General features: G+C 44.2%; 3 protein-coding genes and 1 pseudogene across 7 annotated transcripts in view; 3 read left to right on the top strand and 1 right to left on the bottom strand.

Annotated features, from left to right (window-relative positions):
- Positions 1-178, bottom strand: part of LOC109469904 (radixin-like) — a 62,277-nt gene extending 62,099 nt beyond the window's left edge. For 3 of the 4 annotated variants that reach the window (XM_019768661.1, XM_019768663.1, XM_019768662.1), the window contains exon 1: positions 45-178. The gene's annotated coding sequence lies outside the window, so the exon portion shown is untranslated. The remainder of the gene's footprint in view (positions 1-44) is intronic. The other variant, XM_019768665.1, reaches the window with a different exon arrangement.
- Positions 179-11,636: 11,458 nt separating this feature from the next.
- LOC109469881 (myosin-7-like) lies at positions 11,637-39,107 on the top strand. Its single transcript, XM_019768638.1, has 44 exons — positions 11,637-11,716; positions 12,835-13,003; positions 13,439-13,553; positions 13,764-13,907; positions 14,678-14,834; positions 15,256-15,283; positions 15,461-15,572; positions 15,759-15,915; positions 16,631-16,729; positions 17,148-17,296; positions 17,764-17,851; positions 18,406-18,568; positions 19,096-19,201; positions 19,653-19,823; positions 20,263-20,442; positions 20,878-21,016; positions 21,584-21,657; positions 22,030-22,235; positions 22,662-22,782; positions 23,196-23,332; positions 23,789-23,870; positions 24,283-24,456; positions 24,906-25,040; positions 25,480-25,553; positions 25,927-26,050; positions 26,185-26,271; positions 26,687-26,832; positions 27,217-27,307; positions 28,085-28,228; positions 28,477-28,608; positions 29,120-29,233; positions 29,883-30,064; positions 30,821-31,013; positions 31,465-31,701; positions 32,075-32,255; positions 33,215-33,455; positions 34,151-34,337; positions 35,083-35,235; positions 36,068-36,250; positions 36,676-36,846; positions 37,277-37,477; positions 38,079-38,099; positions 38,226-38,345; positions 38,956-39,107. The coding sequence occupies exons 2-44, from the start codon at positions 12,927-12,929 to the stop codon at positions 38,980-38,982; spliced, it is 5,823 nt and encodes a 1,940-aa protein (XP_019624197.1). The 5' UTR covers positions 11,637-11,716; positions 12,835-12,926; the 3' UTR covers positions 38,983-39,107.
- A 2,838-nt stretch (positions 39,108-41,945) lies between these two features.
- On the top strand, positions 41,946-65,674 carry LOC109469902 (myosin-7-like). Its single transcript, XM_019768660.1, is given in 43 exon segments — positions 41,946-42,104; positions 42,560-42,685; positions 43,124-43,267; positions 43,975-44,131; positions 44,326-44,353; positions 44,610-44,709; positions 45,016-45,108; positions 45,209-45,272; positions 45,414-45,512; positions 45,634-45,716; positions 46,612-46,771; positions 47,363-47,525; positions 48,093-48,198; positions 48,579-48,749; positions 49,187-49,363; positions 49,797-49,935; positions 50,262-50,323; positions 50,550-50,755; positions 51,190-51,310; positions 51,772-51,908; positions 52,256-52,337; positions 52,790-52,963; positions 53,484-53,692; positions 54,237-54,360; positions 54,716-54,802; positions 55,212-55,357; positions 55,757-55,847; positions 56,224-56,439; positions 56,895-57,068; positions 57,759-57,940; positions 58,419-58,506; positions 58,824-58,865; positions 58,868-59,088; positions 59,429-59,534; positions 59,897-60,050; positions 60,432-60,672; positions 61,163-61,349; positions 61,860-62,012; positions 63,016-63,198; positions 63,577-63,747; positions 64,034-64,234; positions 64,779-64,940; positions 65,374-65,674. Coding segments are annotated over 43 exon segments (5,817 nt in total). The 5' UTR covers positions 41,946-42,038; the 3' UTR covers positions 65,395-65,674.
- A 5,063-nt stretch (positions 65,675-70,737) lies between these two features.
- The window catches only part of LOC109469903, a 27,485-nt pseudogene continuing 26,413 nt past the window's right edge, over positions 70,738-71,809 (top strand). Inside the window, exons 1-2 of the transcript XR_002140219.1 lie at positions 70,738-70,910; positions 71,569-71,694. The product of XR_002140219.1 is annotated as a myosin-6-like (transcript). The remainder of the gene's footprint in view (positions 70,911-71,568; positions 71,695-71,809) is intronic.

Raw genomic sequence — 71,809 nt, 5'->3', positions numbered from 1 at the left:
ACAAAACTCGCACAGTAGGTACATAACATTCTCATCTCACGTACCACAAAATATCGGGCTCCGAAATCCCTCAGAGAGGCAGCACACGGTGGTTTTTGACGACAGTTCGGGCCAGCTCAGGTGGCTATACCGGCCTTCCCTCCAATATGGCCGCCGTACGCAGGGTGTGGTGCCGTCCTGAGCACCTGTCAATCATCCGGGCCGCCCGGAACTAGCAGAGGGTCGCTTGGGGGTTTACAGAAAACCGGACTATCATCCTTTAATACGTTCGTTCTGAACGAATAAATTATTCAAAATTCATAAACTGTGTACTTTGCAGAAGTCTTTCAATCGCTGTTATTTCTACAAGGCAATTTATGTTTCTAATGTCGGAAAATAAACTTAATTTTATGTTAGCCATGTCCAAGTAAATAATGAAACAAGGCAAACCTTTCACGACAATACTAGAATCTAACAGTATTCAATATTTTTGGAGCTCAATAACATATTATATGGTATATCTAACTTTCCCTGCTAATATTATAAATGTAAGAACTGTTGTATATTCCGTCTAGTGTATGGGACGGGGCATGTATACAAAACAGCTATTTCTCCATTCCATTTCAGGATTTTCTTGCTGATAATTACATAGCATATTGATTAGGTAGACATAGAGTGCTACCATCATCTTTCGAGATGGAAGAATGCCTACTACTACTATTATAAATGTATCTAATACAATACAACCTATTCGGATCAAATGAGACGGTATAAATATAACGCTATATACCATCGTCCTTGGTTTGGGGTAGACAGGATCTCTAAAATAACAGGATGTCCCCTTTCGGCTCCGTTTGATGTGCTGTTTACAACAACAGTCAAAGAAAACGTGTCCTCATGTGTTCTGTTTTGGTGTCTGAATCGCCTGACTTTCACAGCTGATAGAATTTAACATGCATCGATGATTTCATATTTATATATCAGCAAGAAAGTCGGAGTAACCACAAAAATCCCTGGCATTGTATGGTAGGAATGAAGAAATAGTTGGTTTGTACTACATGTCCCTTTCCATATACATGTACTACTAGAAAACTATACAACAATTTCCTTACGGATTTATCATTTGATGCTTTAATATTTTCGTCCTGAATTTGAATCATTGTATTTGAAATGTTAAATCCATTTTTTTTCTCATTTCAGGTTATGGCCATGATGGCGGACCGCTTTCGAAGATGACGTCATCACATGAAGTGCAGATCTGGGGATGTGAAGTTGCCATGACAACCGCGATATATGTTTTTAAAAAAAGTCAAAAGTATTTTTAAAAAATCAGAAAATGACGACATATGCTCTATACCCGGATAACACCGGGTCACCATACACTTCGTACAATAGACGATATAGATACAGTAGATAATACATGTAACTTTATAATTACATGAAACATATACATAGGTACTCTTTGAGTGTCCTTTAAAACCTACGAACCAATTAAAAGTTGAACAATATTTTCCTCCAATCTGTTCCGTAATGTGTGTGTTTTTCAACATTGAACAGGATCCAATCTTCAAAAAGACAAAACATGGAAAACACGTGCGCTAGAAACGCTACTACTAGTATAATGTGACTCACTGTGTGTTTTAATTGCGAGGTCACTGAATGCAAGGACATTATATAGTGCCCTACAAAATGTCCTTGCCATATGAGAGGGTCTGCATGGGGGGGTCCTGGCAACGGTTAACGGTAAATTCAGCAGGGCCGATAACGCTTAACGGTAAATTCAGGACGATCGGCAACGCTTAACGGTAAATTGACAGGCTTTTTTTTTAGAGCTGCACTGGATTTGGTATCTCGCTTTGTGAGAAAAGGTGATCACTGACAAAATTACGTATACATGCACAGTAATGAAGCATGCATTAAGTTAAAGGTATGTGTTCCCTGTGTTTCCCACCTGCCCTGGTCCCCGAGTGCGTCCACAAATACCGGGGTGTCCGAGTGGACGTCGGCCAGCTCGCATTTTTTCAGTCTGCCCAGTTTTACCGATGTAATCTAGGGGGGTCCGGGGGAATGGGGGTCCGGGGCTCCCCCGGGAAATTTAGGATTTTTTAAGCCTTCAAAAACGCAATTTCCCGCATTTTGAGAGGTCCTGATGTTTTCATATTTTACTCAAGATTTTTGTTAATTTGCCTGTCAAGGTTGACGGATTCGTTAAAAAAATTCTGTAACACTCCGCAAACTTATTAAAATTGAAGGGAAAACTGGTTCTGGCTAGAGCCGAAGGGACTGAGCGCAGAAGCGCGAGTCGAGCGCCAAAGGCGCGAGCAATGTAGGGGGGTCCGGGGGCATTTCCCCCGGGAAATTTTGTATTTTTAAACCTTCAATGACGCATTTTCCTGCACTTTGAAAGGCAAAATTAGGCGTAACGAAGAATTATTCATTAACGCTTAACGCTGAATTTAGGATGGCAAATAACGTTTTACGTTGAATTAAAACGACCCATAACGCTTCACGAGGAATATACTGATAACGCTTAACGTTGAATTAGAGCGGGCCGGTAACGATTAACGGTAAATTAAAATAGCCCATAACGGTTAACGAAAAAGGGCATGCAGACCCTCATATGAATGCATATCGTAATTAAAAGGCTATTAACACCAAGAATTCGCCAAACCGCCATGTAGACCCTCCCCACGTGTGACCCCATTTCCCGACATCCCCTGGGGGCCCTTCAGGTCGAGGGTTGTCGCAGTTAAACGTTAATTAGCCAGTGCTTAAGCAAGGTCTTAACTTTTCCTATTCCCAAGACGGTACCATCTTAAAATATTAATATTTTTATTGTTTACAACAAATATTTATCTTTATTGATATAATTCTTGTTGTTTTGGTGACCTGGAAAATGTAGGAAAAGTCTAGACGTTTGCATGCGGGTTGTAAGATCAAGTTTCACCTTTTTCAAACTTGCCGCCTATTCAAATAATACAAGACAAACAAACCGTCTTTTCAGGCTCGAAAAAACAACATTTATACAACTACGCAGATATACACAGACTTCCTAACAATTAGCTGTGTTATTCTTTTTAGGAGGCTTTAATAAAGAAAAGGGCTTAAATTGCGGTCTTGTAGTGCATTTTTCCTAATATATAGCTTCTGGGTCTTGTACTAACCAGCCGTAACATATTTCAGAGGACTACGTTTGCCCAGTACAACAATCAGAGTAGCCTCTACCAGGCTTCGGGAGGGGGTTGGAAATAGTAGAAACTGGCCAAATAGAGAGATAACATACCAACTGTTCTCTAGCTCTCTACCGGACCAACTCTCTTGGTATGTTACCTCTCTATTTGGCCAATTTCTACTCTTTCCAGCCCCCTCCCGAAGCCTGGTAGAGGCTACAATCAGAGTACAGATAGAAGCTAGCCATCAGCAAAAAAAGCCCTCCAAAACGCCCCAGTTTTAGTGCCTGCTAAAAGCTATGTACCCGTGTGTATGACGAACGCATCTTCCACGGCTAAAGTGTGGTTTAAACACCGTGAACCCCGATAAACGCACCTGCTATGATGGAACGATGACAGAAAGTCGATACTCCTCCTCTGTGTAAAGTGGCAGCCAGCAGAAAAGAGTGGCACTAAATTGTCCTCGAACCGTTTTCGTCCATTTGGAGCCATCTCATATATGTGTTATGGAGTCACAATGATGGTGCATGGAGGGGACTTAGATTTATCTCGTGGTAAGTGATATGTCTAGATAGTTGTTACGTATCGCGAGTGCATGCATGTATTCTTTTCGAGGCGAATTGTATAAGTCATAGGGCCAACTTATTTTCACTCAATTCATAGAAAATCTCAAACAGTGGTAGGTTTTAACGTTAGTAGCATGCTTACCCCTAAAGAGTCATCATACTAGTATAAGAAAACTTTCAAGCAGACGTTTAATGCTTTTAAAGCCATTAAAGTATAATACATGTAGTTGCTATGACTGTTTCGTACCGTCAGTGAATGGGCTTTCGTAGCCTTTAAATTATTTTATCCCATCTTACATAAATCCTGAAATCAGAACACCGTTTCGAAATAGCCCTCATTTGCAAAATCGTCCTACGATCTCATGATCGATCTGGTAATCATTGGTTCTTCTATAGAGGTGTACCGGTAACCCCCGTACATACCCACCGCGATGACAAGAAGGCTGTGTGGGGAGGTGACTCATCTAGTCTCCACCAAACTCCTTTGTGGGTTGACTAAATTGTAGAAATCGGCCTAAAAGGGCGATTTAATTGGCCAGAGGAGTTGGCCGACCAAAGAGGATCCATTTTTTTCCGTGCAGGCAAATGGGACCCCCTCTTCAGGCCGATTTTTTTCCGTGTAGGCAAATTGGACCCCCTTTTTAGGTCGATTTCTACTATTTATTGATCCTGCTGCAAAGGAGTCTGGTGGAGACAATGACTCATCCGCTGAGTGAGTGAGACATCCCTGTACATCTCCGCTCCGTGTATCGCCCAGGTGTGACATTCCTGCTGACCTCACGTCTTCTGAGTCACGAAGGAGGAGGAAGAAACTCATCGTATCATCAATCTGACAAGACGTCTTCGCACGGAGTAGTGAGATCTGACGTCACCGCACACGCAACTTCGGGCGAATGGTTTCTGGGATTGTAGTAGTGAACATGGATGTAGGACCTTGTAGGTTCATTCGTTCTATGGAAAAATGCAGTTTTAGCAACAATAATATCATTGGAGTTGGAGTTTCTCTCTCTCTCTCCCCCTCTTTCTCTATCTCTCCCCCTCTCTCTCCTCTCTCTCTCTGTGTGCATGTGTGTGTGTGTGTGTGTGTGTGTGTGTGTGTGTGCATGTGTGTGTGTGTGTGTGTGTGCATGCGTGCTTGTGTCACTGTGTGTGTGCTTTTTTCAACCATCCTCCTTTCCATTTAAGTGTCACTGCACTGCACGCCTGGCTTAGCAAGCCCTGTCCTGAACATATCCACTCTATGCCCCTAACACCCTGGACGTGACGAAACAGTGTTGAGTAGGATCCGAAGTGCAGGATTTGTGAATAAAAAGTTCGTGATGGACGCGTTTTTAACTGTGTAACACAGTCTCACCGTTGATTCTAAGGCGTTATCCAGAACGTTTACCTAATGCCCCGAACTATGTTACGTGATGAAACAGTCAAGAGCATGATCAAGTGCATGGATTCCACATTTCTCAGCCGGCTTAGTAGAAGTACGTGAGATTCACTATAGTGAGTACTGATCCACAAAACGCAATGAATTTTAAAATTTGACTTAGAGAAAAAACACAGGGTCAGAACTACAGATGAATTCGAAAATCTAGTTAAGGTCGCACGTACGGACACATTTTTCAGTCAATACAAGTTCTTTCCAACCATAATTCTCAACTTGTTTATTGACACCACGACAGTGGTACTTTTTAAAGCACGTAAACGCAAATGTCCGATTACTAGTATGTCTTCAAGTTTATACTTACTTACCCCCTACTTGGTTTGTTTGTTTGTTTGTTTGTTTGGCCCTAGCTTTTTTTATGAAATACTCAAATTAGCCTGCTAAACGCTTTTCATCTAACAGTATTTAGAAAATGCTCTTATCTCACTAGAATAGCACTATATACTAGTAACTAACCTCTAAATCCCCTATAATACCCCCGTCTCCCCAGTGTTTACGTATTTGCGGTTCAAGCTCTCTCTTGGGTCGTCTGAATGACGACAAATGAAAATTTTCCGCTTAATTTCTCCAAATGAATTGAATCATGATGCAGTTGAATACGTGTCGTCTGATAATCGGCAAACTTTGATGTCCGTATCCAAGTGACGTCATCCCAGCCGCATGCTGTCGTCTGATCTGAGCCGACAGAGTTTCCTCAGCCGCAGGCGACTTTTTTCCCCGCTTCCTGACGGGCCCAGTTTTGGCGGGAGAAATGTTGGGAACGCCGCTGAAACAAGCAAGGCTAATAGCCTATAATAGTCTGTAATTCACTAAAGGGCACCGACCGGTAATAGGACTTTTAGTAAGAGATGTTTTAGATCTGGTTAGATTGGGAAAGCATGCCTAGCCAAGGGAAACAGTAAGTTACTATGCGATTCCTGTTTTAACAAGGCAGTCAGAGATGGCAGACTTCACCCCTTTTGAAGAAATTCCATCTCAGAATCGTGAACGTAGCGATATGATCGGACCATCGGGCCATGATTTGCCTTTTTAGAAGCGACATCTGGTGGCAGAAATGGTAAATGCACCTCTTGCTGGATCGGACGTAACGTTTTTACGCCCTCTCCCTTTTCACATTCTCTTCTGTCTCTTTCATTCTCTAATTGACGACTTATATCTCCAATGTATAGATACCCAGTCTAATATATATCTTTCTTTTTCCCTCTCTTTCTTTGCCTCTCAGTCTCCGTGTCTTTCTCTCAACTACACGTTTTAATAGAGGCGACAAGAGTACTCCAAGCAGATCCTAGGGTGGCAAAAGACAGTATCGAATTGGCCAGGCCCCTCTCTGGGAAACTGGCACTGCTTGGTCAGTTTGATACGGTCTTTGCCAACCTAGGATCTGCTTGGAGATATACTAAGTACTAAGTAGCGAAGGTGCCTCGTTCTTCTTATCAAACTCAATTTTTCCGTCCCCAAATCGCCAACACAACCCTCACAAGGGCCGTGGCTGGGTAGCTAATTGCTAATCTCCAAGCAGATGTTTCGGTGGCAGTGTACAAAAGACAGTATCAAATTGGCTAGGCAGTATCCATTGGCCAGAGAGGGTCTATTTGCCATACTGTCTGGCTAATGAATACTGCCTGGCCAATTTGATATTGTCTTTTACGGTCACCGAAACATCTGCTTGGAGATTAGCAAAATTGCTTCCATTCGTGAATTCCCGTCGCCTATACTATATTTGTTTGTCTGTTTGTTTGTTTAGCATGCCAGGTGAGTTGATCAGCCGGAGAGAACAGTTTTGTACTCTCTAGCGGACCAACTCCCTCGGGATGTTATCTCTCTATTTGACCGATTTCTACTTTTCCAACCGCATCCCGAAGCCTGGTAGAGGCTAGGAGATTACCTCACAACGGCTAGCCTCCTGTGCAGGCCCCGCGGCGGTGGGGAAGGAATTGAGCCTTCTCTCGGCGGCTATGTAGGATGGCAGGCTATATTGAAATAATGCGTTAACAACTCTTCCCCACCGCCGCGGGGCCTGCACAGGAGGCTCACAACGGCCACGTTCGGTAACTGCTAGTAATTGCTTCCATGCATGGTTTCCCGTCTCCTCCCTGACTACCATGACTACCGGCCCATGTACCGATACAAAGTCCTGCCGGCACGCCCAACTACAGTCCAGCTGACGTAACCAGTCAACCTTTCGCTACCTGCGGTCTAGCTGCCTTTCATATGGCTAATAATAACACGCGCTGTAGTATAGAATCAATAAATGTACGTGTGTGTGTTTACACACCAACATATTTAGAGAGTTGCACCCGCTTTCAACTGGATTCAGCGACCGCTGAGCGAATATATGTTTCAGATTGCTCAATGAATTACACAGAGGCGGAAACGTTCTTTTTTTACCTTTTACATGTTACTTATTGCATATTTCACTTACAAAATAGAGGGTCACAAAAATCCTATTTTGGTCGCTCAAGAGTCGCTCAATGATCGCCATCTAGCCCGGTATAGGATAATCTCCGAGCTGATCTTTCGTTGGCTGCTATACAGTATAGAACTGGCAAGAAAGTATCAAAAGAGAGCCCGATAAAACATCTAAAACACGCCAAAAAGAATCCTGGAGAGTACGTAAAGACCATATTACCAGTGTCAACGTTAAAACGCAATGTTTTGATGAAGTGACGTTATAGTGAACTCATACTCGTTAACTGAATGTTTCCTTTAGCTACATGACTGCCCCAAACCGCAGTAACCACGCCTAGGCAGGGAGGTTTAGAAACGGCCACACCCTGAGTACTGCCGGGTCACACAAGTTCTCACCGGCTTTTGTTGAACTCACTTGAATCATTGTTCTATAAATAGCCCGTATATATAGAGACTGCGGCGGGCGAGAGGCGCAGTTGGCACGAAGCGGGAAACACGTACGGGACTATGATCCATGCACTGGGTCGCTGCTTTGAGGTTTTTTTCTGGGCTTAGCTATGCTTCTATATCTATCTAGAGGTACGCCGGCGATTTGTGAACTAGAGAGACACGTTTATAGAACTAAAACGCAAAACTGTAGCCCACAAAGCAAACTGAGTAACTGTTCAAAGCAGGATTGAAAAAAACACAATATTAATAGAAACGATTGGAATAGAAATGACGTCATGTTTACTTTACGCGATGCCCCCCATACATCTGCTTGAAGTGGAGTGGCTGACACCTGTTACGTGACGTTGGGTGACGTCATGCAGAAGCGACGGCTAGCGACGGCAGGTGGTACTACAGATAACTGAACGCAGTAATATATGTGACTTTGAATAGAAGTGATATTTAAAAAAATAAATCATGACACTGGAAAACTCCATCTTTCGATGCAAAAAGTCTGAGGTCTGATAAAGGATATCTCGTTTCATTTATTCATTTACCAAAAGGTCATACTGTATAATTAATAATAAAACTAAAATATACTAGTACCCTAAGATTTCAAGTATGGATGATATATTTATTGTGCGGCGATGAAGGTTAGACTGTTATACAGGACAGGAGCTTAAGTGTAGCTCCTGTCCTGTATAACAGGAGCTTTCAGACTAATTTGCATCATCTTGTCTTGACTTGTCTGACTTTTGTTCCTTTTTCGACTTCCAAAAATTTGTCTTCACTTTATTTGCATATCAATCAACAGGTTGTGTATATAAACCTGCTTTCCCCTCTGGTCTCTCAGTCACTGACGAAAGCTAGTGGATACTAGCTGAAACGTCTGACGTTTTCAAAATCATATCCAGTTGCTTGAGTAACTGTTTTTTGGCATATTTATTGTGCGCTTTCAGCGAAAGAAGAGATAAAGTATTTTGAGACAGGAAGAAATTAGCATTCTTTTTGGCACATCATAATAATGTGGTCTAGAGTCGGAAGACAAGTACGACTGTATATTTACAAGGTGAAAGTCTGGAGGTAGAATATACAGTTAAGCCAGACCGACGTTAATCATAAACCCCACATCATTCTACAACAGGTTAAACGGTAGTTCCTCTGAACTACCGTAACGATATTTTTCTGTAGTTCTGTAGTTTCTGGCTTCCTCTTGACTACGGTGTTTTCCCTGGGCACTGTTCCACAGTTTCTCTCTGTGTTACTGGTGAGTGGGCACATGTTTGTGCTGGTTACAACAGCTGCAGACGTCCAACTAGTTACGGCTCTCTCTGTTGGGTTGATAGTGACGGTCTTGGGGGTGGAGAATCGGTGTGCAGCTGCTCAGCAGCGACCGGGAACTGGGGAAAAAAACGACAGTTTTCAGAGGAAAACCAAGTCAGCAATTACTTACTGATGCCGTGAACCGGTAAACATCGCCATTTTTACGAGTATATTCAAACACAATATTAACACCAATTCCGTTCATATGCCTCGAATACAGATGGGTTTTCATCAAGTTGTTCAAGTTTCCCACGATATCGGTTCGTCCTCTTCCTTCTCAAATTCTACAATCAAATCAAGTTACGACGACGATATTCGGACTCAGGCACGTTCCGTCCGTTAAAATGTCACGTCGTTACTTGTTTTTGAGCCAAATGACCGCTTACTCAGCGCATGTAACATATAAACCTAAAGCGTACTCTCCTAATGGTATATCAATTAACATACCATGTCCTTTTGTATATAACGCAGTTACGTCAAATACCAGCGTCATAAACACCTTATTAACGAAGGAATAGTCCGAAATATAGTTTAGACATGTTCAGGCCAAATCCCACGACAAGAAAGGTTTATATACCACTAACATTGCCATAGAGAGCTGTAAAAAGTTACGTGTACTATTAAATACCTTTGGGATGAATGAGTGACGTTGAAATCTCGCGAGGCTGACTTTCTCGTCCCCCGCGAGAGTTCAGTGTTGACCTTGCAGGTCAAACCACCAGCGTCATCGCGCCGACAATCAGACAGAAAATGACCAGACCGACCGTCAGTAGAACTTCGCGGCTGAAAAATCTCCTCCAACTCTTCATTTTGGTCTTCAGCCGTCGCCACAGGTTGAGAGGGAGTTTGATAAAGGCCAGGGGTGACGCGGTCACCACCATTCTGTCACAAGGCGACCGTGGTTTGGCCGTTAAGTCTTTTCAAGCCTTATTCGTCAGCTGAAAACAGCAAACCTTACTTCCAAAAAGGACATGGAGATTAGTGTAAAATTTCAGGACGACATACGTGCACTAAGGTGTTGCTCGGTATTAAATTCGTTTTCCACACACAATTACAACTATTACTAAGCTATTTGTACTTGAAGAATTTCTACGGAAGAATTGTGGGTTTCAATCTGCTTGTCCGAGCAGACTAGGTTGGCAGCACGTGGGGGAAGGAATAAAATGAAAACAGACCTAGAGCGAAACATACCTTATCCGCCGTCCATGACCCTATGTACATATGTGCGCACTTTCCGAATGGAGTTCTGGGGATACATTTCAAAGCAACGTGCATTGCTGCACAGCACGGTCACATACAAGACAGTAGCACAGTCGCTAACTGATGGCATTCTTGGGGAAATCCATGCAACTCCAGCTGTATAGTTAAGGAAAAGGCTATCTTAGATCCTTGTCTGTGGTTAGTTCTATCATAGTACTCAGCTTAAATATTTCAAGAGCATAAAAATCGTACATGACCTGTGCCGAATGTGCCTGATACGCCGAGACTCTAATACGGGCGGACCAGATGACAAGATGCCGCACCTAAAGCAGAAGTTGTTATTCTTTTCATGTTTGGTTATGGGTCGTGCTTTGCCTGGGATTAAAATGTCAACACTGAAATATGTATATAACTGAGTTTACATTCCAAGTTGTCCGGTACAGGATTTCAATTGTTGTAAGTTCCTTGGGTTTGTTTCGCAACCTTTCGGCGTAACTCACCAGTCGTATTGTACTGTAGATACAAGCTGCGTAAAACCGCAATCTGATGATAGTCTAAGCACAGAGTACGATATTGCAGGTGGCGCCCCCTTCCAAAGCTATGGTGATATTAGACACCACATTCTAGCCTCTACAAGGGTTTAGGGGCGACTGGAAAGAGAATAAATTGGCAGATAACATACCTGAGGAGTTAGTCTGCTAAAGGTGTACAGTTTTCCACTGCCAAAACTGTACTCCTATAGCAGACCAGCTCCCTCGGCATGTTATAGTGTTTGGCCAAGTTCTACTCTTTCCAGCAGCTTCTGAAGCCTGGTAGAGGCTAGCTGCATTTGCCAGACGTGCAGTTTTTATATCTTTCAAACCAGGAAACATTAAACTTGAAAAGATTGACGCTTTCTGTTAAAGGACCACATAACAGGGTGTGTATCCTACTATCCTACTGTGAGAGTCGATCCGCAAATATCACATCCGGAGTAACTTTAGACTGCACATTCGCCGACTGAACTTCAAACATGGCAAGTTTGGAATGCGATGAAACTTGACATTGCCTCTACTAAAGGCCCGATCGACAGGGAGTGTAGCAAGTCGTGAGAACTTCTGGCGCCCCTTTCATAACTTTTACGTGCTCGGGTCAACATGAAAGTCCGCATATAAAAACTCCGGACAGACTGGATATAAGTCACACAGCTTTGGACTCGCGGTTAGGTATGTCTGCTCTCCGTTTCTATTTTTGTTTGGTTTTCTTTTATTTACAATTTTAGCGGAAACAAAACATTTTCTTTACCAACGTTAACGCACATCATATGTCAAGGCAAAGTTTCCTAGATTCAACAAAAAGTTGTTTGACCAATCTATGCGTAAGATATGCATATCTATGAAATTAGTTATAGATGAGTATCTGAAAGAATGTTTAGATCTCAGGTATTGTAGAGTAAACTCTACATTTAGATGTATGTATAAACTCTGTAGTGGTATTTTACCGTATTTACTTACCTTTCCTTGTGTTCCTGGTGTCAAAAGTATTGTATAGATTTTGCATATTGTGCAACAAAACATCCTTCTCCGACTGAAGTGATTCAAAATTCTTTACTTTTTAAGTGTTGACGATGTTTTTTGTGTCTTGCTGAGCGTTTATAGTTAGTTTATTCAAGGCTGTCAGCAGACGACGACGAAGTGATATTTTTGGTTTATTTACTTTCCAAATTGTGATAAATCGGGTAATATAATCCATAAGTACACCATGGAGATGTTTAAGATTCCAGACATACAAGTACTTATGTTGGGTAAGGGCTGGGCTCATGCTAATAAGGAAGGAACTGATATCAAAAGGCAATTTTCTGTTTATAGACACTCACTTTCTTACTTATCCTCTTCATCCCCAGCGAGACATAAGGCCAAGGCTTTTTCTTTCCATCTGGGTCTATCCTTGGTAACCTTCTTTATTGATAGTCCACCCTGGCCACAAGAATTATAAATAAAGATTTATAAATAAAAAGAGTTTGAAAGAAAAACTTCAAAATGAACAAAAAGGACTCGCTAGTAAATCCTAAGCATTTTCCACCGATCTTAATGCCGCATGTCACTACCAAGTTATTATCATCATCACCATTTGATATTCCATATCACTGTTCGCTAACATGTACATGATTGTACATTAATTGTTAAAAACAACTAGTCAACTTTATAGTCAACAGTCCTATAAATATTAATGCCTTGATTCCTAACTTGAAGTATCATAATTTCAGTTTATCCTGCTTGGATTCTTAACTAAATCTGTTATCGATCGTGTGCGCTGAAAAGGTACTTTTGTTCCAACTTTCCAGAGCGGAATCGCCGAGGCTGTTGTACTCCTGAGTCCCTGTAACGACTCCTGCTATTGGTCAGTTGAGCGAGCGCTCCTGATTGGACGCCCAAGATGGCGAACTACGAGCAAGAGAACTTCATGCGGTATCTGGCCGGGGACGAGAAACGGATGCTGGAAATCCGCAACAGGTGCGACATTACGGCTTGTCTAAAACAGAATGTAACTAGAAAATTTGCAAAGCAAATGCATAATGTTTACCTTCTCATATGGTCTACTCTGTTAATTCTTACTCAAGCACATTCACATACGTGATCATATGAGCCCCTGATTTGCATAGTTTCTTTCTAATGATGTTCATCTTTAATAAACTTTCAAACATTGCAAGCATAAAAAAATCATGACAGGAGTCTAAATCCCTCCTTCTATAAAATTGCAACATCATGCAACCCAACACCAGTTACCATCGTGAGAGACAGTCTGGTTCAGTCAGGTCAGAGGTCACTGTTTGGAGAAGAAGAAGAAGAGGAAATGTAGCAAAAACAATGTTTTCCTTCTCATGTCAAATCATGAAAAAGAAAGTTCTGCACCCTTGCATGCATGACATGTTTTGTTTTTTCCTGCAGGCCGTTCGACGCGAAGAAAGTTCTGTTCGTCCCCGACAAGAAGGAGGTTTGGGTGGAGGGAGAGATCCGGGCAACCAAGGGCGACATGGTCACCGTGGAGACCGTTACTAAACAGGTAAACATCAGTACCATCATGGTACCATGAATTAGCTTTGCCAGAAAGCAGTGCCAGAAAACGATCTTATGAACCTCGAATGCTCTAGCCTGAGTGTCAGACATTTTAGGAGCGGACGAAATCTAAAAAGGCTGACACTTAGTCTATGCATGCTGAGCAGTGGATCACTTGATGCAGAAAGTTGTCTCTAACAGCTGCCTCTCTCCGCAGACGGTGACAGTGAAGAAGGACAACACCCACCCCCTCAACCCGCCCAAGTTCTCCCTGGCTGAGGACATGGCCAACCTCACCTACCTGCACGACGGCTCCGTGCTACACAACATGAGGGAACGCTACAACCACAAGCTCATCTATGTAAGTCTTACACAGCATGTTACAACAACAAGCTCATCTATGTAAGTCTTACACAACATGCTACAACCACAAACTCATCTATGTAAGTCTCACACAGCACGCTACAACCACAAACTCATCTCTGTAAGTCTTACACAGCATGTTACAACAACAAGCTCATCTATGTAAGTCTTACACAGCATGTTACAACAACAAGCTCATCTATGTAAGTCTTACACAGCATGTTACAACAAGCTCATCTATGTAAGTCTTACACAGCATGTTACAACAACAAGCTCATCTATGTAAGTCTTACACAACATGCTACAACAACAAGATCATCTAAGCTATGTAAGTCTTAGTCCCATCTACAGTAACGTACCAGTAACACTACATTAACGTACCAGTAACGCAACAATAACGTTACAATAAGTAACACTACTGTAACAGTAATGCACTGTAAAGCCACAGAAACGCACTAGTAACGCAACAGTAACGTACCAGTAATGCTACAGCAACGCAACAGTAACGTACCAGTAATGCTACAGTAACGCAACAGTAACGTACCAGTAATGCTACAGCAACGCAACAGTAACGTTGAAGTAACACTACAGCAACACTGCAGAAACGCTACAGTAACGCTATATTTCTAAAATCTCCAGACGTACTCCGGGCTGTTCTGCGTGGTGATCAGCCCGTACGCGCGCCTGTCCATCTACAGTAACGCACCAATAACGCTACAGTAACGCGACAGTAACGCAACAGTAACACAAATATATTCCCATCTCCAGACGTACTCCGGGCTGTTCTGCGTGGTGATCAACCCGTACGCCCGCCTGCCCATCTATAAGAACGAGGTAGTGGCGATGTACCGGGCCAAACGCCGGATGGACGTCCCCCCCCACCTGTTCGCCATCGCGGATGAAGCCTACAGGAACATGCTGGAGGGTAAATACCTTACATTAGCTCCTTACTAGTCCTTGAGGCACATCTTTTTCACCTGATGTAAATGCTTAGGCCACACCAATTTGATTGGTTCTCGTATTTTTTCCAACTCTATTTAAGAGTTGACTCGTGGAATGTTGACCACACCTCCGATCTTCTTCAAGGTGATTGACCCAATCGTTTCCGTAAGGTCACGTGTTACGGAAAGTTTCCGTAAGGTCACGTGTTACGGAAAGTTTCCGTAAGGTCACGTGTTACGTAAGTTTCTGTATCTATGTAAGTAGATGTGTAATTCTTCAGCTGATCTTGGCACGTCTTTCAAGTGATAGTTTCATTCGTTTTGACTATGAGCCTGGTATGCGTCATCTCTTTGCCTTCTTGTTTTATTCTTTCACTTTTTCTCTTCTGTCGACTCCCTCTTTAGATCGCGACAATCAGTCCATTTTAATCACGTGAGCATCGCTGATTCTTCTCAATCCCTTTTATTAAATCATAAACTTTCTTTCTGCTGTTTTAACGATTTGCAGTCCCTTTCTATCACGATATGCTATCAATAATATAGTCAGTCAATTCATAGTTTGTTTTAGGCATACGGTGTTAGACAGAGTAACACAATGACTGTTTTCTAGTGGCGAGTCTGGTGCCGGTAAGACGGAGAACACGAAGAAAGTGATCGCGTACTTCGCCAACGTCGCCGCCCTGGGCGAGCTTCGGGAGGGAGGAGGCTTCGGCGGGAAGAAGGTTTGTAAATTTGGTCCTAACTATAAGGAATAGGCAACACTGCAAAACGTTCACCAATACAATTTCCCAATCTTCTCACCATTTTCACACTATGAGAATACAAAATCATCACTAGACTATTTGATAATTGAGAACAACTTTGATGACATGTTTCTGTCTCCGGCCACCCCTTCTGTTGCGTTCTAGGCAACCTTAGAGGACCAGGTTGTCCAGACCAACCCCGTCCTGGAGGCTTTCGGGAACGCCAAGACGAACCGGAACAACAACTCCTCCCGCTTCGGCAAGTTCATCCGGATCCACTTCGGCGGGAAGGGCAAGCTGGCCGGGGCGGACATCGAGACGTGTGAGTCCCGTTTTCTGATGTTTGTTCATGCATTTTCATTCCAATAGTTTGGTTAGCTGGCTAGCTAGCCGGTGTGTTATGCCGAAGGACGGTTACACCGGTTATACAGATACAGAAATGATCTTCGGCAAGGGCAAGCTGGCCGGGACGGACATAGAGACGTGTGAGTTCCGTTTTCTGATGTTTGTTCATTCATTTTGATTCCAACACTTTGGTTAGAAACAGCTATTAGCTACCTAGCTGGTGTGTTACACCGAAGGGAATCTCCAAGCAGATCCTAGGCTGGCAAAAGACAGTATCAAATTGGCCAGGGAGGGTCAACTTGGAAGGTGTATGGACCCTAGCTCTCTGGCCAATGGATACTGCCTGGCCAATTTGATACTGTGTTTTGCCACCCTAGGACCTGCTTGGAGATTAACCAAACCAAACCAAGGGACAACACGTAAATACAAAGTACGCAAAGGCAGATTATTTCATTTGTTGTTTATTGACAAACAAACAAACAAACAAACGAACAAACAAAGCAATGTCTAGCTAGGACATCGAATTATATTTGGTGGTAAAAGACATGAGGCGCCTAAGAGAAGAGAAACGAAGTAATACAGCAAGGAATACAGACAGCCAGGTCATAATAGCTGCTAGGAAAAGTTGTAGCTACGAAAAGATACGCGGTCGTCGTGAGTTGAAATCTCGTGTGGTTTTCCTTCTCTCACAGATCTTCTCGAGAAGTCTCGCGTGATCTCGCAGACGCCTGGAGAACGATGCTATCACGTGTTCTATCAGCTGGTGTCGGGGGCCTTCCCACAATACACCGGTAAGACATTCTGCAAATTCTTTACGTGCACTACCAATCTACTGTCAAAATCACTTCCCACCCACCATGCAAATGAAGCTATTTGAACAAAGCCGCGGCTCAGTCATCTACCACAAAAGTTTCTCACACTATCACGGAAAAAGTTCGTCTGTGTTGGAAGTTACATTTGAAAAAGTTTACGGTCCAACACCACAAAATCTCTCACACAGAGCTTTCGACCAGTCACTCTGGTCTTCCTCAGTAGACTGACCCAGTGGGGCTAGTCACGTGGCTCATCTGAACTGTGATGTTAACGCCGGGTCCTTTCACCAGATACCTTTGACCCAGTGACTGGTCGAAAGCTATGAGTGAGAGAACTTTCTTTGTGTTGGGCCAAAACTTTAAACAAATTTCAAAAGTTTCTCTTCTGCGTCTGCAGAAAAGCTGCTGCTCGTGAACGACGCCCGTGAGTACAAGTACATCTCCCAGGGTGACGTCACCATCGCCGGGGTCGATGACCGAGAGGAGATGCGGTTCACAGACGAGGCGTTTGACATCCTGGGCTTCAGCAATGACGAGAAGATGCAGGTACAGCATCTCTGTTCACTATGGTATGAATGGTTTAAAAGAAGAATTATTGTGTAGAGGCCTAACTACATGCCAATACCTGTCGTACACTTTTTAAACTGGTATTCATGGAATTGTCTTTTATGTTATGATACCCACCCTGTTGAAGTATTCTTCAACCAGAAACTTTATCATATCAAATATCATACGGGTCGCTGTTGCTGAAGCACAGTTCCATCAACATCACATCGCTTGGCGCATGTAGACACTACTTCATCAACTTCGTCCACTTGTGTTATCGCTGTCATGTAAATAGAATGTACAAATCATTATTCTTTTCTTAGCTAGTGTTATTGATTAATCCAGTGGCTTTCGGAGTAGCATGTACGCCTAGTTCACAAAGTTGTTAAAGAAGAGTAACTATCCTTGTCCCACAAGCTTGTTTGTTTGTATCTGTTTTCGTTTTTGATACATATGCCTTCTTCCAGGTGTACCGTCTGGTATCGGGGATCTGTCACTTCGGCAACATGAAGTTTAAGGAGAGAGGAGAGCAGGCCGAGTGCGACGGCATGGAAGGTGAGAGGTTTTGGTTTCTTTGAGGAAGTACAGTGGTCTTGTCTTTGTAGGTCTTACGCACACCACTACGTATGTCTTTTCTTTTTGTACTATGTTCAATAGTCGTTGGCATACATGTACATTGTACCATGTACTATTGTCGTGCAATAAAGTTCTACAATGTTATATATGTGATTTTGAGACGATATATCTAAAGTGACTCTTATGTAAAGTGCCCCTTTGGACAGTGTCTGGTCTCAATAATGGGACTGTTCATAGTGAATTGTTGATAGCCCTCCCCCCCCCCCAAAAGTTTCACCATTGCAAACGCTACCAAAGGCAAAGACAGAACCCTCCTGGCGAAGGCGCTAACAGAGCTCCGTGGTTCCGTTCTGTAGCTGCTGAGAAGGTGGGTCATCTGTTCAGCGCGCCGAGTGCAACCTTTTCATCTGTTCACCTGTACGTAGCCCCATAGGGCATGGATTATCTATTTATCATAAGTGAATTGTTTGTAGCCCCAGGGCTCTTTGAAAAACACCAAAATGACAATATGTTTTTCCCACCCCGTCCTGCAGCTGCTGAGAAGGTGGGACATCTGTTCAGCGCGCCGAGCGGAGACATCACCAAGGCCCTGCTGAAGCCGCGGGTCAAGGTTGGGAACGAGTACGTGGTGAAGGGCCAGACGGCCGAGCAGTGCTTCTACTCAGTCGGCGCGCTCAGCAAGTCCATCTACAACAGGTAAACAAACAAGCAAAGCATACAAACAAACAAACAAACAAACAAACAAACAGACGGCCGAGCAGTGCTCCTACTCCGTGGGCGCGCTCAGCAAGTCCATCTACAACAGGTAAACAAACAACAAGCAAGCAAACAAGTAAATAAGGGGAGGTAGCCATGGTTGGCATGGATAACGTTTTGATTTTATTTAGTACGTTTATCTGCACAGAAATGGTATTTTACCTGACAAAAAACGCGTTTCTTACACAACTTATCAAATAAAAAACAAACAAACAAATAAACAAGCAACCAAAAAAGGGACGATGGCCATTGTTGGCATATGGATAACGCTTCGATTTTATTTAGTACGTTTATCTGCACAAAAAATGTGTATTTTACTGACAGAACGCATTTTCTTACAGAAGCAAATAAACAAACAAACAAACAAACAAACAAACAAACATGGGTGACAGGAGCCATTACTAGTATGGATATCAGTACACAAAATTGTGCGTTTCCTGACTAGTCTCGTCTCCTGCTGTTCCCAGGCTGTTCATCTGGCTCCAGGTTCGGCTGAACGAAACTCTGGCGACTGAACTGAAGCGGGAATACTTCATCGGCGTGCTGGACATAGCGGGCTTCGAGATCTTCGACGTATGTAGTTTCAATCGAAACGTATCATATCATGATATACGTGACATAACGTGACGTTTCGAAGTTTGCAACTCTGTAATGGTATGATATTTTTTACAAGTTCGTAAAGATATTTCTTAGAGCCATCCAGGTCTTTTCCAGGCATTGGTATCTGTTTAGTTAGTTGGACAATAGTTTTAAAACTGAAACACTTTTAAGCAGATTAGCATCAACTGCACGGACAGGTTCGTAAAATACCGCATGTTTGTACAAAAACAGGAGGAATACCATCAGCAACGGGCCATGTGGTACACACCTAATGGACAATTCACAGCTGAACAGTTGCTTGCAAGCAGTTGTGCATCAACCACACTGAGAAACTGCAACAGTACTCTAGCTAAGCACGTCATGTTTGTAGAAGAATGGGAGAGACAGATCAGCTAATCATGTCTATGTTTCTCTGTGTTCACAGCTGAACAGCTTCGAGCAGCTGTGCATCAACTACACGAACGAGAAGCTGCAGCAGTACTTTAACCACCACATGTTCGTGCTGGAGCAGGAGGTTTACTACCGGGAGGGCATCTTCTGGGAGTTCATAGACTTCGGCATGGACCTGCAGGCAACCATCAACCTGATCGAGAAGGTGAGGGGCAGCTGCTGACGGCGTTCGTGTTTTAGATAGCGTTGCCTTTGACAAAGGGATTTAATTACAACAAGCTTTGCGTCACCTTGAAATTCAACCTTTTATTGTGTCTGGTATTTTGACCTGCCATTCTGCCTGTCAATCTTCCCTACCTACGTACTGTCAACCTACTTTGCCCGGACAGACACAGAAACACCTCCCTGCTGAAGGCATAAACCATCGTCCAGTCTTTCAGTTCTGTACGTCATGTACCTAGTTTCTATTTGTTGTTATCTGAGCGTTGTGCCACAAATGTTAAATACTTAGACTAAAAATAGATGCAATAAAATCAAAGGTTGTGGGTTAACGACCGTATACAGCAGGTTATACTAAAAAGCCGAATCTGCTGTTCAAGATGTAAAAGATTTAACAACATTGCAATTGTGCTAATCTGCTCCAGCCTCTCGGTATCATGTCCATCCTGGAGGAGGAGTGCATGTTTCCCAAGGCCACGGACATGACGTTCAAGGCCAAGTTGAACAACAACCACGCCGGGAAGTCCAGCATCTTCCAGACGCCCAAGGTCGGCCACAAGGTGAAGTCCACGGCGGACTTCGCTATCAAGCACTACGCCGCTACGGTGAGTACAGGTTTGTCTTTGTCACAGCGAAATCTAAAACTGTGTTTCAACACAGACTTAAACTATGTTCCTGGATCTTGTTAGATATTTTCTCTGACTCTGGCCTCTTCCCTCATGGCACGATTTATGTATTTCACCGATAAACAAACAAACAAACAAACAAACAAACAAACGAACACAATTAACAAGTTTGAAGCCTTCATCATGGCCGAATGGCCAAACCCATAGGGCACGTGACCTTACGGATCAGTGACGTCAGCAATTTATTAAAAGCATTTCACCATCTAAACCAGCCCCTATTTCATAGCTTTGGTTTCTTGAGGCAATGGACATGGAAACATTGAAACATCTCAGAGTCACCGCATTTTAAGGATCTATACAGGTTAAGACGAAGCTAAGATACCTTGAGAGTTCTTGTGTCTGATTCGTCCTCAGGTGAACTACAACGTGGCTCACTGGCTGGAGAAGAACAAGGACCCGATTAACGAGTCTGTGGTGGAAGTTCTGCAGAAGTCCACCAGTCCACTCATGTCCGACATGTTCAAGGACTACGTGGGGTCCAACAGTCAGGAGGGTACGTCCTATTACGATATAGAAGTGTGTGTCTCTTTATAAAAGATATTACATAGAACTTTATTGCACGACAGTTGTACATGGTACAATGTATGGCAAAGTACAAACACCACCAACAACAACAAAAAACAATAAAATGAATGTGTTCAATAAGGCCTAATGTAGAATAAAACGTAACATATCCTAATTACTCAAACAACAGGGGCTAGCACAAGTCTTTGATAAAGTGTGTGTAAGTGTTTGTGTGTGTATGTGCCTGTGTGACTATGTGTGTGTTTGTGTGTATATATGAATGTGTGTTTGTGTGTGTATATGTGTTTGTGTGCGAATGAATGAATGAATATTGTTGTGTGTTTGTGTATGTTAGGCTTAGTCAAAAAGCATTATATTTTCTCAACCTTGTTTTGTTGTCTTATTCAGAATCTAAATATCTTGGACAGTCCTAATTCTTCTTCTGGTGATCATTTTCTGAACAGATCAGCATGTGACAAACTGGTGTTTGACCACATAACTCCACCTTTATGTAAAGTGTATTTAACCACACCTGTGTACGATGTGGTTTTCACAGGTGAGGGGAAGAAACCGAAGAAGGGGAAAGCCAAGAAGAGCGCGGCGTTCCAGACGGTGTCAGCTCTTCATAGGGTAAGGTTTGGTAGGAAAATGTACTTGACGCTGAGAGATATCATCATCTACTGTATTCTGCATATGTTGTCATAAAGACGTCCTGCAGCTGTGTTCAGTCTTTCTCCATCTTCTTCCACTTGACTTCTGTCTCTCGAGCTCCCTTAGCTCTTCAGAGAGATATCACCATCACCTATTTAGTTTCCCCTCTGAAATGTGACGTTCTTTGAGATAAAGCGTAAAATATTAAGCGGTGTACCCTTTCAACGTGTTTCCTGATGTAGCAACTATGTTGTTTTTATTGTTGCCCCACATAGGACTAGTTCCTCTCTGCACAGGAGCTAAGGAGAAACACCAAATTAAAACTTTATTTGCCACATTTCCTGTAACCAGGAGCAGCTCAACAAGCTGATGTTCACCTTGAAGAACACCTTCCCGCACTTCGTGCGCTGCATCATCCCCAACGAGACCAAGTCTGCCTTCGTCATCGACTCTCCGCTAGTGATGCACCAGCTGACCTGTAACGGTGTACTGGAGGGCATCAGGATCTGTAGGAAGGGTTACCCCAACAGGATGCCTTACCACGAGTTCAGGCACAGGTAAGCTCTTCCTGGCTAGAGCGCATTTGCACTAGAGTGATTATGACGTAACAACCCTACGCCATGTTGGTTGGTTACACTGCGCTCATGAATGGCATCAGGTAAAAAAGTTCAACGGTTCTCCATAGCCCAATGGGATGCCTTGCTACGTGTTCAGACACAGGTTAGAAGCCTTTGAAATTTTGAATGAAGCCTTTTGCACTCACGTGACCATGACGTGATTTAGCGTTCACCATGTTGGTGGGTTAAAGTTGCAGGTCTGTCAAGATACTATGAGAAATGTTTAGTATGATAAAATACGATGATTTGGTTGCTAACCAGTTACTGATTTGTCTTGCAAAGTATTTGTGCAGTGACTGCCCACCCACACAAACTTGTCAAGAATCTTGGATCACCAAAAGTTTTGCTGATGCCTTTCCTCTGCAGGTACCAGATCCTGGCCCCCCAGGTCGTGGCCGGAGGGTTCGTGGAGAATAAAGAAGCCACCAAGAAGATCCTGGAGGCGATCGAGCTGGAGAGCGCCCGGTTCGCCATGGGAAGCACCATGGTAGGTCAGGGGACGCCGGCAAATAGTAGAAACCAGTTACGTTGTTATGAAATAGACAAGAAACCTTTACGAGTAAGTGTTGTAGACTTTGGAAGACTCTCGTGACCACTTAATCTATACAATCTATTTGTCTTCACGCACTCTTACCAACAGATAAATGCTGCAACACAACGATTTCTTTTGTAGGCCCAATAGACTAAGACTAATCTCCAAGCAGATCATATGGTAGCAAGGCAGTATCCACTGGTCAGAGGAGTGTCCATTAGCCACCAAAGGATACTCCTGTGGCCAATGGGTACTGCCTTGCCACCATATGATCTGCTTGGAGATTACAATATACAACTTCTGTTTATATATCATGTTATGTTGGAAGTCACCAGAAGTGCAAGTTGTATCTTTTGTACCTTTCCTAGGTGTTCTTCAAGTCAGCCGTGGTTGGTTACCTGGAGGACCTGCGTGACGACATCCTGTCACGTGTTATGAAGAACGTCCAGGCGCGTGCGCGGGGCGCCATTCACAGGATGCGACTTTTGAAGATGCTGGCGCAAAGGTAACCTAGCAACTATTTCAAACGGTGGTATCTAGAACAAACGTGCGGTCCTATGCGTCAGGGTTACAACCTACAAGGTACAGAACTACAGTGCAATGCAACGCCTAAGACACAACAAGAGAATAGAGAAACCATCTACATGTATATCTTTCCTGGTTGCACAAATTGTACGACCTTGCGATGGGGAAGGAAACTTGTGACGTATTTGGCATGAACGGAAATGTGATGTCAGCAACGGGTCAAAGGTGCCCGATAGTTGGTGTCGGCCCTCGTCTCGGCTTAGAGATGGTTGAAGTTTTCTGCTGTATGTGGGCCTTTCTCACTCCTCTTGAAAAGTAATCCTGTTGGGTGTCCAATATTCTAACGTCTAAATATTGTAATCTACAGTAAATAGTGTAAAACTTTCACAGATGATCCCCCTATCGAACATTTATTGTTGTGTTGAACCGTCTGTAGGGAGGCCAGGCGGATTCTGCAGCGGAACGTCCGGAAGTGGCTAAAGCTCAGGACGTGGGAGTGGTGGCGGCTGTACGTCAAAGTACGTCTTGGCTTGCCATACTTTTTGGAATGCTGTTTGTCTAACATCTAATCTGTAGCTTGTTGCCCCGTCTAGATCTATAGAATATCTGAACTCCAAAATAACGCGAAGCATGTTACAATATCTGACGTACTTCCCAGTGATGTCAGCTTGCAAGTGTACCTACCTACCTTGTTCCTTGACCTCCTGAGAGGGGGGATGTGAGGCAAGTTTACGAATTGTTGAATCCTTTCAATTGTTGAATTCTTTTAAACCCTCAGCAGTTCGTGATGATGTTCTGCAGTGCAGTGTAATTGTTGTGGTTGTTGGAATAATTTCTGGCTGCTGTTAGTCTTTCTTCATCATATCAGCTAAATGTAGAGTAAAGTCAAGTCATCAAGGCTATAAAGTTGATAAATACCATATGTTATAGATCAAGCCGCTGCTGCAAGGTTTCCGCACGGAGGAGGAGCTTCGCGCGAAGGAGGCTGAGCTGCAGGACCTGCGGGAGAGGTACGTGGAGGAGGAGAACCTGCGCAAGGCGCTGGAGAGGAAGTGCACAGCCCTGGAGCAGCAGAGCAACGACATCCAGAACCAGATGCACGCGGTAAGCTAGAGAGAAATAATCGTTGTCTTGTAACCTAAAAAATATAATAACATGCAAACATTGCAAATACTAGTTGGAAATACACGACGAAGGGAACCAAAAACTATTGTCATTGATGCATATTTCTCGTCTTTTCTCAAATAACGAGAATCCTTTTGTCCGTTTGAAAAAAAATCCAACCACAGTTATGAAACTAGGTAGCTATAGGCCAGGCAGCAGATTCATTCGACGGCAGGGGAAGATCATGACCAAGTTTATACTGAATTCCAGCCATCAAAAGATCTGCTTGGAGATTAAAAAGGGGCCATCTTGGTGTGATAGTATCAATTCTTACAGTCCAGTTTCGGGGTTGACATCTTTGAAAGGTGACCCGGTATGTCAATTCTCCCCCAAAATGTTCGTAACAAATCTCTCTCTCTATTTTTATTGTGAACAATTTCTCCTCATAGATGCACGATCTCCAAGAGGACCAGGAGGAGCGTTACGCCATGCTGGTGAAGAACAAGGCGGCTCTTCAGCAGGAGAATGAGGAGATGAAGGAGAGTCTGAACGAGCTGACGGAGTCCAACCTGCAGCTCACACAGGCAGGTTCCTTGTGACTTGATACACACACACACACACACACACACACACACACACACACACACACACACACACACACACACACACACACACACACACAGTCACACACACACACACACACACACACACACACACACATATATATATATATATATATATAAATCCGTCCTACAATCTACCTGTTCTAAGGCAGAGTTTCTAGTGTTTTAGAATTGTTAAATAGGAAAGATAAGATGAGTATTTAAAGAGCCTAATACCAACTGTTTTTAAATATGTAAAAAAAGTACTCAAGTCAGCCCATGGCTGTGATGTACTTTACCTGATCAAAATGAATAAACCATTCATTCATTCATTCATTCATTCATTCATTCATTCATTCATTCATTCATTCATTCATTCATTCATTCATTCATTCATTCATTCATTCATTCATTCATTCAGGCCAAGAAGAAACTGGACGGCGAGAACGAAGAACTCAAGAAGGACGTGGAAGACTTGGAGACCAGTCTTGCAAAGTGATGATAAATCTCTCGCTTTGCATGAGTATCAACCTGTGGCAAAACTTTCATTGGGAACATACTTCCGCTATGAATGTATTACAGAATGGTCGCTTATAGTAAAGGGTACCAGTTTTAGTAATATTCCTTAAGATAGAGACTCAGTGTCCTTAAAAATCTGACGAAATGAAGCCGTAAAAATGATATGCAAATGAGCCGTCAGGTAACCTGATGATATGTCAATATGATAATGATGACGATTCCTTTCCTACAGTAGACTCATAAAGTGGCCTACAATAGCCATAATTGATTTGAGAAGAATCATGATTGTACTGTAGGTACAAACCTGGTAAAAATAAAGGCTCACACAGAATCTGTCATGTTTTTTTAGGATGCAGAGGGACAAGAAGGCTGCAGAGGAGAGGGTACGCCGGACTGCGGAGGAACTGTCCGAGGCAGAGAACAGTATCAAGAAACTGAACAGGGAAAACAAACAACTCCGAGAGCTGCAGGAGGTCAGCATAGCTGTACCAGTTTTCATTTATTTAGTTACATATCAATCTTTGATACATATGGGAAGTCGTCTTAGCCAAATAAGGCTGATTTCCTTTAAGTTTTATTAACTTTGATTTCTGCAATGTCTCCTTAGCAAACCCTAGTGGACCTTCAAGCCGAGGAAGAGAAAGTCAACAACCTGACGAAGCTCAAGAACAGGCTGGAATCACAGCTTGAAGATGTAAGCATAAAATCGACCACTACATATCATATCATATCATATCATATCATATAGCCAAATCATACATCACACGTGTAATTTCAGCAATCAAATTGAATGTACATACTGTGTGTTTGTGAAGCAGCTGCCACAAGTTCTGATTACATATGTCAGGTTTAACCATCCAATATGGTGGACAGCACTGACGTCATAGTCACGTGAGTGCAAACACCCCATATAAGGAAGTTAACATCTACCTATCATCACCTGCCTACAAGCCTAACTGGGTCAGTCTACAGAGAATGACCAGAGTGACTGGTCGAAAACTCTTGGCGAGAGACCTTTTTGTGTTGGATCTAAGGTTTTAGCTCTAAACATGTAGCTACCATGTACCAACACAAATGAACTTTCATGATCTACCTATCAATATTTGTAGATGGAGGAGAGTTTCCACCGCCAGAGGAAGTTCCGAGTCGACGCCGAGAGGGAGAAGAGGAAGCTGGAGGATCAGCTGAGGAAGAACACGGAATCCTTACAGGAAATGGAACGTGCCAAGAGTGAGCAGGAAGATAAGATCAAGAAGTACGAATCTCTCTGTCATGCTATGATTCACTGCTGTAGCTTTATGGTTGTTACGGCATTTCTGTTTGTGATTTCAGCAAACATTGCACATTTCCATAAAATCACATCTTTGTAAATAGTTGTCACGTAGATGAAAGCAATATTCTGCTCGCCTTCTGCTGTCCGGATGATAAACGACACGACACTTAGGACACGTAACCTTAAGTACATGTAACTTCAGCAACACAAATGTACATAATGCTGATTATAAAACTGTATATATAACTGGTGCTAGTGTTGACTAAGTATCATGAACTAACTATTGGTTATGTTGAAGAAACCCTTTACCTAGAGATTTACCCACCTGATAACACTAATCTCTGTTGTACATCTCACTACTGCCAGGAGGGAGTTTGAAATCGGCGCACTGAACAGCCGGCTGGAGGGCGAACAGAGTCTGGTGGCGCAGCTCCAGGCCAAGATCAAGGAACTACTGGTAAGGTCAAGGAACTACTGGTAAGGCCACCAGGTGTTCACTTAAGGTATTGCCTAAAATGTCTTCTCTGTGGGAAGGAGATGATAACATCAAATTTTGTCCAGTATAAGATGTAGCCAACCAGTCATGATAGACATCGTGATCAAACCACCAAATGAAAGGATTTACACGAAAGAAAGCAAAGAGCCAAAATATATTCAAGAATTACTTACATCTTGACATAGGCCTATTTCAGGCATCGCCGAGCAATGACAAAATTAAGGATTAGTGATCACCAATCACAGTTGGAAATTGGTAGGTACAACCAGACTCCCGCAGACAGCAGAATTTGCACTCTATGTAACTATAACTGTATAGAGGATGAAGCACACTTTGTTTTAGAATGTGCGGTATACAATGACATCCGGAAATCCTTTATTAGCTCCTTACAGTTAGAAAAGAAATTTGCATACTTGCCGAAAACAGAATTGTTCAAACATATTATGACATCCAAGCGCTATGATATAATTGAAAAACTATGTAAATTTGTCCATACATGTCTCAAAAAGAGAGAAGAGATCCTGTAGTTAGATCCTGTAAATAGAGAAATAGCACACGAATGTAACAATGACTTCTTCTATTCTTGTTACCAAGTTATTTAACTTAAGTGCATTTGGCCCGTGTAGGGCGTGAACATGCAATAAAGTTCATTGTCATTGTCATTGTCATTTATAGATTAAGTTCATACTTGGAGTTTTTTTATTGATAAGGCATCAACTCCTGAGCCTCTTCCCTCAGGTCCGTATTGAGCAGCTGGAGGCAGACCTGGAGGCTGAGCGGAGCGCGCGCGCCAAGGCGGAGAAGGCGAAGAACGAGGCGCAGCGGCACCTGGACGACATCGGGGACAGGCTGGAGGAGTCGGCCGGACAGACCTCCGCACAGGTGGGTAAGGCCTACCGTTAGGTGTACCTGTATCTGAAGCTGCACTGGGCCAGATGGGTCATTTACCAACATTTACCTGCGTCGTTCCTGTACCTACACAGGCTTGTGTTGTTTGCCTGCACGTGTCCCTTACCAAAAGTCCACACGACAAGTGAAACTGGCATTGCCTGCAAGCAAAGGAAGTCCATGCATGTAAACAAGTGAACAAATTGACTCTATATAACTAACATTCTCCCCCCTCCCCACAGATAGAGTACGCCCGTAAGCGCGAGGCTGAGATCCTGAGCCTGCGGAGGGACATGGAGTCCGCCTCCGCGCAGCACGATATCAACATGGCCGAGCTCAGGAAGAAGCACGCCGACCAGCTCCGAGAGCTGCAGGTTAGAACAGAACATAGTTACAATTAATCGATCGATCAATAAATCAATCAATCGATCGATCGATCCATCGATCAATCAATTCAGAGATCAACCATAGTGCAAGGCAACGTATGGCAACTTCTACTACTACTATTCTGCGAGCTGCAGGTTAGAACGGAACACGGTGGTCACCAATCAATCAAATAATCAATCAATCAATCAATCAATCAATCAATTCAACAATAGTACAAGGCAACGCTTGGGAACTTCTACTACTAATGCTAATTACCAGTAATTATCGGAAACCAACCTTATCTACAAAGACTTTGTGTTCAACAACATCAGAGAGATACATAGCGAAATTCCATACACAATTTGGCATTAGACTCTAGAAGCATGGAATAGCTGTTAGCGAAAGGGAGAACGGTAGTGTTTTAGGACAAACGTACAAATACACCCATGTCGAATCATTTGAAGGAACAGGTAGCCATTATGTCTTGAAAACATCCTTATTCTTACCCGTACACCACAGGAGTTGGTCGAGGCTCTTCAGCGGACCAAACTAAAACTGGAGAAGGAAAAGAACAACTACCGTCTGGAAGTGGAGGATCTGGCAGAAAACCTGGAACAGCTGACAAAACAGAAGGTATGTGACAGGCTTCTAACATGTTAACAGAAAAGACATTACAGAGCAGAAATGGTGTTTACAACTTGAATAGGAAAATGTATTCTTTGAGGAAATGTTTTGGTCTATGGATGTCTTTCATGAAATTCATTGACTTCCCTGAACATGCCGGCCAAAGCTAATCCTCGGGTGAACACTCTGCATGGAGAGCAAGGCAAGTGTTGAAATCATTAAAATAGTACAATGTACCATATTATTAAGTCGAATCGTATAACGGTCTTCGCTTATCCAAGAATATAGATTTTCCATAAGAACGGTTCTGTATTCTTGTGTACTTCCCAGAATCGTGCCTTAGAAAGGTTCTGGATAAAGCGCCGTTCTGGATAAAACACGGTTCTGAATAAAGTACGGTTCGGGATAAAACACGGTTCTGGATAGAGCACGATCCTGGATACAGCGCCTTTCTGGATAAAGCACGGTTCAGGATAAAGCACGGTTCTGGACAAAGCACGGTTCTGGATAAAGGACGATTTTGGATAATGCACAAGTCTGGATAAAGCACGGTTCTGGAGCACGTGCTTTAGCACGGTTCTGGATAAAGCATAGTTCTGGCTACAGCGTGGTTCTGGCATGGATAAACTACCGGTTCTGGATATTATTACTCCTTCAGGTCGGTCTTGAGAAGCAGAACCGTGAGATCACGGAGAAGCTGCAGGAGGTGAGCCTGAAGCTGGACGAACACACCCGCTCTATGCAGGAGATCTCCGGACTCAAGGCCAGGCTGCTGGCAGAGAACGCAGACCTGCAGCGCCACCTGGAGGAGGCGGAGAGTATGACAACTCACCTCAGCAGGCAAGGATGTTAGACAATAAAACATATGCATGATAGTACTCCTCCACATTAATTCCTCCATCGTAATGCAACTGATGTATATGGTATTGTGTTGAGAACTTTTGTGGTGTGTACTTTCACTATACGTATGATAATGTAATATATGGCATCTATACGTACTTCACGGACATGTACATCAGTCAAATAGAGCTAGCAGTACTTTGGTTCTTCAATATATGCATTACCTTTGTGGTATGTACTTTTGACATTTTGACATTTTCATTACAATGTTAAGCCTCTATATTTTTCTCAGTTCTTTATAAATCAGGATAAAAAAGGCCTAAAACATACCAAAAATAAGCCAAAGCCCAGACTTCTGCTTGGAGAGTAGTGACATCTTGCATGACATGCTGGTCCATGTTCTCAGTTCTTACTCCCTGCCTCCGTAGCAGGCTTATAGAACTGGGGGTTTGGCTAGCCTCCGCGCAGGCCCCGCGGCGGTGAAGAAGAGTTTTTAACGCGTTATTTTAATATAGCCGGCCATCCTACATAGCCGACGAGAGAAGGTTGCTTTCCGCCCACGCGGAAAGCAACCTTCTCTCGTCTCGTTAAAAAAAACAGTCCAAAAAACGGGGGTAATTCAACCAGGCCGGCTATGCTGTCTATATGAAATAAGAAAATAGCACATAAAAGCTCCCAAAGACCATGAAGACCCCAAAGCCCCCCAGTTTTTGGCATGCTGTGGAGGCTATCTTACTCCCTGCCTCGTCCTTTCAGGAACAAGAGCATGCTGTTGCAGCAGCTTGAGGAGATGAAGCACCAGTTGGATGACGAGTCCAAGGCGAAGGCCCTGGTGGCGCACCAGCTGCGCGCCGCCCAGCAGGACTGCGACACGCTCCGGGAACAGCTGGAGGAGGAGCAGGAGGCCAAGACAGAGACGCAGAGGGGGCTGTCCAAGGCCAACACTGAGGTGTTTGTTTATTGGTAATCTCCGAGTTGATTTTGTGGGGAAGGAGAGTCTTTATGGCCACCTGTATGCATCGGCCTCCCATAACAATTGGTCACACCACACGAGGTCAATGGATACATGTGGCCAATAGATACAGACTCCCTCGCCCTCCAGAATCTGCTTGGAGGTCTTCATAGTACTGCGTAACAGTAATCTTGAACTAGTTTAGCTCTGGCCGTGATAGAACGCCATGTACAGTATTGCTGGTTTATTGCTCTTAAGCACATCATCTATTCATCTCTGTAAAGAGTTGTGCTGCTTTTTTTCCACATGACGGCGTTGCATCAGGAAAAGTGCGTTCCCAAATGTTACTGAGTCTAAACCCCCTCAAGGCTCCTTAGTTACATTGTATACATCATCTAAAACACCACAAAAGAACGATAAGCCTTACCTAATTCTACATTACTTTCAGGTGTCAGCCTGGAGGGCCAAATACGAGACTGACGCCATCCGGAGGACGGAAGAGCTGGAAGATGCCAAGAAGAAGCTGACAGCCCGTCTTCAGGAGATGGAGGAGAAACTGGAGATCTCCGTGTCCAGGTGTTCCTCCATGGAGAAGACCAAGAACAGACTCCGGGCGGAGAACGAGGACCTCATGATGGACGTGGAGAAGTCGAACAGCATGGTCATTCAGCTGGAGAAGAAACAGGTAACAGCATGGTCATACAGCTGGAGAAGAAACAGGTGAAAAACCGTGACTTCTATCTGAATTAACCATTATGTACAAAGGAAGGGCTACCAGCGATGAAGTACCATCTAGCACCATTGAACAGTGTTGAATCCATAAAGAAGTTATCTGTACCCCAAATAATAAAGCTTAATTAAGGGACACAAACGACAAAAAACAACTTCTATCGTCACTTTTTCTCTCTATCTGTGGTCTCGTCAGTGGGAACCTATGAATCATTCTATTTGTGTACTTCTGCATGCTACTGACGAGCTGTCCATGTAGAGGAATGCAATGGTTTCCATTATCAGCATAATATAAGATTCTTACCAGCAAACTGACATTTACCTTCCAGCGTTTGATGGACAAGATCATCTCGAGCTGGAAGGCAAAGTTTGGCGAGGTGACGTCAGAGCTGGAGGAGTCGCGGAAGGAAAACCACGCGCTGAACAACGAGCTGATGAAGCTCAAGACGGCTTATGACGAGGCTATGGTCGCCATGGAAACACTCAAGAAGGAGAACAAGCAGCTTGAAGGTGAAGCTTTTCGGTTAAGCAAGGAAGAATGGGTCTAATTATATATACACACAATGGGTCTTATTGTACGTCGGTGAAGGTTAGACATCCAGGTAAAAAAACCCAGTCACTCAAGCAACTGGATATGATTTTGGAAACAGACGTTTCAGGTAGCATCCACTACCTTTCGTCGGTAACACGAGATTGTAGGGGAAATGCAGGTTTATAAGCACGAACTACAAGTATTGGTTGGGTTTAATTCTTAATCTTCTTCTTAATCTTAATGATACTGGTACAAAACCCTCGCGGGTATAGCCGACCAGGGGTAGGTCTTGGTGCACGGCTAAGAACGGCCGGTGGTGGTAGTGCTCATAGCAAATAAAGTGAAAAAGTTCTGTACAAGGTGAAAAAAAATAAAAGAAAAAGTGATGGCCGTCTTAGCATGATGTCTATTTACTCATGTATGGGGTGGCCCATATATCGGGCCAACCCCAGTTTGAAGTTCGTGAATGATGTACATGTAGCTATTTCAGTAGGTAGTTGATTCCAATCAGATATAGTGCGTGGAATGTAACTGCTGCGGTATATATCTGTTTTGAAGTATACTGTTTGTAGCCGTAGTGGGTGCCCCCTAGTGCTATTGGTATTCCTAGTGGTGAGGTTGTGTAGGGGTATGGCGACTAGGTTGTGGAAGGCTTTAAAGAATAGTATTAATCGTGAATGTTGCCTTCGTACTTGTAGTGTTGGCCAGCCCAGATTGTGAACAAGTTGTGTGGCACTGGTGGTGTGTCTGTAGTCATTGCATTGAGTATGCCTCTTCTGGGTCGTGCCTGACGTTATTTTGTAGTACCTTCAAATCCTTTCTCTTCTCTTACACGTGCACTCTCTTGTATGATTTTAAAGCCAAACGTTCCTCGGGGTTATTTCGAATTCATTACATTGAATCTTTTATCCATCTTTCTAACTTTCACCTTCTTCAGATGAGGTCGCCGGGCTGAACGAGGCAGTCGCGGAGGGAGCCAAGACGATCGCCGAGCTGGAGAAGGCGAAGAAGCGTCTTGAGGTGGAGAAGGAGGAGCTCCACACGGCTCTGGAGGAGGCGGAGAGCAGTCTGGAGGTGGAGGAGGGAAAGGTCCTGCGCCTGAACCTGGAGCTCAGCCAGCTCAAGGCCGACATCGACAGGAGACTGGCCGAGAAGGAGGAGGAGTTCGAGGTCACGCGGTCGGTATTTACAGATGTTATCGATCATTTGATATTGCAACCAACCAACCAACCAACCAACCAACCAACCAACCAACCAACCAACCAACGAATCAATCAATCAATCAATCAATCAATCAATCATTTTTACTGATGCCTTACTTTGCAAAAGCTGTCTATCCTTTTTTTCAAATTCACTTTGCAACTCAAAGCTCATTGTAAGCTACATGTACTTGCATATGATTCCTGAACTTGAAAAGATACATGATACAGTGGTGTGCAACTCTCTTAATATTAGCCTCACCACGGATAACATTACAGTTTAAAAGATGAGCAGTCCAAGATAAAAAGACAACATATGAAACTAGACCTTTGTGTATTGTAAAATTGTCTCCCTCCGTCTCCGTGATGCAGTAAGAACCAGGGGCGCGCGATCGAGAGCCTGCAGGTGTCCCTGGAGGTGGAGACGAAGAGTCGTGCCAGATAACCTGTGTCGCCCCCCGTCTCTGTTCAATGTTGTTGTTGTGGCTCTGACTCCAGCTGTTTTCTCCCCCTGATGTAGTAAGAACCAGGCGCGTGCGATCGAGAGCCTGCAGGCGTCCCTGGAAGTGGGGACGAAGGGTCGGGCCAGATAACCTGTGTCTCCCGTCTCTGTTCAATCTCAGATGTTGTTGTTGTGGCTCTTTAACTCCAGCTGTTTTCTCCCCCTGATGCAGTAAGAACCAGGCGCGCGCGATCGAGAGCCTGCAGGCGTCCCTGGAGGTGGAGACCAAGGGTCGGGCCGAGGCGCTCAGGGCCAAGAAGAAGCTGGAGGGAGATCTGAACGAGTGCGAGGTGAAGCTGGACAACGCTAACAGGGCGAATGCCGAGGCCAAGAAACTGATCGGCAAGCTTCAGGACCAGGTGGGTGGGAGAATAGACTACATAGACTGTTGCATTACTGGAACATACGAGAAGATATGTTGCTATGTAATATGAACAATCGTTATTGGATATTCTTGCACTTGTGACCATATGTGGTCTACAGGATATAAAACATAGTATTGAACGCTACATTCTAGCATAGCTTGCCATACGATAAATACAATACAAAAGACATGGGGTCGTGTGGCGTAGCGGCAGAGTGCGCGACTCGGAACTTAGAGTCCCGGGTTCGAGTCCTGACATGCCACCGATCTTGTGCCCTTGGGAAAGGCACTTTACACGACTTTCCTCACTTAGCTCAGGTGTAAATGAGTATTGTCCTGTCATGTATTTGTCCCCTGTGTTGGTGGCGGCATTAATATAAGTTGAAAAAACTTGAGTGTGTCGTCACCACGTCTGGTGATTACATGTTGGAATTAAAAAAAAAGAGACAAAAATACAATACGATAGTCTCGCTACTAACTATGACAGTTACCCATGTACCATGAAAGAGATGGTTTAAGGTTTCATCACTATTGAATCAGCCCATTTCAGTATGCAAATTAGGTCTGACATTTTACTTTTCCAAAGACAACGTGTACTTTTGTTGTTACTAGAGTGTTCGTGTACTTTTGTGTCTGAAATCCGCGACGCTTTATATTGCAAGGTATTAAAGTCTGCATATTTTGGAATAAAGTAATGATTTTGGAAATTTTCTGATAAGCAATCCTTTCCGACACATCAGGTTAGGGACATGCAGATCGTCATCGACGAGGAGCAGCGCATGCGCAGCGAGCTGCGTGAGATCCTGACGGTGACGGAGCGCCGTGCGCAGGCGTTCGCGCATGAGCTGCAGGAGACCAAGTCCCACTGGGAGGCCTCGGAGAGGGCCAGGAAGGTAAAAAGTAACAATGTGGTACATTCTACCAGCAGACTGAGAATCTACTGTTTTAGCTATTTATCGGTTAGACTGTGAAAGGCATTTAACCAGGCCTGCTCCCCTCCCCAAGAGTTTTCCTTTCTCATAACAGTTCCAAAAGCAAGAATTTTATATGACATGACATTTATTTGACATTTAAGTATGTTGAGGGCAACTTGCGCAGTCGTAAATGCATCTGTTCAATGTGGTCAATATTATAATTTTATCTCTCTGCCAGTGCGTCTGTGACTGGCGTGGCAGGGCAAGCCCAAATAGCCAGTTGCTATTTTAGTAATTTTACAAGGATCACTCTGATCATCCCCTAGGTGGCTGAGGCTGGGCTGGTAGAGGCGAACGACCGTGTGAGCGAGATGTCCTCCTAGAACAGCGCTGGATACCAGTTCAGCGCCACTATGGGAAGCCTTGGCCTGGTCATTCTTACTACTCGAGTTTAACTTTGGTTGTATTATTGAACCTTAATCATCTCCTAGGTGGCGGAGGCTGAACTGGTGGAGGCGCACGACCGCGTGGGCGAGCTATCCTCCCAGAACAGCGCCTTGGTGGCCGCCAAGCGCAAACTGGACGCCTTAGCCCAGGCATACGTATTACTCATTATAGTATTAGTTCTGATTGGTTCTGATTGCCTCCTAGGTGGCCGAGGCTGAGTTGGTGGAGGCACACGATCGCGTGGGCGAGTTGTCCTCCCAGAACTCCGCCCTGGTGGCCGCCAAGCGCAAACTGGACGCCTTAGCCCAGGCATACGTATTACTCATTATAGTATTAGTTCTGATTGGTTCTGATTGCCTCCTAGGTGGCCGAGGCTGAGTTGGTGGAGGCACACGACCGCGTGGGAGAGTTGTCCTCCCAGAACTCCGCCCTGGTGGCCGCTAAGCGCAAGCTGGACGCCGAGGTGCAGCAGCTGCTGGGCGAGCAGGACGAGCTGCAGGCCGCCGCCAGGCTGGCGGACGACAAGGCCAAGAAGGCGATAGGAGACGTAAGGGTCCTGTCATACTGAATAACCATTGAGCAAATCACTATATTAATTAAGGCCAAGAAGGTGATAGGAGATGTAGGCGCGCTGTTATACTGGTTAAACTGCAGCAGGAAGGAGTCTTTGTGCTAATCATTAAAACCATTGAGCTAATCGTTAAGGACAAGAGGGCGATACCAGATGTAAGGATGATATTAATCTGATGTAAACTGTAGATGAACATAATTAGCCTTGCGATGAGCCAAGCATGACAGACAAGGCCACGAGAGATAAGCCTGCTGTTATACTAATTAAACTGTAGTTGAATAGAATCAGCCTTGAGCAAAGCATGAAAGACAAGGCCAAGACGGCGATAGAAGACGTAAGAATGGACTCACACAGCCCATACTGTCTAAAGGTGCTATTAATCTGGTCCAACTCTTTTTCAGTCGGCCCGGATGGCGGAAGACCTTCGCGTAGAGCTGGACAAAACCGCTCACCTGGAAAAGGTCAAGCGCGACCAGGAGGAGAACATCCGGGACCTGCAGCGCCGCCTGGACGAGGCCGAGACTATCGCAATGAAGGCCGGGAAACGCATGATTCAGAAGCTGGAGACCAAGGTAAGTCGCAATGAAGGCCGGGAAATGCATGATAGAGAAGCTGGAGACCAAGGTAAGTCGCAATGAAGGCCGGGAAACGCATGATATAGAAGCTGGAGAACAAGGTAAGCCGCAATGAAGGCAGGGAAACGCATGATACAGAAGCTGGGGAAGAAGGTAAATCGCAATTGGACGAATAGTGCAAAGTTGGCCGAGGGTAGGTGACACACTGCTATGAATGTGATAAGTTTGAGTCAGCAAAATTATATTCAAAGTCAATATTTGACACATCAAAACGAACAGAATGTAAATGTAAAGAAAAAGTCTTCCGACTGTTTCACAAGACTTAGCAAACATATTGCGTGACAAGTGCTGCCAGTTAGTGTCAACTCTAAACATGTAACTACCAACACAGATTGGCGTTAATGAACGTTCTGCCATTGTTTTGAAGGTCCGTGAACTCGAGGCAGCTCTAGCCTCAGAAGCCAAGCGCCACCAGGACACCCTGAAGAGCCTGCGTAAGAACGAGCGCCGTCTTAAGGAGATGACCTTCCAGTCGGACGAGGACCGTAAGAACCAGGAGCGCCTCCAGGAGCTGGTGGAGAAACTGCAGCTCAAGATCAAGACCTACAAGAGGCAGACTGAAGAAGCGGTAAGGCCTTTGAAGATCCTTAAATGATATCGCCTTTGGTTTTCCTCCCAAGAATTTATACTCAGATCTTCAGTTTCGAGTCCTCGAATCTTGAACATTGAAGGATGTCAATACGGGAGACAATGGGTTCTTCATGTCCACTCGTCCTTGTCCTATGCCTATATCAGTGAGCAGAGTTCTGCTGTGGTGATGTTCGAGTCTTAAGTTCTTAATTATATTGGAATAGATTATAGATGCGGACAGCCAGAGGAGGTGTATTAACGTATTAAACCCCCCACATATCCCTACAGGCGGAAACAGCCACTAGCAGTCTGACGCGGTAACATGTACATGTGCATGCGGACAGCCAGAAATGGTGTATCATGCCATTAAACTCTCCCAATTCCCTGCAGGTGGAGGCGGCCAATGCATGTGCATGAGAACAGCTAGAAGTGATGCATTATCCCATTAAAACCCCACATATCATCCTACAGGCGGAGACAGCCACCAGTAGCCTAACGCGGTAACATGTACGTGCGCATGCGGGAAGCTAGACTTTAAGTAAACATGTAGATGCGGACTGTCAGAAGTGGTGCATTAATCCATGAAACCGTCCCTGCAGGCGGAAACAGCCACCAGCAGCCTGACGCGGTAACATGTATATACATGTACATACATGTACATGCGGGCAGCCAGAAGTGGCCCATTAACCCATTAACCCCCCACATATAAACATGTTTCCTTGCAGGCAGAGACAGCCACTAGCAGCCTGACTCGGTACCGCCAGACGCAGAACGAGCTGGAGGACGTGACGGAGCGGGCCGACATCGCGGAGGGCGCGCTGGCCAAGATGCGCGCAAAGTACCACGGGACAACCGCCAAAATCATGGTACGTAGTAAAATGTTGAACTTAATTTTATTTCATTCCGACATATATAATCACAAGACGTGGTGACGGCACACTCAAATTTTTTCAACTTATATTAATGCCGCCACCAACACAGGGGACAATACAATACTCATTTTCACCTGAGCGAAGTGAGGAAAGTCGTGTGAACTGCCTTTTTCAAGGGCACAAGATCGGTGGCATGTCAAGACTCGAACCCGGGACCTATTGGTTCCAAGTCGAGCACTCTGCCGCTACGCTACACGACACCACGTCCAACACATAGGTTAAACAGAGATCAAATTGTCGACGACCACTGCCGCCTTCATCAGGATAATTAATGACCAATCACTTCAAAGCGTAATCTCACGAGAGTTACGGTTACAGACACGTGACTTTTTTTTACACGAGACTTTACTAATACGTCAGGTAATCATGGTACGTGTTAGCACTGACGTGACTATGACGTGGTATTGTCCACCATGCCGGGTGGTTAAACTTTGAATTTGTGTTGGTGATTTCAATCTTGTATATCATCTATATTATGTAAATGAAACGGATATTTTACACTGTCTGACTCTAACTTTGGTCGATGTTTTCTTGTTTCTTTTAGATCCAGAAATTAAAGCAAGAAGAATGAAGACCATAGAGCTGATGTTTTACCTTACGTTTGCTGAAGTTAGATACACGAGCGCCTATGAAACCAAGATGAACACCAATATGCCTATGGAATAACGATGAACGCCGACTCGCACTTAAAGACAAAAAATTCTGTAGTTCTATTCAAACATAGCGATAATAGTTTTTGTGAATATATAATAAAGAAACCAGTTTTATATCGTGTCAGTTTGCGAGAACTTGCATCCATTCAGCATGTCAGAGTACATTGATGAATTTTCTGTGCTCTCTCTTACAATGAAAGATAGAAGACTTCACCCAGTTGAACACACGTGCCCTTTGGCAGAATATACAGAAACTGCAGTGTGGATACATATAGACGGACAGACATTCAGGCACACAGATAGACACGTCAAAACAACACTCCATCTCCTGTGCGTAAAGAAAAAAAGATCCGGTTGAGAATCTCAAGCATTCTTTACCTTTCCGGTTGAGTGCGTGGGATGCACGGAATGCCAACAACGTCAACTCCAAGTTCAGTATGTAATAAATGTGCTTTATCATCACAAATGTCTCGTCTGTTTTTACAGTTCATAGCTATTTACTGCCTTAAAGGATATGATCTATCCCCTTCCTTACTGAGCAGTAAGCCTTAAGCTTGTACTCGGGATGGGGTACCCCATAAATCAGTTCAAGAGCAAGTTGTTTTAGATAAAGTATTCCCTGCCAGCTATAATTCAACATCAAACGTCTATAGTAGGAAGTTCATGTCAGCTGCACTAGTCTGGAAAAGGTCGGACATATATCTACCGGAGGGGGGTGGTTGTGTGTGTGTTATTCGAAGGCGTGAGAAATCGGGATGGTTGACATACCAGACAAGCTTGCCTAAAACAAACATCCAATGGATTTGGTCAAAACATCCAAGACTTAATTCTGAAAAAATTCAAGGACTTGAGCAATGCCGATTTGCATGGAGCCCTGTCACAATCGAGTCGGGGCCTGACAGATATTAGTATGGGACTACCTATGGGCCTGTTAACATTCGTTGTAAGACCGCAAACTTAGGGCATTTTAGGATAGTCATGGGTGTGTCGTACTGCCTCAGCTGCCTTGTTACAGAAAAGTTTGTCTTAGATTCTTGTCAGTCATATCAGTAATTGGTACTGTCAAAACGTTTTTGAAAATTCTGCGACCTCAAGTTCGTTCGATGGCCTATGACGAATGTGACGTCATGTTCTATGCCTCACAGGTGACGTACGTGACCTTGAACAACCTTTTTCGTAAAAAACATTACACAGAGCTAAAATAGAATCGCTGTTAAACAGACAGGCCGCAAACAAGTCCATACCGGAGGGCAAAAACACCAGCCCATTCCCAAAGGCACGACCCCCACTGTCTCACTGACCTACAGTCATGTCCTTAGACGACCTTAGTTGCTGTTACGCGATATCCGAAACATGTAATGCTGAGGTCACATTTCCAAACCGGGGCCCGGTCGGGCTGTTTAATTTAACGAAAAATGAACTATTCATGTTATACACAAAGGGTGGTTATGACTATATTTTTCTACGCTTATTTGCGTTGATGTCTTTTATATCATACTTTTCGTTCCTATACCCTGCCCGGTCGGGTCCCGGTTTGGAAATGTGACCTCAGCATAAAATCGTAAATCAAACAGGTTAACCACTGCCACAGTAGCGAGACGGGTGAAGTTCAATGTTAATCCTCACGTCCCTTTTGAAGAAATTTCTAGTGATCTAAAATATCCAGTCTCCAGACAAACATGAATGTCAAGACCGATATGGGACTATTTTTATACCTGACCGAATCCAGTGCAGTGAACCAAAATCAAGGCGCTAAAAATGTACGGCGAAGTTCGGATGACGTTTGTTTCCCGCGACCTCTCCCCCTTAGCTCTCCCATCAGACTGTTTTAGGAGAACGTCTGGTCTACCCGGGTGGGTCCCGGTCAGAGACAGCGGGGAGACGGTATAAAGGCATGATGTACGTGAAGTTATCTCATGGCTAACTACAATGTACGTGTCAGACATTAGAGCAGAGACAAACTGACAATGATGAGATACGCAGAAGGGACTGGTTCAGATGGATCATAGATAGGTAATAAATCAAATGGAATACAATATGAATGAATGTGTAATCTTAACAACATTCTACAACGCGATTAAACACAAAGATCTAGGTTTCACCCCGCCAAGTCAAGCACAACATCAAAGTTTGCCCCACAAATTCGGACAACCTTGGGAACAACTGTCAAGGACATGCCTTAACAGAAGCCAACTCCATTTTGGTTTCTACTATTTCTTGTCCTTCTCGAATATCCCTTCTAACAGTTTACCCAATAACGGGTTGGAAGTAAAAGGACGGGTCACAGAAAACACGTTAGTGCACAGTTTAATGTTCTCTCTGGTATGGTTTAGAATTCTTGTCCTGTTAGCTATAACCCTTTGACGAACCTCCATCTTTGGAAGGTTTATAAAAATTCCGCTCTTGACCAAAAGTAGGGCATATATAAAACCTGCACTTCGTTTGGCTTTCTTCACACAGCTTTATGCAAGGTAAGCCTTCGTATGTTCGCTAGAAAGTTCCAGTGTTCGAACGTATGTATTGTGAAATTGTGTTTTAAAAAGCCTGTCATTTTTTTCACAATCATTATACAATATTCATCTGTTTTTAAGTCTTTGATACGATGGTGTAGTTTTATTCTTCTTTTATTCTAATGCAGATTTATTCTTCCTGTGTTCATAATCATATAGGTTCGATAGTATTTTATGGCATAGTAAATACTAATATTGCAAAGGCGAACATTGCTTTTATTGAGGGAGATAATGACAAATCTGGGCTCTTGGAAGCGTGAAGACTATCCAGAACCGCGACTGTCCCGTTAATGTGACCTCAGCATTATAACAATCACTCCCAAACTTTATCGAAGCTAAACATTAAAACAACGCCATACCATATGTCCAGCTGTAGTTGAGCGTGCCAAGCCGCGGCCTCCTCCCGAGCTCCACCCGACTCCCGGCGTCTGAGCGAGCCTCACTGTTGGCGAGCAGCAGCAGCCATGGCGAAGAAGCAAGAGCAAGAGTTCGAGCGGTACCTGTATGGCGACAAGAAGGAAGTCCTGAAGGTATGAGGCAACTCCGTATATACTTTGACCAGGCTTGTAAGAGTAGCTTCATACCATATCTGTATACTCAGCAAACTAGGGTTTGTGAACTACCGGTGAACAAAGTGTCTACACCTACTTTTCACTTGTGGTTGCAGCCACTGAGCGACTGAATATTTCTTACAGATTTAAGTATAATGAATTTCATACAAAATAAAGTTTTGGTTTTGCGTGCTTTTCTACTTTAAATCATACTTAAATATCGAGAATGATATAATAGAATTAAGAGTCACACAAATTCAGTTTTGGAGATATCTTACATCTTGGAGATATCTTATTTTGCCTATCTGCATAGAAGAAAAACCAGCCAATATTGCCCTGAGGAAGGTGCCAGACTGTCTCCGAAACGTTTTAGAATTTTGCCCGTGCGTAGAACTTTGTTAAACGAATAAACTTGCCCCCTGTCCGTTCTGCAGATCCGTTCGCAAGCGTTTGACGCGAAGAAGGCGTGTTTCGTGGCGGATGACAAGGACGTGTGGATCGATGGCGAGATTCAGGCCACCAAGGACAAGATGGTCACCATCAAGACGTCCAACGGAAAGGTAAGAAGACATGGAGACAGCGTCTTAAGGCCGCGACCATTTATCTTAAGAATTTTGCTTAAAAATATCTTAATTCTTTGTTTTCCTTGACCTATATTAATTTTTTGTCTGGTTTTTGAAAAAAAAATTAAGTAAAAAATACCAAAAGAGGGAAAGATGACAACAGAAGGCATCATTTGTTTATGCCATTAAACTCGGTGTAGCATTGCCAAAATAACGACATTTCTCTAAAATTCACTTTTGATGTCATATTCAGCTCCGCATCTGTTTTCAAATCCATCCCGTCACCACGTATTTACAATGTTTTTCACTTTTATGATGCTTGTTACTTTTTAATTTATTGAGTACAACAATCTATAGGCAAGTGTAATTCCAATCGGCTTCGCTATGCATATGGCCGGCATATTTCCCTGACGTCAGCGTTTGTTGTGCACACAGACTGTGACGGTGAAGGAGGAGCTGGTTCAGCAGATGAACCCGCCCAAGTTCGCCTACTGCGAGGACATGGCCAACATGACGTACCTGAACGAGGCCTCCATCCTCAACAACCTCAAGATGAGATACTACCACCAGCTCATCTACGTAAGTATTAAGTGCCATCTAGCGGCATTTCCATTAACTGCAACTGGTCTGTCTGGCCCCAACGACATTATACACAGACCTAACCCTACCACCAGCTCATCTACGTCAGTACACTGTTAATAGCCACCTAGCGGCATTATCATTAACTACAGTTGCTCTGTCTAGCCCTTACCCTACTACCATCGTATCTACATCCTTACCTTAGACCTTAGGTCCTCCTGTGCCTACAGGCACATTGGGCAGCTTCCATCTGGGTCTAGTGGCTGCTGCCTCCTCAGCCTCTTCCCAGGCAATGTTGGCCCTCTTGAGGTCCTCCTGAAAGGTTCTTCGCCAGGTGTTCTTTCGTATCTACATCAGTACATTGTATTTGTATCTTCTAGCGACAGTATCACTAACTACAGAATGTATTCTTGATGACAGTATCACTAACTACAGAATGTATTCTTCCATTGAAATATTTTTTTAACTTTGTTCTGCGTGGTGATCAACCAGTACAAGGGCCTGCCGATATACAGTAACAAAACAGTAGCTTTACAGTAGCACTGCAGTAGAACTACAGTAACATACACTACATGCTTTCTCCACCCCTCCAGACGTACTCCGGGCTGTTCTGCGTGGTCATCAACCCTTACAAGCGGCTGCCGATCTATAGTAGTACTACAGTAGCACTACAGTAACATTAGTACATGTTTTACCTACCCTTTCAGACGTACTCCGGTCTGTTCTGCGTGGTGATCAACCCGTACAAGCGGCTGCCGATCTACGGCGCGGACGTGGTGGCGCTGTACAAGGGGAAGCGCAGGACGGAGGTGCCGCCGCATCTCTTCGCGGTCTCCGACAACGCCTACACCAACATGCTGCAGAGTAAGAACGAGACCCACTGTTTGTTACTTTTCATTGTGATGGGGGAGACGGTGTGTGTATGTGTGTGTGTGTGTGTGGGGGGGGGGCACTGCATTTGTCTCTAACGAACTAGACCAAACGCCTACAGCAGCATGGGTCACTCTCAAAGTTAAATATCGTATTACTCCATTGACATTTACTATTGTCTTTTATAGACAACGAGAGCCAGTCCATGCTGATCACGTAAGTACTACATTCACTACATTATTCATACAATGTGCGCAGAAAAGAGTGTATGTGCAGGAAAGCATCAGCTCGAGGACGTTTATCCATTATTCTGAAAACAATACTCCTCTTCTACTGTATCTGCAGTCGTAGAAACGTCATGCAGATCCATTTAGTCTTTCGTTATCTTTCATTGTGTCTTGTGTCCGAGGTTCCTTAGTTTAGGAGGATCTAATTTGATCATTGTGAGTACAGAGGTTGTTTTACCTCACAGCGGCGAGTCCGGAGCCGGTAAGACGGAGAACACCAAGAAGGTTATCGCCTACTTCGCCAACGTAGCGGCTCTATCCAAGGAGAAGAAGGCCGAGAAAAAGGTAAGAATTTGAAGATACTAGTCCATAATTTTAAGATATTGTAATTTTAGGTTGTCCAGGCAATTCGCGCAATCGAGTAAGAAAAACAGTACTTCTAAATCTTATAGATACGACAATCCATATTTATCAAAATGAAATAACTTAAAAGTAGTCAAAAGGCAGAATATAAATCTCTGTGCATTTTATGTAGTTTGAAGGAGAGAAAGATTTTACTTGCGGTCTTCTCCATCAATTATATATCATATATGTTGTAACGTTACGTGCAATATGCCCCCAACTGCAATTTTATTCTAATCATCACTGCAGGCTACTCTGGAGGATCAGGTCGTGCAGACCAACCCCGTTCTGGAGTCCTTCGGTAACGCCAAGACCGTCAGGAACAACAACTCCTCCCGTTTCGTGAGTACTTGTATCACTTTTATCAAAAGTCAAATAGTTTGATTCTAATCGTTACTGTGATAATTTAATGTATCTTCATGTGATGCCATTTGTTTTGCAGGGTAAATTCATCCGGATCCACTTTGGGTCCAACGGGAAGCTGGCTGGTGCGGACATCGAGAATTGTGAGTGCTTGAATCAGTTAGGTTATCATAACTTTAAGTTACTTTTCGTCAATTCACTGTCTTCGTTGAAAGGACAATATTTCCCTGGTGTTGTACCCTGTCCTTTGCTAATAGGATGGACGTTGTGTTTCACTTATGCAGACCTTCTCGAGAAGTCTCGCGTGATTTCCCAGCAAAGTGCCGAGCGTGCGTACCACATCTTCCTGCAGCTGACGTCCAATGCGTTTCCGCAGCTCACTGGTAGGTGGCGTTCTTTATCCACCACCGCCCTAAAAGGTGTACATACCACACACCTAACTCTTTCAATTTCCGTCGCGGCTTTTATCGGATTTGTCTCATTCCTGGCATTTCCCTTTTTCAGAACAACTGCTGCTGATTCCTGACGCTAAGCAGTACTACTACTGCTCCCAGGGCCACACCGAAATCCCCGGCGTGGACGATGCGGTACGTACATACATAGACAAATATGACCAAAAAAGACGGGTTTGTTTCGAAATCAAAGATTTTATGTGCATGTACCCAGCTAGACAGATCGGTGTTTTACAAAGTGTCCTGGAGATAGGGTACAAGGCATTGTGAACGAGAAAACACGGAACAAATTCGCAAAATACATTCAAAGCACGGTGATAACTTCTATTAATATAGAATCCGGTAGGCACAACCGTACTCCTCTGAACGATAGGACGTGCGAATTCTGTGATCATCTATATGTAGAAAACGAGTCGCACTTTTTACTTGATTGTAGTTTATATGAAAATGAACGTAAGGTGTTATTTAATGTACTAGATTTAGACAAGAAATATAAGAAACTGTCCAAGCAAAATAGATTTATACATCTTATGTCAAGCAGAAATGAACACATTGTAGAAAAAGTGTGTGATTATATCAATAAGTGTTTCAAGAAGAGAGAAGAAACCAGAACCAAAAAATAGACAAACAGTAACTTTAAGAATTATGTAGTACTTAGAATCCTAGTATAGAACTCAAACATACATTATGTATGTATGCACCACATGTATTTTATACTGTGACAAAGCATGTATGCATTTAGCCCGTCTGGGCAAGGATATGCAATAAAGATCATTTCATTTCATTAATGAACTAGAATAGTGGAGGAAACATTACCAGGCTACAGCTACAGAATCAGACATGGACGCTGATCATGAGCCAATCGCCCTATTGAGTAGGAGGGGCATTTATGTTATCTATGCACACCTACAGGAGGACATAGTACCAAGACACAAGTTGGTCCCAAAAATGGAGAAAAAAATTTTTTTTTGGGTGACGCCTCAGGGGCGGAGCCATTTTTGACACTGGATCTACGTCCTGTGTCCTGCAGGAGGAGATGCGTCTGACTGACGAGGCATTCGACATCCTGGGGTTCTCCCAGACGGAGAAGAACGACGTGTACCGCCTCACGGCCGGCATCATGCACTTCGGCAACTTGAAGTTCAAGCAGAGGCCGCGAGAGGAGCAGGCAGAGTGCGACGGCATGGAGCGTACGTTCTGCACTATTTTTTTTCTTTTTCTGATCAGCTTCGTCGGGAACGTTATGTGTTAGGCACACCATATATATATTATGGGGCTGGCGATTTTTTTAGACCGGTTATGACTCGTATGGTGCATGTATCTTTCTAACATTTGGTAGGTAGGTTGGGGTTAAGGTCAAGGCCAAGTAGTGATAATCTAGCGGCTTCGTATGGTACTGCAGCGGGGTAGTATGGTATGATATCTTTTGTTGTGGACATGCTATTATTTGTGTTATGGTATTGGGCCACTGGCAATAAAAAAAACATAAATGCTCATCAAAGTGTATCTTGAATGGCAAAAATTCGTTCCAGCGCTACAAAAATATGCGGCTATTCATATTGTCCTCATCATGTTCCATGGAGAAGGTCCTACTAGACATTAAATATTGGGAACGTGAACGTATTGAAGGGCCCTTCATAATCATTCTATCCCAACACTCAATGAATGTATATAGACAAAAGTTACAAGGAATGTATATAAACAAAAGTTTAAACGACTGTATATAGGCAAAAGTTACAACTAATGTATTAGACAATAGTTTCGCTTGCCGACCGTTCCAGATGCTGAGAAGACGTCTCACCTGTTCGGCGTCTCCAGTGCGGAGATGACGAAGGCCCTGCTGAAGCCTCGGGTCAAGGTGGGGAACGAGTACGTGGTGAAGGGCCAGACGGCCGAGCAGTGCTCCTACTCCGTGGGCGCGCTCTGCAAGGCCATCTACAACAGGTAAACAAACAAACAAACAAATAAACAAACAGACGGCCGAGCAGTGCTCCTACTCCGTGGGCGCGCTCTGCAAGGCCATCTACAACAGGTAAACAAACAAACAAATAAACAAATAAACAAACAGACGGCCGAGCAGTGCTCCTACTCCGTGGGCGCGCTCTGCAAGGCCATCTACAACAGGTAAACAAGCAAATCAACAAACAAACAAAAAGGCCTTCGGGTCACGACGGCAACTGTTTACATGGAAAACGCTTGACGCTTTACGGGCACAGAAATGGTTCCTTTTGATTTATTTATTAGTTCGGCTTACAACAGCCAGGGTTGCCCAACTAGTCGTAGATTAGTATTAAGGGTCAACCCTGGGAGAAAATAAAATTACTATAATCGTTACTTTGGTAAGTTTCATGGTAGGTACATAGTTACCGAGGTAGTGATATTGACAAAGTTTAAAAAACGCAATACATTCATCAGTAAATAAAGAAATGGTTGCCTTTTTTGAAATGCATTACATTTTCCGGTAAACAAAAGGTCCCTTTTTTGACAAAACATATCCCTCGATGTCTCCAGGCTGTTCTCCTGGCTAGTTAAGCGGCTGAACACCACGCTGGACACCAAGATGCAGCGGCAGTACTTCATCGGCGTGCTGGACATCGCGGGTTTCGAGATCTTCGAGGTGATTTTTTTTCTTCTTCTTATCTCTGTTATTGTTGCTTTTACACTGTTGAGGACGTAAAACAGGTGAATGCGGGGGCATGTAGCGTCAAACATGTCCTCGTAAGAAAACACAAGGCCAAGACACGTATCGAAAAGAGTGGGATGCCCCGGTGTGCTTTGCTAAATACGCGAGCAATAGCGAAGCTGCATTGCACGACTGGCTTCATCTTACCAGGAGCTGATGGATGACGACAGGAGAAAAAGATCACGGGATTGCCAATTTTGGTAGATATCATTACTTTAACTTAATCAATAAAAATGATGCAGTCATGTAATGTAATTAAAAGATTAAAACAGAACAGATCTTCTAAGGTTAGGTTTCCTCTTTTCGCCCGACAGCTGAACAGCTTCGAGCAGCTGTGCATCAACTTCACCAACGAGAAGCTGCAGCAGTTCTTCAACCACCACATGTTCGTGCTGGAGCAGGAAGAGTACAAGCGGGAGGGCATCCACTGGGAGTTCATCGACTTCGGCATGGACTTGGAGGCCTGCATCTCCCTGATTGAAAAGGTACGCAAGACTATACGAAGGTCTCTGATATCCCTGTTCGTCTAGCTGCTCGGATCAGGTGCTGGTACCTTCAGTTTGCTCCTCTTATGAAGATTTTCCAGACACCATGGTCCTTTTGCTGCAGGATTTTCTATTATTAGTCGAATGACTAAGTAGGTACAATAGCGGTAAAATGTCCAGTATGAAATGTCTGTTTCTTCCAGATGGTTCAAGTGAGTGTGTATTGTACAGTCGATGGTGCCTGTGTAGCCTGTATTAGTCTTTAACTGAACACGTCAAAAAAGGGAGCGATTTTAGCTGAAGTCTTAGCCATTTCTGCAGTATGGTTGATGTTGGCATATCTGTGCATACAATAAATTTATTTATTTTTGTCTACATGCCTAGTGCATCATCTCTCACTCACTCTCGAACAACCTGAATTGTACATTATCATCCAGCCCCTGGGTATCATGTCCATCCTGGAGGAGGAGTGCATGTTCCCCAAGGCCACGGACATGACGTTCAAGGCCAAGTTGTACGACAACCACGAGGGGAAAACCGCCAACTTCCAGAAGCCCAAGCCAGGCAAGAGGAAGTTCGAGGCTCACTTCGCCATCGGACACTACGCTGGCGTGGTAAGATAAACGTTTAAACTATACAGAAAATAATACAGTGGCACAGTCAAAATTTCTCCCACGGACTATTCAGGAGACCTATAACTCTATGTAGTAATATTAGGATCTATGTGCACAGGTGGTCACTATAGGCAGAATTCGTAATGCTTGTGCCATGGGTAAAATCATCTTAAGGACCAGCATGAAACAAAAAGTGGCCACATAAACCAGGATGCTTTTTCTTCGAATCGTCTGATGATAAGGGTTTATTCTACACACTCCTGTAGGTTCCTTGCGTTATTCTGCCATTTACAACTTCACTTGTTGGTTACTGACATCTTCAAAAATCAACCTGTATGCACCTGTAACTCTTTAACTTTATAACCATGAGGTTTTTCAGTAGGTTTCTCACATTTAACGCTCTATACTCCGGACGTCCTTTCCCGTACGACAGGTTCCCTACAACGTGATTGGTTGGCTGGAGAAGAACAAGGATCCAATCAACGAGACGGTTGTGGAATGCTACAAGAAATCCGCCTTGGCGCTGATGGTGGACCTGTTCGCAGACTACGTCAGCGCGGACGCAGGTAAGCGTTCGGAACACACGAACTGTTCTTTTGATATGCGAATATGTTAGACAGTTATGATTTTCTAATGTTACATGTTTGCACTACGGTTGATCCTGGAACAGCGAATTTTTGCTGTGTGACACATTTTGCACTTGCTCGCAAATGTTACCTTTCTAGTTTTACAAGATATTGCCTTCATTAATGCACGATTCTCATTGACATCGTTTGTGTAATTTGTGCTCTGGTGCTATTATAATCTTCTACTTATCAGCTATTCTATTCGTACATGTTTTCCTAATTTTGGAGAGGCACAGCTGTGCATAGAATGAATTAATATTTCTGGTCTACAGCACCAAAGAAAGGAAAAGGCAAGAAGAGCGCCGCTTTCCAGACTGTTTCTGCATTGCATCGGGTATGTTATCATTGTTGTTTCAGAGATTTTCGAACAGCAACATCATTGACTCCGAACCTTTTTCAATTTCGTCATGATGTTACTGTTTTTTGTAGTCTGTGTCTCATCGAAAATCAATCTGTCAGAATTTAATGGGCCTCCAAGTTGTCCTAAAATTCAAACAAACAAAATAAATGATAAGATAAAGATGAAGCTATTCACAAAAGTGAATATCATCACACATTAGGAACAGCTGAACAAGTTGATGACCACCCTGAGGAACACCTTCCCTCACTTCGTGCGCTGCATCATCCCCAACGAGACCAAGTCTGCCTTCGTCATCGACTCTGTGTTGGTGATGCACCAGCTGACCTGTAACGGTGTACTGGAGGGCATCAGGATCTGTAGGAAGGGTTATCCCAACAGACTGCCTTACGGGGAGTTTAAGCAAAGGTTTGTTTTCCCGACCTGGTCGGAATAACTGGATAAAATCTTCCCATAGAGCACGAAAAAATGTTTCATCACATTCTTCGAGCGATTTTGGTACTGTCGTTTCTGCATGTGCGTGCACAGAATCATGGACTCAAATTACTTAATCTTTTAACCAAACCTTGTGCTGTATGTTGCACTGTACATTTTGAGTTTGAAACATCAGTTTTAACGAGAACATACCATGTTAGTAAAACGCTAAACTTTATTCCAACACACTATTTACAGGGATCAAATTTTCAGCGACCACTGTCGCCTTCATCAGGATAATTTATGTTCTTGGAACGTTCACGTAGCCACAAGTTACCCACCCATGCCACTGTCTCCATCCTTGAAACAGCCTTGAAAATATTTCCTGAATAAAACAATGACCAGTTGAACACTTTCTGACTCTTCAGGTACCAGATCCTGGCTCCACAGGTTTTGAAAGGAGGCTTTATGGAAGCCAAGGAGATCAGCAAGAAGATTCTGGAGGCGATCGACCTGGAGAAGACCAAGTACGCCATCGGACACACGAAGGTAGGGAACATGCGAACTTCCTCACCTTCACTCAGGTGTTAATGAGAACCTAGCTTCCGTTTGGGACGTGTCACGGATGGGACGTTAGATGGAGGCCCCGTGTTTAGAGAGAGAGCCACAACTTGAGTACGTTAAAGATCTCATTATTCATATAGAAAGGAATAGAGGTCCATCCTGGTGTAAGGGAGGCAAATCCACTTCGGTCTAAATGGGGTAGGGAATGTCCCCGAGCATCCTTCGCAACCCCTGCTTCTCCTAGTGGGCTAGTTAGTCCCAACTCTCAGTGAGTCTAGCCTCTCGAGCATTTATGTTTCTGACTTAGGACCGGAATCTGTTTAGTGTCTGAATTGCACCGAGGAAAAGTTGATAAAAAAAGGATTCCCTATGCCATTGCTAAAGTCTCTTAGTGAAAAAATTAAAGCGTATTATACTACAACTTAGCCTTCATATGTCTTCTACAGGTGTTCTTCAAGGCCGCGGTGTTGGGTTACCTGGAGGATGTGCGAGACGATCGTCTGAGCCAGATCATCAAGAACATCCAGGCCCGCGCCAGGGGTAGGTTCCAGCGGGGCAAGTTCCGTAAGCTGGTGGAACAAAGGTAGGAAAGGTTTCCGAGCGTCTTGTGTTATTTCTTTACTATGTCTATGTATAAAAGCAGAGTAAACACTTTCATTTTACATTAAGTAGGCCATTTGTAGCCTCGACCAGGCACCGCGGATCGGTGGAAAACACGGGTCGCATATTGCATCCTCTCTAGACGGCTAACTCTCCTGGTATACATGTGATATCCCTTCACTTCGGCCAATTTCTACTATTTTTCCAGAGATCTGCGGTGCTTGGTAGAGGCTAGGCCAGTTGGAAGTCACCCATCTGCTATAAGGGGTATATGATAAAATATGTTACAATGTAGTTAGCGATACAATTACCATGGTAATCTTGTTGCAGGGAGGCCATGTACACTCTGCAGCGGAATATCCGGAAATGGCTAGGGCTGAGGGAATGGATGTGGTGGAAGCTGTACACTAAAGTAAGTCAACGCTTTTGCAACTTAAAATCTCTTGTAGTAAGATACTATAGGTATACGGGGAGGTGTTCACGTTGATAGCTCTTCGCTCAACATTCTGGTCGTTTAGAACTCTTCACAGGGTGACAAGGTAGTCTTTTTGTTGATCAAAACGTTCTGGGTTATATTCAGTAGTAGATCCCACAGTTGGGAAAGGCTACAGCCCTTGGGAAAGGCTCTTTGTACCCATTTCCTCATGGAAGTTCATCTGTGTTCGTAGTTACATGTACATGTTTAAAGGTAAAAAGGTGAGATTTTCCCTTTTGTGTTGACACAAAAGTTTTACCTTTAAACTCACTCACTCACTCACTCACTCACTCACTCACTCACTCACTCACTCACTCACTCACTCACTCACTCACTCACTCACTTCCTTACCTTTAAACAGTTAACGCTATATTTCCTTCCGTCCTCAGATCAAGCCGCTGCTGCAGGGCGCCCGGCAGGAAGAGGAGCTGCAGAGGAAGCTGTCCGAGATGAAGGACATGGAGGAGCGGCTGGCCAATGAGGAGAGACTTCGCAAAGAGCTGCAGGAGAAGTGCGTCACCCTCACTCAGGAGAAGAACGACCTGGTGGTCCAGCTGCAAGCGGTAAGGACAGTTTACAGTTGACAGTTCATTAAGATAAATCAGCCCCGCAGCATGAGGTACAAGTACAACAAGCTGAATTACACTGATTTGTACAATCATATGTGGCAGAACATAAAACCTACATAGTTACACAAAAGAAAATTCAGGACGGGGTAGTCTTGAGATACAAAAAGATAAAAATAGAACCAAAGCCTGTTGCATGATAGGCCATTGCACAACGACAAAGAAACAGAAGAACAATATTCAGGCCCTGTATAATGTACAAAATGACTAATGAATACATTGGTGGACGTACCGACCACTTAGTTCCTAATTACAATTCAGAACAGAATGTTGACAGCCACTCGCAGAGTATGGCGAGTCTACACTACAGTCAGTCAGACGAGCTTTTCTTGCTCTTCTCCTTGCCTCAACAGCAGCTACAGTCTAACAGAATAAGGAATTGGCAGATCGTTATCAATTGAAGTGTTCAGAAACAACATGTGATTTGAAAATAAAGAGATAAAATCTGCTTCTCCAGGAGCAAGACGTTGTTGCGGACTCTGAGGAGAGGAACGCCATGCTGATCAAGAGCAAGGCTGACCTTGAGGCGCAGCTGGAGGAGGTCAAGGAGAACCTGGAGGAGGAGGCGGAGGCCGTCGCCTCTCTTAACGGCAAAAAGCGGAAACTCGAGACCGAGTGCAGCGAGCTCAAGAAAGACGTGGAGGACCTGGAGCGGAACCTCGCTAGGTATCAATTGGCCTTTGCACTCATGTGACCATGCCTTAGGTATTATCGTATTACCCGCCATACTAGGTGGTTAATCGTCAAGAAAGACGTGGAGGACCTGGAGCGGAATCTCGCTAGGTATCATCAGTGTAGGAATTTGGTACGAGATTTAAGGGAAGGTTAGACTATTTGCACTCACGTGACTGTGACGTACTAGTATGTATTACCCCGCTGATAACCCGCCATTTTGGATGGTTAAACCAGGAAGTCATGTGTTCGACTCATAAACAAAGTGGTAACTGTAATCTTGTTCAAAAGTGGCTGCCATCTTGTTCAAAAGTTCAAACTAGCAAGAGGTGTTGTAACCGAGGAGGCCTACATGTACATGGCTTGCCCTTGTACATGTAGATCAAAGCATCATCAGATTATTAATAACTAAGTTATACTGGCAACAAAACTCGGCCTCTTGTAACACACATAAAAGTGGTATTTTCGAACCACTTACAGTGTGACAGCATAGCATGGGAAGTCTCATATTCTATCTGTGGTCTCCTCTCTTCCCCAGGTCTGAGAAAGACAAGCGTGCCGTGGAGAACCGGGTGCGTGCCATGTCAGACGAACTCGCGGAAGCCGAGGAGAACATGAAGAGGCTGGCTCGGGACAAGAAGAAGCTAGAGGAGCTGCAAGCGGTGAGCGACTAGTCTCCATCAGACTCTTTTGCAGGCTGAATAAATAGTAGAAATCGGCCCAAAAGGAATATAACTGGCCATAGAGGGTCCAGTTTGCCCTTGGCCATTTACATTCTTTTTAGGCAGATTTCTAGTATTTATTCAGCATGCAAAGGATCGAGTCTGGTGGAGACTAGTGAGCGACCCTAGTCTAGAATGGGAAAGGAACCTGTAGAGCGTTTGATACACCTATCCTGCGTTCCACATCGGTTTCAATTCTAAGATAAACTATGGGTATGGTCTTGTTTTTGCACTTTCTTGGCGCAGGTTCTTGTAGAATTTTACGTCTTAACCGACAACTTGATTCACATTCCAGCAAACTCTGGATGACCTTCAATCCGAGGAAGACAAGGTCAACCACCTGACCAAGAACAAGGTCAAGTTGGAGCAGCAGATTGACGAGGTCAGCATTATTGCTAGTTTCCTTGTGACCGCCCTTATGACGCTAAGACCATAACATAGCACAGCAAAGTGTCGGGGTTAACAACAAAGAAGTATGAGCATGTTCAGTTTGGGTGTCTGTACTCGGCGTGAAAGTTACTTTGATGGAATTTTAGGGAAAAACATGTGGGGTCGTTCTTGGCGATTTCCTAGCCTCCTAAGCTGGCTCTACGAGTAGCCTTTTTTGGCCTGATCATATCGTTTCTTTTTCTGCTGGCATATTAGTACAGCGATATGACAACACAAAAACACAACTAATCCGAACCTAAAAGCCTGAATATGGAGGCTAATGATTAACTGGCATCTTGAATGAGAAGAATAGAAGAAATAAAAAAAAAGGTTGATGCATTTGAATCTGCCCTTGTTGACAGCTGGAAAGCCTGGTGGACACTGAGAAGAAGATCAAACTTGACCTGGAACGCGCCAAGAAGAAGCTGGAGGCCGACCTGCGCCAGACGCTGGACTCCCTGCAGGAGACGGAGCGCGCTAAAGTCGAGCTGGAGGAGAAGCTGAAGAAGTATGCAGTGTAGAAATACACTAGAAGATGACTTACCGATAACTGCTTATCAAATCAAATCTTTATTCAACATCAACATGGCAGACGTGCTGAAGTGCTTCAGACACGTCTGACTTGCGTTGACATTTACAATCATCATTATACAAACATCATTACTGCTAATCCATTAGTTGGTAAGAAATATTCTCTTATAACCAGTCGATCTATTACTTTCATCAGGACCGAATGACCGCTAATAGTGATACCTTTGGTTGAGAATAGTACATGTTTTGAATAAGTACTTTTCAAGATTCTATTTGGTAACATCCCTTCACTGTATCAGCGACGGGATGAAGAACTTCACATCACCTGTGAGGACGTTGTATTAAAATGTACTTGTGTTTGGTTTGTACCAATCAGACGCGACTTCGAGCTGAACGCCGTCCAGACGAGACTGGAGGACGAGCAGAGTCTCGTGGCGCAGCTGCAAAAAAAGATCAAGGAACAACAGGTGAAAACTCACCCTCAACGATGTCCATATTAGGCCACGATCAGTTTAATGCTTGTTCCATGCAGATGAGTTTTAGATAACTATCCAATTACAAATGCAATAGTTGGTGTCAAATGTCAAAGTAGTACTTTTTAGTGAAGTCTGAAGGCTGTGCCGATTCAATGCTCTCCAAGCTGAGGTTTAGGCTTATTTCCTCCGCTTGTTTTAGGCATTTTATCTGGATTTCTCTTTGTCCTGGTACCTTTCTTGCGCCAGCCCAACTTCAGGTGGCAATTGGTAACTGTCTGGCAAATGGGAACTTGATATTGTCGTTACAGTCACGAAGGATCTGCTTGGAGATTAATGATTTAATGACATCCTCATTTGTTCTCTTCAGGGGCGCATCGAGGAGCTTGAAGAGGAGTTGGAGAGCGAGCGCAACGCCCGTGCGCGTGCAGAGAAGGCTCGCCACGACATGCAGCGGGAGTTGGACGACATCGGGGACCGTCTGGAGGAGCACAGTGGCGCTACTCAGCAGCAGGCCGAGCTGGCAAAACGCCAGGAGAACGAGATCGTCAAACTCCGCAGGGAACTGGAGGAGGTCCATGCGGCGGTAAGTGGTACTGCAGCGTAGGGGGAACGGGAGGGAGTTCTTGCGGAGTTAAGTGGTGCTGCAGGGTAGTTAGGGTCTACTTCAGCATCAGTAGAACTTGTAAATCTGCGTCAAATGGCGATGTAAAATAACAAGATCATGATCGTCCATTTCACTTGAATGAATGTATTTTGTTGTGAGTATGAACATGAACATGTATCCAAGAGTTACAGCGTGTGTTCTCGGCTTAAGGAATGTAGTGCATATGAAAAAAATGATAAAGGATATCCAAAAGTTTATGGGTCTGGGATGGAATGAGTAAAGCAAAATGTACATGTGGGCTATGTACTGGCCCCCTATAGCAATCAGCAAAGAATAGCTGAAGGGGCAAGCCAGTTGCCTGATGTAATGAATAAATAAGCACATGAGAATGCCTCTGTATCCATGGCTGATGGTGTGTGTTTGTGGTTTTCCAGGCGGACAACAACGTGGCGGCGACCCGTAAGAAGCACACGGAACAGGTAGCGGAGATGAACACGCTGATCGAGAACCTGCAGCGCGTCAAGGCCAAGCTGGAGAAGGAGAAGAACTCCCTCCGCATCGAGGTGGACGACATTTCCGGCAACATGGAGCAGGTCACCAAGCAAAAGGTACGTCATTTCCGGCAACATGGAGCAGGTCACCAAGCAAAAGGTACGTCATTTCCTGTCATCATTATTTCCGGGAACATGCTCAGGTTACCAACCTGTTGGACTGTACGTTTGCTGACACCTTAAATATTGTGACAGAGGGAAAGTTTGGGAGGGAAATGCCTAATACTAATAATGAGCATCTTCACTTTCAGGTAAATTTTAAGAGGCTAGGGGTTTAGTATAATTACCTGTCACCTGACAGTATAGCAGCAGACAGTTCGTTTGAGACTCAGCAGTGAGCTGTTGAATGGCGTGACTGATAGGGAGCATCTTTTACGCCTTGTAAACCTGCAGTTTCCTTACATAAACCGAAAAATTGCAAAACTAAATTTCCAGTGTAATCAGAGTGAGTTCAAACTGTAAGACTGTATGGTTGCAGACAGTTCTTACGACCTGCAGGAGAGATATGACTAATGGTATTTACTTCTGGGAAGAACGTGACTGTTAAGCGCGTGTTTGACCTCAGGTGAACCTTGAAAAAGCGGGGGGGGGGTCCAGTGCGATAAAAGATGTTAAACAGAGAACTAGCCACCTCTGGGAAGGACGTGACTGATAATTAAGAGCATGTTTGACCCCAGGTGAACCTTGACAATCTGGTGGGTCCAGTATAATCAGAGATGTGACTGATAAGTGTGTGTTTGTCCCCAGGTGAACCTTGAGAAGCGATGTCGCCAGCTGGAGGAGGGGATGAACGAGGCGAACATTCGCGCGGACGAGCTGACGCGCCAGATGCAGGAGGTGTCGGCCCTCAAGTCCCGCCTGCTGTCAGAGAACAGCGACGCCGTGAGACACCTGGAGGAGTCAGAGACGCAGTGCAACCAGCTCAGCAGGTGGGTCAGTTGGTCCAAGGACGTTCAACACGTTGTGTTGAACGTCCTTGGTTGGTCCAACAGTTCAAGAAAATTTGTGTTTGTCATCGGTATTAAATGATAGTCTCTACCGGGCTTCGGAAAGCGGCTGGGAAAAGTAAAGATTGGCAAAATACTACTGAAATAGAGAGATAACATGCCAGAGGAGTTGGTCCTATAGAGGTGGCTGGTACAGGTGGATGGATCAAATGTACTGGTGACGTAAAGGCTAAAGACAATTAAGACGTCTTAGTTTAGAATTTACAGAGTATTAGGTGCTGCTAATTCAATCTCGCCCACTGCATTGTTAGGAATCTCATTTCTTTCCCATCCTTTACTGTGCTTTAAATTTACATGTAGTCTTAAGTTACACCTTGAGAAGTTGTTTCCCTTTTGGCCTTTCAGTAAGCAAAAATAGTGAAGCAGGTGAACAGTATGGTGCCATATTGCGTTTCTGCAGGACCAAGAGCATGCTGTTGCAGCAGATAGAAGAGCTGAAGCGCCAACTGGAGGAGGAGATCAAAGCCAAGAATCACTTGAACCACCAGGTAAGGAGACACATGATTGAGCTGTCTGTCTGTCCGTCCACGCAATCCCGGCAAGGAAGGATCGATATGGAATAACCTGTATGCATGCGATGCCATACAGCAGACTTACATTGATCCTTTCACTCCCAGGGCTAGTTTGCCCACCAAGGGCGTGGTCATTGGGGCAGGCGTTAGGAGCGCGATTTAGTCGGCTAGCGATGCCATGACATCGGCGGATTTCCCTTTGTGCTGTCTATATACATCCAATTCTAACACCCACCTCTGGTCCCTAAACCTGTCTTGAAAGCTGATCCCGGCCTTGCCATCTCCCCCTGTAGCTGCGCGCCGCCCAGCACGACTGCGACACCTTCCGGGAACAGCCTGGGAAGAGGAGCAGGAGGCCAAGTCCGAGATGCAGCGGTCCCTCTCCAAGGCGCACACCGAGGTGGCCACCTGGCGCTCCAAGTACGAGACCGACGCCATCCAGAGGACTGAGGAGCTGGAGGAGGCCAAGAAGAAGCTGGCTGCCCGCCTTCAGGAGATGGAGGAAAGAGTCGAGATATCAAATTCTAAATGTAGCAGTCTGGAAAAGACCAAGAACAGGTTTGTGCAATCGATTCTATCTGTATAGGGTGTTGGCACTCACGTGTCTATGACTTGAGCATTGTCCGCCATGTTGGGTGGTTAACCTGGTTGTCTTCGTCTTTTCAGTCTTAAAGGACCATCTATCTCTGTGCCTCCGAAGTGTGGCTTCTGATGTGACTTGCTAGCCAAGCCTTAATCTGCACATCCTGTTGCACACTCTGCGTATGTGCCTGGGGTGCAGCTAGTGCTATTGTCTTTCGCTGCCTCCTTGTTGTATTGCCAGATGAAAGAGCATATTGTAGACTGTAGATAATACATTCTCTCTCTCAGAGGTTTATTGTACGTAAATTCGTTCAAGGCTTGCCGCTGAGGTCGAGGACATGATGATAGAACTGGAGAAGGCCAACAGCGTGGCAGCCCACCTCGAGAAGAAACAGCGCATGGTGGACAGGATCATCGCAGAGGTGAGCGCTAACAATCGATCAATTAATCAATTTATCGATCAATTGATTGATTGCTAATGTTTAATCTGTACATAGTCTTTGGTGCTGACGCACATAAAATGTTCTGTCCCTATTACTAAAACAACCTGTCCATTAATATTATATATAATGGTTCTGTCCTTGGTGCTGAAACACACAGTTCGTTAAAAAGATTCTTTTCCTAGTGCTGAAACACCCATGGGTACGCTGACGAAGACGTTGGAGCCGTTAGGGCATGTTGCGGCTGGTGACAGTGTTGTGGCTCTTATAGTGGTTTGGCTCATATCGTTTAGTTGCACATAGCTTCTTCGAGTAAGAACATGTGTCCGTTGTCCGTTGTTCAGTGGCGGACGAAGTGCGAGGAGGTCAATCTGGAGCTGGAGGACTCTAAGAAGGAGATCCGCGTCTACATGGCGGAGAACATGCGGCTCAAGACGGCTCACGAAGACGCTCTGGGCGCACTGGAGGAACTCAAGAAGGAGAACAAGCAGCTCAGCGGTGAGTCAGTTTTTAGTTTGCCGCGAGAGGTCAGAATACTAAATGATTACTCGTACGGAAGTGTCATGGGTTATGAACCAGCCAAAATTGCTTAGAGCTATCAGTCCTTCTTGATAAAAAAAACTCGACATTGTCATTGAATCGCCTTCTCAAATGAAATATAGATATAGGCTATGTTTGTTTAATCCTTTTCTTTATTATTGGGGCCGCATTGTTAGCTGTAACAAGTAGCTTCAATGCACAGTGAACAAGTCTTACTAGCCCTGATGAAGGTGACAGACGGCCATCGGAACGTTGAGAATAGAGAACTTTGCTATTCAATAATTCACCAACCTGGCGAAATTGATTACACATTTTCTTAACTCTTCTCCGATCTATAAGACGATCTGCACGACGTGAACGACCTTCTCGCGGAGCACGCTAAGAACGTGCACGAGCTGGAGAAGCAGAAGCGGCAGATGTCGGTGGAGATGGAGGACCTGCGGACGGCTCTGGAGGAGACCGAGGGCGCGCTGGAGGTGGAGGAGGCGAAGGTTCTCCGCACTAACCTGGAACTGTCTCAGCTGAAGTCTGACATCGATAGGAGACTGGCGGAGAAGGAGGAAGAGTTTGAGACTTCAAGGTACGTTTCTAAGACAGAAAAATAGTCTTTAGGATTGTAAAAAGTCTTCAGCGATAAGCATAGAGGGTACGCTATAGATGGAGGAGGCGAAGGTTCGTCAAACCAACCTGGAGCTAAGCCAGCTCAAGTCCGACATCGACAGGAGACTGGCTGAAAAGGAGTAGGATTTCGAGACTTTAAGGTACGTTTCTCATCTCTTTTTTAGATATATTCTATCCAGTCCAGCAGGCTAAAGGCTAAAGAGTTGGCCAACTGGCTACGTGATAGAAACTTTTGAGGTAAGTGTATATTCGAAGAGGTAAGCGAAGGATTGGTAGGGAACTTGCCTTGAAGGCAGTTCTGCAGAGCTGGGGGGATACAGTTTGATATTTGGAGACATAATGAGGCAAGAATAACGATAAAGGTGCAATGGTTGTCCATAACACAGCAACATATATACAAATCCATCTATATCAACATCTACATCAACCATCTCTTAAACCGTGTGCAGAAAGAACCACCAGAGAGCCATCGAGAGTCTCCAGTCCACGCTTGAGGTGGAGGCGAAGGGCCGCGCCGAGGCCGTCCGCGCCAAAAAGAAGATCGAGGCCGACCTGAACGAGGTCGAAGTTCAGCTGGACGCGGCCAACAAGGCGAACGCCGAGGCCAGGAAGCAGCTGGCAAAGTACCAGAACCAGGTAAGAATTTGGGAGAAAACTAGTGTAACGGAAAATACTATGCCCCTTTGTTAGTCACTACAAGTACAAGTAGGAAACATTCGTCGGCATTCGTGGGGCTTGCAACTATCAAAATTAGGTAATAAGGACTTTGGTGGAACCATATTTTACGAATAAGCATATATATCGAACCTACTTACTACTCACTACTAAATGAGAAATATTCCTCGACATACTGGAAACTGTACAGTGGGGGAACGAAAAGCTGAAAATAAAATTTAAAAAATACGTTTGAAACTGCACAAGTTAAGGCAAATGTCACACACACAAGGCAGGTTAACAACAGCAAATTGAGAGACATTCAATTCGTAGGACAGTCGTGAATGTGTCTGTCTTCAGGCAGAAATGGTTATCGTAGATCTCTCGACGATCGGTTCTGCAATAGCAAGGTTGAAAATTGCATATGAAAATGGTACGACGTACGTGACTGCGCATGCGGCTTCACGTGTTTCATTTTCTTCTTCTTGAAAGGTCCGGGAGATGCAGGTGACCATCGACGACGAGCAGCGCATGCGCGAGGAGATGCGGGAATCGCTGTCGTCACTGGAGCGGCGCTGCAACATGCTGACTCAGGAGCTGAACGAGACCCGGATGTCGCTGGAGCTGGCCGAGAGGAACAGGAAGGTATGCCGTTTCTGGGTCATATCTAGCTTTTACTATCTCTGCTTTGCATGTATTAGTGTAGACCGAGTGTAGATGCTGACCCAGGAGCTGAACGAAACCCGGATGTCGCTGGAGCTGGCCGAGAGGAACAGGAAGGTTTGTAGAGCGGTGTCTGTGCCATATCTAGATTAAAATGTGTCTGTTTTACGTTTATTGGTGTAGCCAAACTGTAGATAAAGTGTAGACCAAGTGTAGATGCTTCAATAGGAGCTGAACGAGGCCAGGATGTCGCAGGTCGAAAGGACCAGGAAGGGTTGTAGTGTGTGTCATATTATATAGCTTAAAATATGTCTGTTTTACGTTTATTGGTGTAGGCTAAGTGTAGATCAAATGTAGCCCTGGTGTAGATTAAGTGTAGATCGTGTAGATGCTTCAAAAGGAGATGAACGAGACTAGGATGTCGCTGGAGCTGGCCGAAAGGAACAGGAAGGTTTGTAGAGTGTTGTCTTGGTCATATCTAGGTTAAAACGTGTGTATTACATTTATTAGTGTAGACCAAGTGTAGACGCTGAAGCTGATGGACTTGAACGATGCCAGAATTTCACTGCAGCGGAAGAAACGTAACAAGAAGATTTGCCGTTTCTGTACCACCTGTAGGGCAAAACGTGTTTACCATCTAAGAGAAGAACAATTAGCAAACGAAGACGCTTCCCCAGAGCTGCATGTCTGTTATGTGATTACTTATTATACGTGACTGTAATCAGATACAGAAATTCAAATTTACCCGGCAACTTCCTAGTGTAACCATCCAGCATGGCGGACAATGCTTAAATCATAGTCACGTGAGTGCAAAGGCTTAACAGCGGGCCTTTTACCATGAGTTTGGCGGTAGTCATCTGATACCGGACCTTAGGTATCAACGCAGATCCAAAATGCCCGGTAACTTCTAGCAACCACCCAGCATGGCGGACAATGCAACGTCACATTCACGTGAGTGACAACGCGCTCCCCCGTTTTGTTCCAGATCGCTGAGGCTGACGCGCACGAGGCGATGGACCGTGTTGGGGAGCTGAGCACGCAGAACGCGGCGCTCGTCACGGCCAAGCGCAAGTCGGACAGCGAGATCCAGCAGCTACAGAACGAGCTGGAGGAGCTGGCCAGCCAGGCCAGGGACATGGAGGAGAAGGCCAAGAAGGCCATCTCAGAGGTGAGGTATCCAACATAAAAAAAATCCTTAAAATATTCTTAGTCAGGGGAAGGACATTGACTTTCCAAGATGTAATAATAAACTTCTATTTCGTCTTTGGTTATGGAAGCAGAGTAATTTATAAGATTACATACTTGTGCTACATATTAAAATGAGTAGAAACGAATGCTTTTCCCTCCATCATATCAAGGAAAAATGCATCCTTTTTTCATCGAAGTTTCAGAAAAAAAGTGAAAATGAAAGAGGTAGACGTCAATTCTTTCTTCTACCCGAGTATTGTCTGGGGCTTCTTTGAATGGGATGTTTCTGAGGGCGCTTACTGCCTGAATGGGGTGAAGTCTGCCATCCCTGATTGCCTTGTTGCTGTATCTGGAACAGGCCGCGCGCATGGCTGACGACCTCCGGCAGGAACAGGACAGGACAGCTCATCTTGAGAAGATCAAGAAGAATCTGGAGGAGAACCTTCGAGACTTCCAGCGTCGCCTGGACGAGGCGGAGACCATCGCACTGAAGGCCGGGAAACGCCACCTGCAGAAGCTGGAGACTAGGGTAAGTCGCACTGAAGGCCGGGAAATGTCACCTGCAGAAGCTGGAGACTAGGGTAAGTCGCGATGAAGGCCGGGAAATATCACTTGCAGAAGCTGGAGACTACGGTAAGTCTCGATGATCATGTCGTACTGATCGTGAAAACAAGGTAGACGACCTTGCTTATTAGTAAAGATTGGTACAAGAATTATATAGTCAGTTTTCGTAAGTAGCACGAGTGATGATGAATTGTTACATCTTACGACAATAACTTAGACCAGCCCCTAAGCAAAGTTATTTTGAAACCCAGGTGCGCGATCTTGAGGCAGAGCTAGATGCCGAGCAGAGGCGCCACCAGGAGACGCTGAAGAACCTGAGGAAGAACGAGCGCCGTCTTAAGGAGATGACCTTCCAGTCGGACGAGGACCGCAAGAACCAGGAGCGCCTCCAGGAGCTGGTGGAGAAACTGCAGCTCAAGATCAAGACGTACAAGAGGCAGTCTGAGGAATCGGTGAGTTCAGATATCACGCAAAACATGAACACCCTGTCTAGGAGATGATGGAAACGTTATCCCTGACGTCATAACCTGTTTAGGAGGAGATGGGAGATGGCTGGCGCATTTTCAGACGTCACTTCCCGTCTAGGAAACTAAGACTACCATTATATTCATTATACATGACGTCGTATCGTGTTTTGGAGGAGATGGCTAACGCTATGCCTGTCTGGGAGGTGGCTAAAGTTATCTCTCACGTCATGTCCTGTTTAGGAGGAGATGGCTAATGTTGTACCCGACGTCACATCCTTTCTAGGAAACAATGGCTAACATTTTACCTGACATCATATCCTATTTAGAAGATGACAGACGCTTTACCTAACGTCACATCCTGTCTAGGGAACATTTTTACTTGTCGTCATATCCTGTTTAGAAGGAGATCGCTAACGTTAAACATGGCGTCACTTCCTGTTTAGGAGAAGATGGCCGAAGTTGTAACTGACGTCACATACTGTCTAAGAAACCATAGCTAACGTTCTCTCTGACATCACGTCCTGTTTAGGAGGAGATGGCGAACGTGAACTTGGCGAAGTACCGGAAGACGGTGCACGAGCTGGAGGACGCCTCGGAGCGCGCCGAGATCTCCGAGTCCGCGCTGGCCAAGCTGCGCGCCAAGTTCCAGGCCGGACAGTCCGCACACACCAGCGGCACAAAGGTTCCTAAGGTACGGGATGTTACCGGACAGTCTGCTGGTAAAGCTGGTAGAAACATGCATACTACAAGCCAGTGGAACATACAGATGTAGTTAACGTGATAGCCTGCCCTTACAATCAATTGATTAACAGTACACCGCTTATCTGTAACTCATAAAGATAAAGCTGGTTAGTACTCATACATGCATACCAGCGGCACCAAAGTTTCCAAAGGCACATTTACAAAAGTCATTCAAGCAGATTGATAAGAAAACAAACAAACAAACAACAACAAACACCACTTTAACGTATCCAAACAAGCATACAAACAAAGCGTGATTGTCCAATAGTTTGAAACACCTGAGCTTTTGGCTGACATAAATTCAAAGTTTATAAAGCGACTATCAATTTGTCCATACTAATCACTAACCCCCTGCTTTTTTTGTTACCGACCATACTTTGCAGAAGCCATTCGAGGAGCCCTAGAGACTGGTCGAAACGCCTGACACATGCACGGAAACGGACCATGCAACGGAAAAGGCCATACCCACCGACCGACGAGCGCTTTCTGCATTTGGACACCAGTGCCTTTAAGCTGCTGAAGAATCCCGCTAGGGCCACCGATATGGCCACGTAGCATTCGTACCGAGAACGTCGCTAATATTTTCTGTTCTATCTTTGGTGCTTTGTGATTTCTTTGATTTGCCATTGATTTCAAGACTTTGTTATCGCTGCACTGATAGACATGAATAAATGCTTCCTATGAGTGAGCAACCAATTTGTGTTGTCTTGATATCGTGAATTCCTTGCCAATGGGTAAAGCAGAGAATAGGCACAGAAATATACACAGTAACACAGTTCTAATCCTCTTTCGTATCAATGAAAACCGTATTATTTTGAAATTACTACTATAATGCTAGAGCGGTATGACAACAGTCATGGGGACACATTTTAAGTAAATTGATCGTAAAAGAAAAGAATCGTTGTATATTGAATTACAGTGTAAGATGTCGTTGGACGTTGCAGGTACAGTTGTGGACAGATTGGAAGGAAAGTCTGAAACAGTCGAACACAGTATCACACACAAGGAAATTGCAACCCTTTTCTTATGTTATGGGAATATAGTTGTCTGGCTGTTATTCATATGTGGAAACATTAACAAGAGACTAGCCAAGAGATTACAAACGTTGGAAACACGTATCAAAATTATCATATACACATCCTTGTCCTTTCGTGAAGGGCCACGCGTCTGATAAAAAAGATATGAACAAATGAACGAAGGTTTGTCTGAAGTGACAACGACGAAGGTCATGTTAATTTTGTACCCGTGCTAAATAGAGAACGGTACCAGGCATAGAAAGGCTAAATGTAGGGTCGCCCCGGCCATGGGAAGCTGCCCGCCGCACGTATATGGAAGGTTCCGTATGGGGGAGGCCCGGGGGTGGCGTGATGTGCAAAAGGGCAGCCCAGCTGCCCAGGGCGTCACCAGTACATGACATGGTCAATGACCCTCTCCGTTACATGGGAAAATTGTGACCAAGCTTAATATTGCAATGCTTAGATAGGAGGGGGGGGGGGGGGATTTGGTTTCTCCAAACAGCTTTAACGTTCTTCGTTTCTTTTTACCTTCGCCAAGAAGGTTATGTTTTTAGTAGCGTTTGTCTGTTTGTCTGTTTGTCTGTCTGTCTGTCTGTTTGTGAACAGCATAACTCAAGAAGCTTAATATGTATTGTCATGAAACTTGGTAGGTGGGTAGGTCTTGATGAGACCTAGAAATGATTAGATTCTGGGCCCCCTGGCGGCTTTTGTTGGTACTGCAGCAGAACTTCCGGTTTTGATATCTCGCGATCTGGACATGCTAGGGTCACGAATTTTGGTTGGTAGATAGCTCTTGAGGTGGGGAAGAAGTGACATGAGTTTGGGCCCCCTAGCAGCTTGTTCTGGAACTGCAGGAGCGTTTCTTGAAAAATCTCCGAAGGTTGATAACTCAAGAACCGGTTGACGGATTGTCATGATTTTTGGTATGTAGGTAGCTGAAGTGATACTTGACATAATCAGATGACAATTATGCAAATCAGGAGCTAATTTGCATAATTAATGAGGACATTCTATAAATCTGCTTCGTTCGATTATAGGACTTTGAAACACTTGTGACATGTAATTGAGAACTAGAAAAACATCTGAGGATATAGATTATGTAAATGAAGACCTAATTTACATAATTAATGGAAAATTGTTATAATTTCATAGTTGTAATTGCTGGGAATTTCATACTTGCCGTATTTGGAAGTTAAGTGAAGGTGAACATCAATGAAGATAATTTATTCACATTATGAACTCATTTGCATAATTTATGAGGAAGTGCTAGAATAGCCTATTTTGTTAAGATAAGGCTGCCATTAGGTAGAGAATATGATCAACTGATGTAATCCATGCAAATGACGCTCTTATTTGCGAAATCAATTATTAAAATTGTATAATTCGTCAACCGCAAGGGTTAACATCATTTGGCGAAGGTATGAGATCGTGGAACTCTTGTTTTTTATTTTATTGAAACATATAATGACAAGACGCGGTGGCGACACAAGTTACACTTATATTCATGTCGCCACCAGACAATAATACATAATATACGACAAGCAATGCACAGATTAAAATATTGAAATTGAATACTCCTAGATCGTCAGTTTTCTCCTTCACTCACGAATGAAGCCGGGAGAGAGAAAACAGAAAGAAAGAAACAAATGAAAGAAAACTCATATATTCTTGAAAAATATCCCTATCATGTCCTGAACAAGAGGAAGGAGAACTGCTAGCTGCAGTACCATAAAAATCCACTAGGGCGGACATACTAGTAATCGAAGTGGTGCTTCGTTTTGTCGACACCTACGCAGATACCAAATATCGTGTCTCAACAAAATGTTACACAAAATTTCACAGCAACACAACTGTATACGTTAACAAGCAATCAGGAAATGGGTATTTCGACAAATTATTGATAAAACCCATAGAAGACATTGCCTACATATAGAAAACGATAGAAACTTGGCTGGACCTCCGAAAGCAATTTTTTCCAGGGGTATCGCGTTACTTACGGCTCACACCGCGGCGCGCTCGGGCTAATTTCTATTGTTAGCCGCCGATTCGAAGCTCCCTGTAAGTCGCGCGCCCTAATTCCACCCGCCTTTTGCGGACGGGAAAATGCAGGGAGAAAAAAGAATTTCAAAAAGTGGAAATTCACCACGTCCGCTAAACATGGCCCTCCCTACCATGAGAAGAAGAACGTGCATATATATTAGGAATCTTTGCTCTCATTTATGCTGGTATAAAAAGCGAGGGGTCCCGAAAATCTCCGTACAGCCTTGCAACCTTTAGGTAAGTCGGACCTATTCAATTTTAACCTGTTTTTTGTTGTTGTTAAAAACTACCATAAGCCCAATCTATGTTGTATAGTTATTTGTACATATATAAACTTTAGTAGTTCTAGCGCGTAAGATGATAAGCGTCGAAATTTCCGCTGACCTAAAGTAACATTCAGTAGATCGTAAATTAGGGTAACTGTCTGTGTATTTCCTGTGGCTGAATGATGTTCATCAATCTACTGTGTTAGCCACCAGCACAAATGGCAAATTTCAGCCCAACGTATGTTTTTGTGACTTCGCGATCGGGAAATGTTCATTGCACTGATTACGCTTGTGGTGATTCAAGTAATGTGTAACTACTTCTGAGTGCTACTTTTCATGATTTGCAGCTGTAAGAGTGTAACCCACTGGGTTTTGGGAACGCGTGGTGGGGAAGGGGGCGTGACGAAGGGAAGTCCGTTAGGGGGGAACTGCGCTTAAAGAAACATTTGAGTCCTCAACTTTGGTGGATGGAGCGCACTATTCTAACCAGCTTCAGTATAAGCCGCAGGAGTTAAGAATTGTGACCGTGTAACTTCGCATTTACCGACTTACCATGAATAGGTTACCAGCCTTTCAAAAGTATGTAATACACGGTGTTATGTGTTTGAGTTAAAATTTTAGATATCCAACACAAAATGTTCTCTCACGGTGTTATGATTTCGTTTGCTTGACAATCAGTGTATACCGGGATTCGAACCAATTACATCGACCCCAGATCACTTTAAAAAAATGTTCAATTCAAAAACTTTTTGACTTAGAAGCAAATTCTCCATCGGTCCACTTTAATCCGTAATCCCGACTTATCTCTCCTTGTCGATGTATATTTGGCGCCGCAACGCCGTTGTCCCTGTTTAGGCAAATTCTTCTCCTGCATTGGCAAAGAAGAGCTTAAAGAAATGGAGCCATAAATTTGCCATCGACGTAGGCACGCCCCCGTGACGTCATGGACTTCCATATGATGTCCCGGATATGACGTACCCTTCCATATGGTGTACCGGAAGTAGCGCGCCGGCCGGTGGAATGCTTAGGGCGGTCACAGCAAGGGTAACGTGGACATGGGTCTCTCGCGACCAGCTCTCAGGAATCACACCAGAAAAGACATCACAGTTCGCTTGAGCGTGACTTTCAGGACGATTAAAGAATGATGTGGCGAGGGAATAGCTTTATTGCAGATCGTGGCATGGTGGGCATACACGTAGTATGTATGGTAGGTCTCGCAGATTTGATAGTGCAAGTATCGTAGATAGTGTAAAGTTTTTACTCCATTCGCATAATTTGCCGTAGCTACTGTAAGAGAACAGCCCCTATATTTTGTCCTCTTTACATTAATTAACGGTACTAATATCAAGGGGCAACGCTGTTGTTTGACCAAAGATGTAGTATCCATAGATCGCGGAGCTCTATCATAATTTGTTGTTGTTTTCCGGGAATTTGCGCGGGAAATCAAGGAATGCGCGGGAACGGGTCGTGTCTGTTACAGTGTATGAGGTTGTGAATGGGGGTGATCATGATGATGTTTTTTTTCCTGGGGATTGAAAGGGCCTAATATGGTGGGCTTGGGCATCCGAGAGCATTTTGTATGCAGCAAACAATGAGTTTGGTCGTATTCCCAATCAATTGTAAAAGTATTGAAAAGGTGAACTGCGGTGTGTCGAACAACGCATTACTCTTGAAACCTCTTTGGTAACCTTCTGGCCTGACTCCGGCTGTGGACACTGTAGGGGAGGGGGGCATAATTTGTGGTAGCCAAGTTTTCTCAGAGCCTAGGGCCATGTCACGGCACAACAGATAGTCGTGGGGAAACACAGGGTTATTCTGACTTACCTACACTCTGTGGACACTGTCGGTGTGGCTGTATTATGTGTGAAGATGACGGTCTGTCTCAGAGACACACTCATCGGCGGCGAGGCCTCCGGTGGCATGCCCGATGAGTGAGTGTAGTACATGAAGATTACGCACGGTGGCGTGCTTGAACAGGCACAGTCTTTGCGAGTACTGCGATGAATGGTAAAAATACTTAACTAAAATCAATGGTCTCCCTGTGGGATTGGATTAGAATCCAGAGTTTGAGAATTGTTTCCCTTATCCACTTAAATATTGTTCGCTATAGACAAGTATAAGTGATAGACACCTGTCAGAATAAGTTTTGTTCATTTCTATTCTATTCTATTCTATTCTATTCTATTCTATTCTATTCTATTCTATTCTATTCTATTCTATTCTATTCCATTCTAATAATTCTATTGACTACTGGGCAAAGCCCCATGTGAGGCATCCCACCCAGGAGGTTGACAGTTGCAGTCACTGTGGTGGGGTGCTCCGTGGTGATGAAAAATAAATAAATAAATAAAAGAAAAAAAAATGGTGTATGTGGTTTCCTTTTTCTCATAACAGAATTGTTTCAAACCCCTCTCTGTGCAGGTCCAAAGCTGTGCAGCGTACCTTTCCAGGAATCTATTCCTTGTGTCTCTGGGAATTTGCTTCCTAAGTCGCCCGCCTTGACCAGGAACTGCCAGCAGCCCTCCTGCAATCATGGCCAACCTTACAGCTGATCCGTCCTACATCTACCTCTGGGGAGATGAGCAGAAGATGCTCAAGGTAAAAACTTTCATTTAGGGCTGTACTTTAAGTTTTTAAGATTCAATGTAATTCAATTATAGTCCTTCCTACACTTTTCAAAGTATAGGGCAGTGCACATCTTTGTTTCTATAGCCCTTGGGCCACATACATGTAGGTGTACAAAAAATAAACTGAAATAGAAACTGAAACAACAGTGGGCTAGTTCATTGAAACCAGTGCCTGCTCAGCTACTATACTCTACTTTTAACCTCTAAGTCGACGAGTGGTGAAAAGTGCTTGCGTTATTCTTAAAGCATCCTCGTCCATTGGAAAGTATGGTGCTCAATCTTTTCTGTGTTTGGGACTGCAGTGCAATGGGACACAATTCAACACATTGTTGTCATACTGCAATGTTTAATGTTATTCCAACACAAAGAGTACAAAGGAATGAGATTTTCTACGGACACTGTCTCATCCATCACCAATTACTGTAATTACTACCAACACAGATGATCCTCCATGCCAACACATTGTGTTTTTATCATGAACGTTAATCTGTGTTGGTAGTTACATGTTTATAGTTAAAACTTTAGATCCAACACAAAAAGTTCTCTCACCTAGAGCTTTCGCTCAGCCTACTGAGGAAGACCAGAGTGACGGTTTTAACTCTAAACACATTGTTTTTTCTAACCTCCAGATCCGGAACGAGCCGTTTGACCCTAAGAAGGCGTGCTTTGTGCCGGACCCGGAGGAGGTGTTTGTTCGGGCGGAGATCCAGTCCATCAAGGACGACATGGTCACTGTCAAGACAGCCAACGGCAAGGTCAGGGCCTGTTTTTATCCTGGATACTTTCAGTCAGGAGCTACATCAAACTGTTGTACCCACAGAGTAAAATTACTTAGTCTATCACCGTTGAAAGACAGAGACATCTTCTCTC

Source organism: Branchiostoma belcheri, unplaced genomic scaffold (genome assembly GCF_001625305.1).
Source record: "Branchiostoma belcheri isolate BF01 breed outbred unplaced genomic scaffold, Haploidv18h27 scaffold210, whole genome shotgun sequence".
Classification (NCBI taxonomy): domain Eukaryota; kingdom Metazoa; phylum Chordata; class Leptocardii; order Amphioxiformes; family Branchiostomatidae; genus Branchiostoma; species Branchiostoma belcheri.
This window is presented reverse-complemented; position numbering and strand designations above follow the sequence as displayed.

Coding starts and splice junctions, on each gene's coding strand:
- LOC109469881 (XM_019768638.1), top strand. CDS start 12,927: ATGGCGAACTACGAGCAAGAGAACTTCATGCGGTATCTGGCCGGGGAC. Junction 19,202..19,652: donor CGGGCTTCGAGATCTTCGAC/GTATGTAGTTTC, acceptor CTGTGTTCACAG/CTGAACAGCTTCGAGCAGCT. Junction 36,251..36,675: donor CCAAGAAGGCGATAGGAGAC/GTAAGGGTCCTG, acceptor ACTCTTTTTCAG/TCGGCCCGGATGGCGGAAGA.